At 45.2% G+C, this 69,177-nt stretch overlaps 1 long non-coding RNA gene and 1 pseudogene across 1 annotated transcript; one reads left to right on the forward strand and one right to left on the reverse strand.

Moving 5' to 3' along the window:
• The first annotated feature begins 17,696 nt into the window (after positions 1 to 17,696).
• Positions 17,697 to 51,589, forward strand: LOC136546709 (receptor-like serine/threonine-protein kinase SD1-8; annotated as a pseudogene).
• Positions 49,442 to 52,340, reverse strand: LOC136542229 (uncharacterized). The gene is made up of 4 exons (XR_010780630.1): positions 52,223 to 52,340; positions 51,800 to 51,870; positions 51,357 to 51,488; positions 49,442 to 49,554 (listed from the first exon to the last, which is right to left on the reverse strand). It is a non-coding gene; the product is annotated as an uncharacterized lncRNA (long non-coding RNA).
• Between the last annotated feature and the right edge of the window lie 16,837 nt (positions 52,341 to 69,177).

The raw sequence follows: 69,177 nt of genomic DNA on the forward strand, positions 1-69,177 counted from the left end.
AATCAATCCAAACTTGATTACTAAGCAATTATCCATTCAATCATCTCATAGCAAGCAACATTGCATATTTATCCAATTCAATCAACTCATATGCACCCAAATGAAATGATCAACAAGAGATATACCTTGGCTAGCTCAAGATCATCCAACTAGCAAGTTTCAACTCAATTATTTGTAAGTCATTAAATATATCCAATGAATCAACAACAACTTGAACTTGAATTATAGCACTTGTATGTTGATAGCACTTGGACTTCACTTAATTTTTAATTGGCATTGAGTTTGGATGTGCACTAAGCTTCATAACTTGATTCAACATATGATGATCAATATGAAATCAATTGAATCAAGTCTCCAATGCTGATGGTACCTACAATCAATCATCCACTTTCTGATGGTACCCAAACAAGTTTGGGTCCTCTCAAGTTAGGAGCAACATACTTAGGCATAGCCTTAGTATGAGTAGCGGGATGTTTTGCAATGACAACCATAGAGGTATCATTATCATCCTTCCTAAGCATAGAATCATCATCAATTGAAATAGGCTTAGGAGTGTTACCTAGGGGACATGTGCCATGTGTCCCCTTTCCCGGTATGAGTAGCACTTTCTCTTTGATTGAGCATTCTCTTCCTTGCTTATGTGGTGCTTCTCATTGCCTTGCCTCTCATGGATTGCTTGAGCCTTCTTCTCAAGCTTGGTAGGACACTTAGAGGCAAAGTGTCCTATACTTCCACACTTGAAGCACTTGATGTGAGCATAATCTTTCTTCTCATCTTCATTTTTGCTCATCATCTTGGCATCTTGAGTTTGCATTGTATGTCTTGCCTTTCCACCCCTTCTTGTTTTCTTCTTCTTTATCATCAAATCACCACTATCTTCATGGTTGATCTTGATTTGCTCTTGGGGTGTCTTCTCTTGCTCAACTTGTGGCTTTGGTTGAGGCTCTTCTAGTTGCTTTACCAATTGCTTGGTTGAGCACATTGAGGTAAGGTGACCCCAAGTGAGGCACTTGAAGCACTTCACATGCTTGATCCTCTCTTCTTCTTTTATCTTCTTGAGCTTCTCAATGTTAGGGCAACCATTTGCAAGGTGTCCCACTTCATGACACCGGTAGCACATGGTATGAGAGAGCTTTCTTTGTTATAGCTTCTTCATCTTTCTTTCTCTCTTTTATTTCGCCCTTTGTCATCTTCTTCTTGAAGCCAAGGCCATACTTGTCACCATAGTTTTTTTGAGTCTTCAACATGTGCTCAAATGTGACTTTTGAGTTGTAGCACCTCTCTAAATTGTTGCTCAATTTCTTCACTTCATTTTTGAGCTCATTGTTCTTCTTTAAAAGGTTAGTATCACAAGACATAGAAGTAGAACAAGCATCTATTTGTGAAGAACATGGTATTTCTAATAAATCATCACAAGAGGTGGATACATGCTTCTTGCCTACATCACATGGGTTAGCAATAATATGTGATTGATCAATTGACCCATGTGATGAACTCTCACTAGTTTTAGTTTTTCCATTAGAAATCTCCATAGTGAGAAAAGCATGATCTTGTACCAAGTTATCATGAGCAACACTAAGTTCCTCATGAGCCCATTTTAGCTCCTCACGTGGACAAGTAGTAACATAAAGTAGATGCTTTTGTTGTTCACATGTGTTCTTTAGAAAAGAGTTTTTATTTTTTAATTTCTTGGTTTTAGCCATCTCTTTTTCTAAAGCTTTGATCATGCAACCATATCTATCTAGAAGCTCCTCATATGAATCAAGATCAATCACATTTGCATTAGATACCTTAGTGTCACCTTGTGACATGAAGCAATGTGATGTAGTTGGAGAGCTTGAAGAAATATCACTCTCATACCCCGAGCATGATCCATCATTATCACCATCAAGTGTGCATGGAATAGCATCATCATTGGCATCACTTGTGGCATCATCATCAATCTTGTCAAGTGATCTTGTGATATGATTATTATCATCATCACTTGACCATGAGGTGGAGCAATCTTTCTCAATCACCACATTGTGATCATGCTCGACACACTCATGCACCTCCTTCTTGGGCTCATCATCATCATCGAAGACCGTCCCATACTTCTCATTGAGATAACTCCAAATCTCATGGGCGGTCTTCATGTCAATGATCTCTCCAAAGATGTTATCATGCAAGGATCTATACATGATGTTAGTAGCTTGGATGTCGAGATCTAGGCATTTCTCTTGTGCTTGAGTTAGATTATCTTTATCCAACACATGAGAAAAGCCTACATCTACCATCCACCACATTTGAGGGCAAATAAACTTAAAATTGCATGTCATCCAATTTTTCCATCGTGTAAAGTGTGCCATCAAAAATGTGTGGACAATCAACATCTAGCCCATAAGCCACCATCCTCTTGGGTCGGTGAAGACCACAAATGAGAGACCTAGCTCTGATACCACTTGTGGGGTCGAGATGGTGGACTAGAAGGGGGTGAATAGTTCTTTCTAAAATTAATCGCGCCGGCTAACTGAAACAAGTGCGGAATTAATACTATCGGTCTAGCCAAGACTACACCCCTCTATCTTTGTTCTTTAACACCTCGCTAAGATCCTAATTAAGCAACAAAGGTGCTGGACTAGCTAGAGCTCACCTAACCAATTCTAGGAGCAAGGTCATACAAACCTATGCTACTAGTACTTCAAGCAATGAGGGAGCTCCTACACATGCTAGTAAGCAAAAGCACAAAGCCAACTAAGCTCACTAGCAATGCTCAATAACAAGGCAACCAATGCCAAATTAGAGAGCGCAGATACTTAGCTACACAAACTAAGCAATGTGACTAACAAGGTTACACAAACCAAATTAGCCACGTAAGGGAGCTACTTCTATGCTACACAAGTAAGAAGGTAACTAGTGAGCTACGCATGCTAACTAATTACAAGAGCAACTACACAAGCACAATGTATATAAAAGTAATCACAAGCTTATGTAAAGGTATTGCAAACCAACGGAAAGAACAAGGTTGACATGGTCATTTTCTCCCGAGGTTCACGTGCTTGCCAACACGCTACGTCCCCGTTGTGTCGACCACTCACTTGGTGGTTCGGTGGCTAATTGGCATCACCCGCCAAGCCCGCACGTCGGGCACCGCAAGAACCTACCCCGAAAATGAGGGTAGCTCAATGACACGCTTTACTAGAGTTGCTCTTCACGGCTCCCGTGGGGCGAGCACAATGCCCCTCACAAAGCTCTTCTCTAGAGCACCGCACAAGCTTCTTGCGGGCTTCGACAGAGACCACCACCAAGCCGTCTAGGAGGTGGCAACCTCCAAGAGTAACAAGCACCACCGGCTTGCAACTCGATCACCCAGTGCCACTCGATGCAATCACACTAGAATCGCCCTCTCACACAATCGAATGATCACTATCAAGCATATGTGAGATGGAGGGCTCCCAAGCACTCTCAAGCATGGACACAAAGTCCCCCAAGGTGCTCAGCTCCAGCCATGACCGAGACCACCTTCTATTTATAGCCCCACGGACTAAACTAACCGTTACCCCTTCACTGGGCAAAACTCAGGACGACTGGACGCTCCGGTCAGATCAACCAGACGCTCCGGTCAGATTGACCAGACGCACCCTACCAGCATTCGGTCGCTCAACGCCGTCCACTTGTCGCTCTGCATTCAACCGGAGATGCCTGATCTCAACAGTTAAGTTATGACCAGACGCTGCACAGTGAATGATCGGACGCTATTGCGCCTAAGTCTGGTCGTTTCCAGAGAGCTCCCCGAGCCTCTGTTTTGCAACCGGACGCATTCGGTCCACCATGACCGGACGCAGACCAGTGTTCGATCAGTTCTGTGCCTGCACACCTAACTCCAGCACCGCCTACATCACCAAATGTCAGCACTGACCGAACGCAGACCCGGAGCGTCCGGTCACACTTCGTGCTAGCATCCAATCACGAGACTGAGATAGCGCGCTCACTACTGCCACTGACCGGACACAAGACCCGAGCATCCGGTCACTACGTGACTAGTGTTTGGTCATGAGACCGAGACCACACGCTCACTACTGCCACTGACCGGACATGCCGGTCCTGCCGAGGCCAGCGTCCGATCAGTTTTGCAAAACCCTGTCTTTTCTGTACAGGGCGCTGGTGGCACCGTTAGACTGTCCGCACTCTACGAGCGGACACTCCGCCAGTGGAGTTTCGAACCCTTGCCTCCGTTCCTTCGCCGAGTTGATCCACATCAACTCCAACTTCATCTCCTTTATAAATGTGCCAACACCACCAAGTGTACACCACCATCTATATGTGTGTTAGCATTTTCACAATCATTTCCCAATGGATTAGCCACTCAACTTGCCACGCCACTCAATCCTAGCGATGATGTAAAGTTAGATCACTCGAGTGGCACTAGATGACCGTTATGCAAACAAGTTTGCCCCTCTTGATAGTACGGCCATCTATCCTAAACCAGGTCATCAACTTCTCTACACACCTATGACCGATGAAATGAAATGCCCTAGGTTATACCTTTGCCTTGCGCATTCCATTTCATCTCCTCCAATGTTGATGCAACACATGCACCAACATGATCAACAATGATATGATCCACTTCATATCATCACATGATCATATTGGTTCATCAATCTTGACTTCACTTGCTTTTCACCGTTGCCTTCGTCCATCGGCGCCAAGTCTTGCTTAAGCTTCACTGCCACGCAGTCTATCGCTCCAAAGCCTCCAACTTGCCCTTCACGCTTGCAACCGGTCCATCAAGCCAAGTCATGTCTTGATCTTCTCCACCTTGATCATATGACTCAATGTCATGTCTCATTTGCAATGAGCTCCTTCATCATCACATGTGTGAGCTTTGCAACATCTCCAAGCCATTTTCACCTTCATGGCATATGTTGCTCACACACATGTACCTGTGGACTAATCATCAGTGTATCTCACATAAACATAATTAGTCCACCTAGATTGTCACTCAATTACCAAAGCCACACAAGGACCTTTCAGCCATCACCAAGTCTAGGGGAGCCTAGAGGGACATCAGGAGCTATGGCCATTTGCCCAGCACCCTAGCCAGCTTCACCAATGCCACCATCAGCATCCCCTGCTGCCCCTACCGCTTCACCAACCTCACCGGCGGCAGCAGCTATGGCCGGTGATCAGGTGGAGTTCGCCACTCCACTAGAGGATGATGAAGACAGACTCGATGCCTACTACGATGACGAGCCATTGTGGTACCGCATGATGACTAACATCATCAGTGACCATCCTCCACCTCTGCCGCCACAACGTCTCTTCACCGAGTTGCACCTGACGCACGCCGACAGGCCTACCAACTTTGCCGAGGCCATGGACGATCCGGCATGGTGGGCAGCAATGGAGCAGGAGATCAAGGCCGTGGAGCAGAACCGCACCTGGTAGCTGGTGTCGCTGCCCATCGGCCACCGCCCCATCACCCTGAAATGGGTGTTCAAGCTCAAGAAGGACGAGCTAGGCGTGGTGATCAAGCACAAGGCTAGAAGGGTGGCGCGTGGGTTCATGCAGCAAGAGGGGATCGACTATGACGACGCGTTTGCTCCCGTGGCATGCATGGAATCCGTCAGAGTCCTCCTTGTGCTAGCTTCTCAAGAAGGCTGGCGCGTCCACCACATCGATGTGAAGTCCGCCTTCCTCAATGATGATCTCAAGGAAGAGGTGTACATGTAGTAGCCGCCTGGCTTTGCCGTCGCCAGAGAAGAAAGAAAGGTCTACCGCCTCCGTAAGGCTCTCTACGGCCTGTGGTAGGCACCGTGCGCCTAGAACGCTAAGGTGGATGCCACGCTCAAGGACATGGGTTTCCAACAAAGCGCTCATGAGGCGACGATGTACCGGCAGGGCAGTGGCACTCTATCTTGCTCGTCGGCGTCTACGTCGACGACCTCAACATCACCGGTGTAGAGGAACGTGAAGTGGAGGCATTCAAGCCATAGATGAAGAAGTTCTTCAACATGAGTGACCTCAGCCTCCTCAGCTTCTACCTCAACGTTGAGGTGTGCCAAGTTGCCAATGGCATCACCCTCCGTCAGACGCACTATTGAAAGGTCCTAATGGCTAGAGGGGGGTGAATAGCCTAATAAAAAATTCTACAACAACACTTAACAAAAGGTTAGACAATTTTGAGGCGAAGCAAGTGTTGCGCTAGCCTACTCAAAATGCAAGCCACCTACCACAATTCTAGTTTAGATAGTGTCGATTCACACAAGAGGTATGACACTACCCTATGTTAGTGTGCTCTCAAAGACTAACTAAAGAGCCACACCAACCAACCAAGCAAGCTCTCACAACTAGTTACACTAAAGAGCTTGTCAACTAGTTTGCGATAATGTAAAGAGAGTGATCAAGATAGTTATACCGCCGTGTAGAGGAGTGAACCAATCAATCACAAGGATGAATAACAATGAAGACCAATCACCTCGGAATCAATGATGAACACAATGATTTTTACTGAGGTTCACTTGCTTGCCGGTAAGCTAGTCCTCGTTGTGGCGATTCACTCACTTGGAGGTTCACGCGCTAATTGGCTTCACACGCCAAACCCTCAATAGGGTGCCGCACAACCAACACAAGATGAGGATCACACAAGCCACGAGCAATTCACTAGAGTACCTTTTGGCGCTCCGCTGGGGAAAGGTCAAGAACCCCTCACAATCACCACGATCGGAGCCGGAGACAATCACCACCTCCGCTCGATGATCCTCGCTGCTCCAAGCCGTCTAGGTGGCGGCAACCACCAAGAGTAACAAGCGAAATCCACAGCGAAACACGAACACCAAGTGCCTCTAGATGCAATCACTCAAGCAATGCACTTGGATCACTCCCAGTCTCACTATGATGATGAATCAATGATGGAGATGAGTGGGAGGACTTTGGCTTAGCTCACAAGGTTGTTATGTCAATGAAAATGGCCAAAGATGTGAGCCATAGCCGGCCATGGGGCTTAAATAGAAGCCCCCACGAAATAGAGCCGTTGTACCCCTTCACTGGGTACACTACGCTCTGATTGGACGCTCCGGTCCAACTGACCGGACCCTGGACTCAGCGTCCGGTCCACTAATGGATGCCACGCGTCACCAGCTTCAAACGCTGTTCGTCAGATTTCAACGGCTACGAAGCTGATCGGACGCACCGGCAAAATTGATCGGACGCTGGAGCCTTAGCGTCCGGTCGAGTATAGTAAGGGTCGAAAACCGGTTTCCTCGACCGGACATGTCCGGTCCACCTCGACCGAACACAGCCCAGCGTCTGGTGGTAAACCCTAGCCACTGTACCGCCAGTCAGCGTGACCGGACGTAGGCAGTCAGCGTCCGGTGCTTTTGGATCCAGCGTCCGGTCACTTGATCGACGCTGGCATCTCCTCTGTTTTCACTTCTAACTTCTTCACCCTTGCTCCAATGTGCCAACCACTAAGTGTATCACTTTGTGCACATGTGTTAGCATATTTTCACAAATATTATCAAGGGTGTTAGCACTCCACTAGATCCTAAATGCATATGCAATGAGTTAGAGCATCTAGTGGCACTTTGATAACCGTATTCCGATACGAGTTTCACCCCTCTTAATAGTACGGCTATCAAACCTAAATGTGATCACACTCTCTAAGTGTCTTGATCACCAAAACAAAATAGCTCCTACAAGTTATACCTTTGCCTTGAGCTTTTTGTTTTTCTCTTTCTTCTTTTCAAGTTTAAGCCCTTGATCATCGCCATGCCATCACCATTATCATGCTATGATCTTCATTAGCTTCTCTACTTGAAGTGTGCTACCTATCTCATGATCACTTGATAAACTAGGTTAGCACTTAGGGTTTCATCAATTCACCAAAACCAAACTAGAGCTTTCAATCTCCCCCTTTTGGTAATTGATGACAGCCCTTATACAAAGATATGAATTGAAATTCAATTGAATCCATGTTGCTTGCCCAAGCATATTTACCATGTGTAAAAGGATATGGACAAGTTTCATGAACCCTAAATGGTAGCAATTGCTCCCCCTACATATGTGCTAAGAGTTTGGATTGAAGCTTGCACATATGCATAGATAGGAAATATATGAGTCAATGTCTACCAAATGATGCTAAGGTATAAAAGATGGATCTTTGAAGCGTGATACCAATCGGAGTGCACCAATATACCATCCTTAGCACCATGGTTGGTTCTATATCACTTGGAAACATATTTTTGAAAGATACCACTTGTAAAGACTTATTTGGAAATGAAAGTTATCTAGTGATTTCATTTCATCATTCAATCTTACAACTAACATTCATCACACAAGCATGGATGTTTAACTTTAATACTTATGCCATGCAAGCAAACATATGAAATGCACATTCAAATGCACCATACAAGTTCATGAGCTTGCTCCCCCTACTTGTGTGCTCAAAATTTTAGTTGTCCCTATCCTTTTCATATCTCTCCCTTATCTTTGTTTCTCTCCCTTATCTTTGTTTCTCTCCCCCTTTGTCATCAATGACCACAAAGGTTCTAAATGTAGATAGAATTACTTGTAGGGTCAAGATTATCAATGTCAATCAATGGGGTGAGGGTCATTTTTCTAAATTTGGTTCAATTCTAGATTATTTCCCAAAGATATTTAACTTGGTTTGATCCAAGGACAAGCTTCTTCACACCTCCAAATAAGGGTTATCTTGTACCATGTTGAGTTAAACACTTATAGTTCATTTTCTAGATTAAACACTAGGTTTACAAGCCCATAAACATGTCATATGCCATCACTAGATTAAGTCAAACATAGAAGCAATAGTGATACCATATTGACATCAAAATTCATTTGATTTTCATGAATGAGCTTAATAAGATAGAACCACTTGAGATGTCCTAATAAGATTAAAAATATGACTAGATGCACTAAACACGTCCTTAGCAAAGATGTATGTCATGCCAATCAACTTTTACCTTGGATTGCTCGAAGGAGAGGCATGTCATATGAGTGGGGGTGCATCAACACATATTTGAGAAATCCAATATGTTCAACTCATTCCTTAGCTTGCAAAACCTTTTCTCATCCAATGGCTTGGTGAATATATCGGCAAGTTGATCTTCGGTGCCTACACTCTCAATGCAAATGTCCCCTTTTTATTGGTGATCTCTTATGAAATGGTGGCGGACATCAATGTGCTTTGTTCTTGCATGTTGAACCGGATTGTTTGTCAACTTGATTGCACTCTCATTGTCACATAGCAATGGCACTTTCTTGAACTTGATTCCAAAGTCACTCAAGGTGGCCTTCATCCAAAGTACTTGTGCACAACAACTACCGGCGGATATGTATTCGGCTTCGGCGGTTGATAATGCAACACTATTTTGCTTCTTTGATGACCATGAAACAAGTGATCTTCCCAACAATTGACATGTGCCTGAGGTGCTCTTCCTTTCTACCTTACATCCCGCATAATCCGAGTCGGAGTAACCAACTAGCTCAAACTTTGCTCCTTTAGGATACCACAAACCAACATTTGGTGTATGCTTCAAGTACCTCAATATTCTCTTTGTAGCCTTTAAATGACTTTCTCTTGGTGAGGCTTGAAATCTTGCACACATGCATACACTAAACATAACATCCGGCCTTGATGCGGTCACATAGAGTAGGCTACCAATCATAGACCGATATAACTTTTGATCTACCATATTGCCACTTGCATCACTATCCAAGTTACCATTGGTTCCCATTGGTATGCTAATGACTTTGCTATCAATCATGCCAAACTTCTTGATCATGTCCTTGATGTACTTGCCTTGACTCATAAATGTACCATTCTTTAATTGCTTGATTTGAAGACCAAGGAAGTAACTCAACTCTCCAATCATGGACATCTCAAACTCATTAGCCATCATCTTTCCAAACTCATCACAAAATTCTTGATTGGTTGATCCAAATATGATGTCATCAACATAGATTTGCAATGCAAATAGATCTTTTCCAATCTTCTTGATGAAAAGAGTGGTGTCAACCTTACCCATGGTGAACCCTTTAGAGAGTAGGAAATCTCTCAATCTCTCATACCATGCTCTAGGTGCTTGCTTCAAGCCATATACTGCCTTCTTCAACTTGTATACATGGTTGGGCTTCTTATCATCTTCAAAACTAGGAGGTTGCTCAACATATACTTCTTCATTGATATAACCATTTAGAAATGCACTCTTAACATCCATTTGATAGAGCTTGATGTTGTGAGCACAAGCATAGGCTAGCAAGATTCTTATTGCTTCCAATCTAGCAACCGGGGCATATGTTTCTCCAAAGTCAAGACCTTCAACTTGTGTATATCCTTGTGCTACCAATCTTGCTTTGTTCCTTACTACTATCCCATCTTGATCTTGCTTGTTTCTAAAGACCCATTTGGTTCCAATCACATTGTGTCCCTTTGGTCTTTCTACCAACTCCCATACTTGATTTCTTATGAAGTTGTTTAGCTCTTCATGCATAGCATTCACCCAATCAACATCCTTCAATGCTTCATCTATCTTCTTTGGTTCAATGGATGACACAAATGAGAAGTGTTCACAAAATGATGTCAATCTTGATCTTGTTTGTACACCTCTTGAAATATCACTAATGATTGTATCCAAAGGATGATATCTTGCAATACTTGTTGGTTGGAGCAATGGAACTTGATTGCTTGCACTTGCTAGATCATTGGGTTGAGATGATGTACTAGCCACTTGATCTTGTTCATTATCATGAGAGTCACTTGCACTAGCTTGATTTGTATCATCTTGCACATTTGAGTTAGAGAGCACTTGCAATTGATCATCTTCATCATCATTCACTTGCCTAGGCCTCAATTCACCAACATCCATGTTCTTCATGGCATTTGAAAGTTGAATGCCTCTAACATCTTCTAAGTTCTCATCTTCTACTTGTGAACCCTTGGTTTCATCAAATTCAACATCATGAACTTCCTCAAGAGTACCACTATCCAAATTCCAAACTCTATATGCTTTGCTTGTAGTGGAATAGCCAAGTAGGAATCCTTCATCACATTTCTTGTCAAACTTGCCAAATCTTGTGCCTTTCTTCAAGATATAGCATTTGCAACCAAAGACCCAAAAATATGCAATGTTGGGTTTTCTACCATTCAAGAGCTCATATGGCGTCTTCTCTTTCAATCGGTGACAATAGAGGCGGTTGCTACAATAGCAAGCCGTGTTGATAGCTTCGGCCCAAAAGTATTGACTCACATTGTACTCACTAAGCATAGACATTGCCATATCAATGAGTGTTCTATTCTTTCTCTCAATAAGACCATTTGATTGTGGAGTGTACTTGGCTGAGAATTTATGTCTAATTCCAAATTCATCACATAACTCATCAATTCTAGTGTTCTTGAACTCACTACCATTGTTACTTCTAACTCTCTTGATGGTTGTTTCAAACTCATTGTGAATGCCCTTGACAAATGATTTGAATGTTGTAAACATATCACTTTTGTCCACTAGAAAGAATACCCATGTGTATCTAGTGTAATCATCCACTATCACAAAGCCATACTTGTTACCACCAATACTAGTGTATTGTGTAGGCCCAAATAAGTCCATGTGCAATAACTCAAATGCTTTACTAGTGCTCATCATGCTTTTCTTAGGATGGGTGTTTCCAACTTGTTTGCCGGCTTGACAAGAGCTACAAAGCTTATCCTTTTCAAACACAACATCTTTCAAGCCTTTAACTAAGTCATGCTTAATCAATCTATTCAATTGTTTCATTCTAACATGACCAAGTCTTCTATGCCATAACCAACCCATGCTAGACTTAGTGAACAAGCATGTAGATAATTTAGCTTCACTAGCATTGAAATCAACCAAGTATAGATTCTCATATCTAAAGAATTTGAAGATCAAGTTAGAGCCATCTACACTTATGATCTCTACATCATCTACTCCAAATATGCATTTGAATCCAAGATCACACAATTGTGCTACGGATAGCAAATTAAAGTTCAAGCTTTCTACTAGCAATACATTGGATATGCTCATGTCATTGGATATTGCAATCTTACCAAGCCCTTTGACCTTGCCTTTGCCATTATCACCAAATGTGATACTATCATAACCATCATTGCCATTGGTGTTGATTGAGTTGAACATTCTTGCATCACCGGTCATGTGTTGAGTGCACCCACTATCAAGAACCCAATGCCTTCCTCCGGCTTTGTAATTGACCTACAAAAGAAGATTAATTCTTTTTAGGTACCTAAACTTGCTTGGGTCCTTGAAGGTTAGTCACTAGGCTCTTTGGTACCCAAATGGCTTTCTTATTTGAGCCCATCCATGGTTTACCAATGAACTTAGCCTTTACACCATTTGTACCCTTAGTAAGCATATAGCATGAATCAAGCTTAATAAAGGATACATTAGCATTTTTGTTCTTATTTTTGCATTCTTGCTCTTTGTGACCCACTTGCTTGCAACTAGTGCAAAACCGACCATTGTTCTTCACAAAACTAGTCTTGTGAGAAGCAAAGGCCGCTTTGCCTTTCTTGGGGGTATAGCCCAATCCCTCTTTGTAGAGAGAAGCTCTTTGGCTACCCAAGCACATAAGCAAGCGGTCCTCACCACCATAAGCCTTAGCTAGGTTGTGAGTGAGCTTAGTGACCTCCTTCTTGAGGTTCTCATTCTCAACCACTAGTGAGGCATCACAAGTGAGACCATCACTACTAGATGAGGTGGAAGTGGAAGTGCTACAAGAAGGGTTAGTAGGAGCAACAATGATAGGCATAGATAGCGGTTCATCAATTATATCACAAGTTAAACCTACATTACAAGTTTCAACATGCTTCTTTCTATTTTGCTCATCAAGCAAAGAGGAATGAGCCTTTTCAAGCTTTTTGTGAGCTTTGCCAAGCTTCTCATTGGCTTCCTCTAGCCTCCCATGAGATGCATTGTGCTCATCAAAGGCTTGCTTAAGGGCTTTTAGTTCCTTACGCAAGCTTTTGCATTCCCTTCTCTTGATATCAAAGTGTTCTCTAGCATCTTCTAGCATATCAAATAATTCATCCTTAGTGGGTTCATCATCATCACTATCACTATCATTTTTATTTTCATGTTCATTATCATCAACATGTTCTTCATCACTTTCATCATCACAAGATTGTACCTTAGTGGCCTTAGCCATGAAGCATGATGAAGATTCGAAGAGAGAAGGCTTCTCATTGATGGCAATGCTTGCAAGAACCTTCTTCTTGGTGGTCTTGTGATCATCACTATCATCATCATCATCACTTGAGGAAGCATCACTATCCCAAGTGACTACATATGAACCACCCTTCTTCTTTTTGAAGGCCATCTTGTCCTTCTTCTCTTTCTTTTCCTTCTTGTCCTTCTTCTTGTTCTTCTTGTTGTCATCATCATTATCACTATTGTATGGGCATTGAGCAACAAGATGATCTTTGCTTCCACACTTGAAGCACCTTCTTGACTCTTCTTTGTTCTTGAATGAAGACTTCTTTCTTCTAGCATGGTAGCCCTTCTTCACCATGAACTTGCCAAATCTCTTGATAAATAGAGCCATCCTTTCATCATCATCATCCCAAGATTCATCTTCTTCACTTGATGTTTCTTGCTTTGCTTTGCCCTTGGATGATGTGGCTTTGAATGCCATGCTCTTCTTCTTGTCATCTTTCTTGTCATCTTTCTTCTCCCTCTTTTCTTCCTTCTCATCATCATCTCTATAAGCATCATCGGTCATGATATCTCCCAAGATTTGGTTTGGTGTCATTGTGTTCAAACCGCTCCTCACTAGTAAGGTGACCAACATGCCAAATCTTGCGGGCAAACATCTCAAGAACTTATTGGAGAACTCCTTGTCCTCTATCTTCTCACCAAGTGCCTTGAGATCATTTACAATCACTTCCATCCGATGGAACATGTCCGGCACACTTTCATCTTCCTTCATCTTGAAACTAGCAAATTTATCCTTGAGAATGTATGCCTTTGCACCCTTGATTTCCTTGGTGCCCTCAAATGATTCTTCCAATTTCTTCCATGCCTCATGAGCTCTCTCAATGTTCTTGATTTGCTCAAATGTTCTCTCATCCAAAGCATCATGGATGGCACTAAGAGCAATGTCATTGTTTTGGAGTAGCAATTCTTCGGCGGCGGTGGGAGTTTCTTCATCTTCAATTTCAATTTTTGTTTCTACCACCTTCCATATCTTCCTATTGATTGACTTGATATATGTTGTCATCTTAGCCTTCCAATAGGGATAATTTGTGCCATCAAATTGGGGTGGCTTCTTGGTGTTGTTGATTTGAGCCATTTTTACACCGAAGGTTGTTAAGCCTCAAATCACGGTGACCTCGTCTCTGATACCACTTGAAAGGTCCTAATGGCTAGAGGGGGGTGAATAGCCTAATAAAAAATTCTACAACAACACTTAACAAAAGGTTAGACAATTTTGAGGCGAAGCAAGTGTTGCGCTAGCCTACTCAAAATGCAAGCCACCTACCACAATTCTAGTTTAGATAGTGTCGATTCACACAAGAGGTATGACACTACCCTATGTTAGTGTGCTCTCAAAGACTAACTAAAGAGCCACACCAACCAAGCAAGCAAGCTCTCACAACTAGTTACACTAAAGAGCTTGTCAACTAGTTTGCGATAATGTAAAGAGAGTGATCAAGATAGTTATACCGCCGTGTAGAGGAGTGAACCAATCAATCACAAGGATGAATAACAATGAAGACCAATCACCTCGGAATCAATGATGAACACAATGATTTTTACTGAGGTTCACTTGCTTGCCGGCAAGCTAGTCCTCATTGTGGCGATTCACTCACTTGGAGGTTCACGCGCTAATTGGCTTCACACGCCAAACCCTCAATAGGGTGCCGCACAACCAACATAAGATGAGGATCACACAAGCCACGAGCAATTCACTAGAGTACCTTTTGGCGCTCTGCTGGGGAAAGGTCAAGAACCCCTCACAATCACCACGATCGGAGCCGGAGACAATCACCACCTCCGCTCGATGATCCTCGCTGCTCCAAGCCGTCTAGGTGGTGGCAACCACCAAGAGTAACAAGCGAAATCCACAGCGAAACACGAACACCAAGTGCCTCTAGATGCAATCACTCAAGCAATGCACTTGGATCACTCCCAGTCTCACTATGATGATGAATCAATGATGGAGATGAGTGGGAGGACTTTGGCTTAGCTCACAAGGTTGTTATGTCAATGAAAATGGCCAAAGATGTGAGCCATAGCCGGCCATGGGGCTTAAATAGAAGCCCCCACGAAATAGAGCCGTTGTACCCCTTCACTGGGTACACTGCGCTCTGATTGGACGCTCCGGTCCAACTGACCGGACCCTGGACTCAGCGTCCGGTCCACTAATGGACGCCACGCGTCACCAGCTTCAAACGCTGTTCGTCAGATTTCAACGGCTACGAAGCTGATCGGACGCACCGGCAAAACTGATCGGACGCTGGAGCCTCAGCGTCCGGTCGAGTACAGTAAGGGTCGAAAACCGGTTTTCCTCGACCGGACACGTCCGGTCCACCTCGACCGAACACAGCCCAGCGTCTGGTGGTAAACCCTAGCCATTGTACCGCCAGTCAGCGTGACCGGACGTAGGCAGTCAGCGTCCGGTGCTTTTGGATCCAGCGTCCGGTCACTTGATTGACGCTGGCATCTCCTCTGTTTTCACTTCTAACTTCTTCACCCTTGCTCCAATGTGCCAACCACTAAGTGTATCACTTTGTGCACATGTGTTAGCATATTTTCACAAATATTATCAAGGGTGTTAGCACTCCACTAGATCCTAAATGCATATGCAATGAGTTAGAGCATCTAGTGGCACTTTGATAACCGTATTCCGATACGAGTTTCACCCCTCTTAATAGTACGGCTATCAAACCTAAATGTGATCACACTCTCTAAGTGTCTTGATCACCAAAACAAAATAGCTCCTACAAGTTATACCTTTGCCTTGAGCTTTTTGTTTTTCTCTTTCTTCTTTTCAAGTTTAAGCCCTTGATCATCGCCATGCCATCACCATTATCATGCTATGATCTTCATTAGCTTCTCTACTTGAAGTGTGCTACCTATCTCATGATCACTTGATAAACTAGGTTAGCACTTAGGGTTTTATCAATTCACCAAAACCAAACTAGAGCTTTCAACTATGCCAAGTGAATCCTGGAGCTCAGCAAAATGGTTGGCTGTAACCCTGCTCATACTCCAATGGAGGAGCGACTAAGGCTTAGTAGACACAGCATGGCAGAGGAGGTTGACCCCATGCACTACCAGCATCTCATCGGTAGTCTGCGCTACCTGGTGCACACTCGCCCTGATCTGGCGTTCACCGTCGGATTCGTCAGCTGGTTCATGGAGCGGCCTACGGTGGAGCATCAACAAGCTATCAAGCGCATCCTCCGCTATGTCGCTGGCACGCTCGACTTTGGTCTGCACTTCACCAACGCGCCCAGCATCGCATGCTTCATCGGCTACTGCGACAACGATCTCGCCGGCAACATTGACACAAGCAAGGGCATGAGCGGAACGTTGGTCTTCCTCGGCAATTGCTTGGTCAGCTGGCAATCAATCAAGCAGAAGGTGGTGGCATTATCTAGCTATGAAGCCAAGTACATTGCCACCTCTACTGCTGCAACCCAGGCTCTATGGCTCTCAAGGCTGCTAGCAGAGCTCCTTAGCAGATATGTCGAGGTGGTGGAGCTGAAGGTGGACAGCAAGTTAACCCTCGCTTTGGCCAAGAATCCAGTCTTCAATGAGAGGAGCAAGCACATCAGGATTAAGTACCACTTCATCCGCAACTGTCTAGAAGATGGAAGCATTAAGGCTGAACACATCCCAACTACTGATCAGCTTGCAGACATTCTCACTAAGTCTCTGGGCAAGGCCAAGTTTGAGGAGATGAGGGAGAGGATTGGCTTGAAGCAGATCACCTCCAAAGCTAAGCACAAGGCTAAGGGGGAGAAATTAGGGTTTAGCCTAGTGCTTACCCCAATGTATCTAGTTACCTACTTAGCTATTTTACCTTTCACTATCTAGGCTAGTTACTATTCACTATCTAGCAGTTTTTAGGTGCCTTAGCATCCAAGCTAGCATCTACTTTATGCAGTAGAATATGCTATAGTAGTTGAGAACTTCTTGTATCCCAAGTTTGCTACTTCTATATAATGCAATCAAGCGGCTACGGCCAAGCTGCCCTCAGACAGTCCAAATTCCACTTGTCTAGTTGTTACCTTTGCAACATAGAGTAGATGTAATTTTTCTAATCAAAGACTACTTATAATTACCCTAGACCCATGTAGGTTGCTGTAGAATGACCCACGTACATTCTACAACAACCTACATTCATTGATAGTGATGGCGAGAATGAATTTAGTAATTTTTGATTGAAGGCGGCAATGTGCTATCATACAACCTTCTAGATGAACCACTTCAATAAACATCAAGGTAACAATCCTCTAAGCCAAGGTAATTAACAATCCCTTCGATGTATACACCTCAACAACCAGCACATTTTGACTAGAATGTTTTGAACTCATTACATACAAGTCCATGAGAAACTTTTTTTTGCGTGCAGACCAAGCATGCAGTAGGATCTTACACCATTCTGTATATATATAGGGTCCGCCTGTGCCTTTGAGGAGTAAACCGCTAAAGTCGATGGTATTCATGAGTTCCATTTCCATCTGCAATGCAGCTCTCCTCCTATTCTTGGCCTTGTGCACTTCGGATGACCGTCTTGTCCTAGGCAAGCCGTTGTTGCCGGGCACCACCATCATATCTGATGGTGGTGATTTCGCCTTTGGTTTCTTCGCCCCATACAATTCCACTTTGGAGAAGCTCTACCTTGGCATATGGTTCAACAACATCTCCTAGTTCACCGTCGTGTGGGTTGCAAACTGAGCAACTCTGGTCGTCTCCTCCTCAGCTCCTTCGCTCGTTCTCACCAACAATTCTAACCTTGTTTTGTTCGATGTCAACGGTCGTGTTCTCTGGACAACCAACACCACCACTGCTGGAAGCTCCTCACCATTGCTAAGGTCGAATACTAATGGATCGGTGGCGTGCTTGTGAATTCAGGAAATCTCATCCTATGATCACCTAGTGGCATGATGTTATGGTAGAGCTTTGACCACCCAACTGACACGTTCCTCCCTGGCATGAAGATATGGAGGAACCACAAGACGCAAGAAGGCAACTGGCTTGTTTCTTGGAATGGACCCAAGGACCCCTCGTCGGGTTCCTTGTCTTTCAGTCTAGAAACAGATCCATTCATCTAAGGCATCCTCTGGAATAGTTCACTTCCAGAATGGCGCAGTTCCATGTCGATGGGGTTCACGTGTTAGGTTGATCTCCACTAGTTGGCCTAACGGCCAATTGGGCCCTTGATCTGTGCCCTGATCAGGGGCGCCCAGTCATTCTCCTACCTGATGGGCCCCCGTCGCGCAGCACCATAAAAGGATGGTGGGGGCTGGGGCACAAAGACACAAGGTTCACCGCAGCCGCCAACCCCACCCTAAAGTTCCTAACCCTAGTCCGATCTAAAGGGGCGCTGTGAATGACGGGAAGCATCATCTCCTTCGATCGTCGTCACTGCACCGCGCCTGCACTGCTACTACCATCGTTGCTACCTCGGCGGCGGCGCTATGGTCGCGACTGTGCTTGATGAGGTACATCAACAAGTTTTTTATATCTAAGTTAAGTTTACCCACTGATCTGCACCTAGAAGTCCTTTAAATTCTATCAATGATATCAGAGCCAAGTTATGCTAGTGTGTAGATCGTAGATCGGGGTAGAAAAGTAAAACAGAATCAGAACCAAAACCCTAACTCTAAGGAAGAAGACCGTCGTCGTGCGGGAAGAAGACCGCACCGCCACTGCAACGACGGGCGGGAAGGAAGCCACCACGAGCCGCCGTGGGCACGTGGGGTAAGAGAAAGAAAGGAGGTGATTTGATTCCATTCGAACAAAACCCTAACCCCAACCTGAAACCCTAACCCCAACCCTAATCCGATGAATGAGAGACGGATGGCCTAGGGGCCTACCAGGGACTCACATGCCGCCGTCACCACCGCCGATGAAGCATGGGAAGCAGCTCCCGGGCCGTCATCCAAGGAGGCCACGCCACGGCAGAGCCTCTGCCTCAGGCTCAGGGGTCATGGGCATCGCTACAAGGCCGCTCGACGGCAGCGTGCTCACCCTCAGGCGAGCGCGCAAGCCAGTGAGGGGCCCCATAACAGCACCACCATCTCTTTCTCCGGACACCACGGGCGGCCGTCGCAGTCGCCGCTCTTCATCTCGGCATTGAGGAGAGGAGAGGGAGGGAGAATGAAATACAGCTAGGGTTAGGGTTCGGGGAGCGGAGCCACATGGGGTCAAGGGCAACATTGCTAGACCGCTCGACGATAGCGTGCTCACCCTATGGTGGGCGCGTGCACCGGTGAGGGGACCGATGGCGACGCCGCCATCTCCGACCACCATGTTTTGGGTGAGAAGGGAGAGGGAGATAGTGCGGCATAGGGAGAGAGAGCCATCTGCGGCGAAGAGAGAGCAGAGGAGGGTGACGAATAGGCCTAGGGTTTCCACGGGAGCGGCCGCGGCGCGATTTTGATTGGACGAAACGCGCGGTGCACCGTCCAATGAGATCCGATGGTCGGCAGAGATCGGACCGGATTCGGCCCAGGCGGGTTTGGGGAATCCTAGCCTAGGCCTAGGTTGCGGCCTGGGCGTGGGGACGACACGGCGTGCGCGACTGACTGGGCCGCATTTCGCTGCTGGGCCACGACAGCGCGCGAGAGGGTTTCGGTCCAAAATGCACAGTGAAATTTACGAATTGTTTTATTATTTTTAGAAGCAAATTTTGATGATTTTTGTCTAGTTTAAATCTCGGTCAAAATTTGAGCTAATGGGATAATTTTTCAGAGAGTAGATGAGTACAGTAAAATGCTTCTGAAAAGTAGATAAAGAATTTTTTTCATGTTTTCACTGCAAAATTTAATGATGATTATTTTCTAATTAAATTTGAACCAATGGGAGAATTTAATTTGAAGAGCAGTTACTTTTAGTAAATTATGATTATGTTTATCCTCTAATTAAATTGGAACCAACCGAAAATTTTAAATTAGAGGAGTAGTCTGATTTATTTAAGTAAGATTATGGTATTATCATTTTTTGACCAACGTTGATGATGAAAATATTATAATGAATTTGAGTTTGAAGTTTAAATCTTTGATAAATTTTACACCAACGTGGTTAATTTTTCAGAGAGTAGATAAGGACCAAGAAAGCTCCTGAACTAAAAGAATGTATTTTATTACCACGCTTTATCTTCTAATTAAATTCGAACCAACGAGAGAATTTAATTTTGAAGAGTGGTTATATGTATTTCAAGTTGATTTATGAGTTTTATGCATTAATTCTATTTTCTGCCCAACGGTGATGTAGAATTGATGCAGAAGCACCTAGTTTATTTAACCGATGAGATCACTCGGCTGCATGCCAACAGGCTGTAATGCTGGGGTATGTGAATGAAAAGGCTTGAGTCAAGCCAATTCAGGACTGTTTTTTGTTAGTTTATTAATTTTCTTATTATATTGGAACCAATGGGAAGATTTAATTAGAAAATGAAGTATAAGTGAATGTTTTAGTCATCATGACTAAGTTTTGTATAGATTTATCCCGCATGGGGAGAAGTTTTGGCATAGAACTTATGCTAGTCAATCCTGCATGGCGGGAGAAGCTTAGTGATGATTCACATGTTTTGTATCCCGCATAGCGAGAGAAGTTTGGATAGCTCTTATGCTGTCCTAGTATTGACCAAGGATAAGAAAAGATGCAAGCGTGACTTGCAAAAGTACTGCTAATGAAAGACCTCGTTGAGTTCTTAAAGTAAAATAAAGAAAGTGTACTCCTAAACGGATCAAGAAATAACTTTGTTTACATGACATAATCATGTGAATGAAGTAAGTTATAAGTGTCTCCTCATTCACAGGTTTTCTAAATAGTTCTTGAAATTATGGCAGTAAAGTTCATGCCATATTTTAAAGGGGTGAATATTAAGATTAATTAAGAAAGATACTCTTTATTAAGAGTGAGATAAAGATTAATTAAGATGTATGCGACCGTCGAAGGAGTACAACAGTCACAACAACGATACCCCTAAGTAGAGAAATAGCTAAATTATTGGACCTTTTTTAAAGTTCAGACAGGAAGATAGTGTAGTCAGCCTAAAAGATGTTAAGGTGGTGCTTAAAGCGCCATATGAGGTTTTAACAAATTAAACTCAAAATAAGATATTTGAAGATAAAAGATGAAAAGATCTAGGGGAGCATGGTATATAGAGGTATATAGAGACCTAAGATTTGAAGAGAAGAGAGACTACGTGCCCACTCCAATGACTCAGGAGCAACAAGTTTCTCAATACCTGTTGATGTTGTATGACTAATACAACACATGTTGTTAGCTCTTCGAAGAAGATGAATAATATAAACAAGGATCTTGTAATACAGGAGCCTGTAGAATCAATTGCCTCTTGGCAATAAAGAGCAACAACAGCCCCATATGAAAGTGCCAGTAGCTGAGGCCCTAGAAGGTCTTAAAGAATTTGTAAACCAGTTTTTCTGATGACTATGATGTCTATGTTAGTAAAGAAATTCAAATGGAGGGTGATCCCACCTCATTTGAAGAAGCCATACGAAGCGTTTACTCGTTTAAATGGCAAGAAGCTATGGAAGTTGAAATAAATTCGATGAATACCAATGATATTTAGGACTAAGAAGAAATTCCTAATGGAGCCAAAACAGTAGGCTGTAAAAAGGTCTACAACACAAAACATGACTCCAAAGGGAATGTAGAAAGATATAAAGCACGACTTGTAGCAAAAGGCTTTACGCAAAGAGAATAAATAGATTACGATGAGAGTTTTCTCTCCAGTCTCATGCAAAGATTCTTTAGAATCAAAATGGTGTTATTGGCACATTACGATTTAGAGTTACATTAGATGGATGTAAAGACGACATTCCTCAACGGGGATTTGTTTAAAAACGTTTACATGGCACAACCCAAAGATTTTATCGTGGAAAAAAAGAACGTATGGGATGCCGCCTGTAGAAATCCATTTATGGGTTAAAAGTAAGTCTCAAGACATTAGAATTTGAAGTTGATGAAACAATGAGAAAGTTTGGGTTTTAAAGAAAATAAGAAGGACAATAGCGTTTATGCGAAGTTCAAGAATGGAAAATTCATTTTCCACATCCTATGAATAGATGACATTCTACTCACTAGTAGTGATGTTAATCTATCATTGGAGAAGAAGTTTTGTCCTCACGTTTTAATGTGAATGATCTTGGTGAAGCGTCATTGTTCTAGGAATCGAAATTCACCGAGATAGAAGAAAATGAGGTATTAGGACTGTCGCAAAGGCATACTTAGAAAAGATTCTAAAGAAATAAAGTATGTATGCGAGTAAACCTATGCCTGCTCCTATAGTCAAGGGTAATAGATTTATGAACTTTAAGTGTTCCAGGAACTGATATGAGATCGATCAAATGAACATGGTTTCATATGCTTCAGTTGTTGGAAGCTTGATGAGTGTACAAGTACAGTAAGAACTTACCCTGACGTAGTTTACATATCCGAGATATTTTGGCTGAAATCCAATCTAGATATAGATCACTGGAATGGAGTTAAGAATGTCTTGCAATTTTTACAAAGTATCATAGGCCTCATGCTGAGTAAAAAAGAACAAGTACTCTCAAATAGTTGTGGGTACAAATGTTAAGTTTTGGCGAGATGTGTAGTGAAATCCATAGTAGTTACTAACACTCGCAGTTGGAGTATTATTGTGGAAAAGCTCCAATGAAACAGTTGTGGTGTCATCAATGATGCATACCATAGTATAGCTTGTCATGAGGTCTCAAGAACAAGCAAAAGTGGTTAAGAAAATTTAGTACCCGAAATTAACAATGGTAGACAACATCAATAACCATTTTAAGTAAGTTAACTCCTAAGACAATAGGTCAAGTGTGCTGCCAAACACATTGACACTAAGTTATATGTTGTAAAGGAGAAAATCCAGAATCATTTTGAAAGCATTGAGCATATAAGTACCAAGCAAGTACTTGCGAATCCACTTATCAAAGGCTAACCACTCAGTGCGTTCAGAGAACACACAGTCGACATGGGTTTACGAGAAAGCCTACGATTTCTGGATACTAAGGGCCTAGTTAAGAATCTGTTTCAAAACAGAGAGGTGCATTGTAGCTGTTTAATCTAATGGCAACTGACCGTGACGATGAGGCATACTCTATGTACTGATCTACGATGGAATGGGAAAAAGATAAAGTAAGTTAAGTTTAAGTCATAAGGTGAGATCAAGGGAGAAAATGTTAAGTTGATCTCCACCAGTTGGCCCAACGATCAATTGGGCCCTTGATCCGCGCCCTGGTCGGGGGCACCCAGCCGTTCTCCTGGCTGATGGGCCCCCGTCGTGCAGCGCCATAAAAAGACGGTGGAAACTGGGGCACAAGACACAATGTTCACCGCAGCCGCCAGCCCCACCCCGAAGTTCCTAACCCTAGTCTGATCTAAAGGGGCGCTGTGAGCGATGGAAAGCACCATCGCCTTCGATCGCCGTCACTGCACCGCAGCTGCACTGCTACTATCATCGCTGCTACCTCATCGGCGACGCTATGGCCGTGACTGTGCTTGATGAGGTACATCAGCAAGTTTTTATATCTAAGTCCACCCAGAGGTCCTTTAAATTCTGCGAACACAAGGTTGACAAGTACCCTTGTGTGTTCGTTTTGTGATGAGTGATTGTCAATGTGATCCACAAAGTGGGTTGAGTGGTGACTAACCTTACCAGGGCGAAAGCTATGTGTGCGACATGTCTTTTGGCTTGTGTTGTGCAGGTGTGGAGCTCGGATGCGGTGGTCGACGGCGAGGTGAAGGTCAAGGAGGACGTGCCGTGCCGACAGACCGGGAGCGGTGAAGGACGGACGTGAGGCTTGGACCAAGGGACCCAGAGGCCAGGTGACTAGCCGCGGTGGCTGACACTTGGGACATCAACAAGTGCAAGAAGACATGGAGTGACGGTGTTGACCGGGTCAAGACGACGGACGCGTGAGTCGAGCGAGGCTCAGGAGGACTTGGCGGGCCGGCCGGTCGAGGACGGTGGTGACACGCGTCGGATGGCGGGGGACGCGTATGGAGTACGCTACTCGCGGACGGTTTGATGGTTTGGACCTCAAAACCATCGGATGGACGGTTTACGGGTTTGGGCCTCAAAACCCGGGCGGAGGTTCCGAGGAGGGACGGACGGCACGTGGCGGCATCGGGGAGTTCGCGTCGAGGCGAAGCTACCGGTGAGAAGGCGCGGTGGCCGTCGGATCAAGATTACACCGGGTTGGACAACAACGCCCTTGGGCTTAGCGGTTCAACTCATTTGTATCCAGGGGCAAAACTGGGAATGTGTAATAGCCCTGTTAAATAGGATGAGGGAGCCCCCATCTCCCTCACCTCCTCCAGTTTTCATTTTCTCCTTTAGGGTTTCTTCCTCTAGTTTGCTTCCATGTATGAGAGAGGTCCACAACTCAAATTGTGACTTGGTTTTGAAGGAATCGGTGGCCGTAACCACCGTATGTCCTCCGGGATTCATGATTTAGTTGTGTTCTTGATGTGATTTTGGTGTTCTTCACGAGCTCCTTTTGTCTCTTCTTGTTTCCCCTCTCGTTTCTTTGATTTGTGATGGTTTTGGTTCGTTCTTGTTGCCTTGGATCGATCAGTGACATGAGTAGAAGCTTTCCACCGAAGGAAATCCACTAATTCCTCACGAGATCGCAGATCCGGGCAATTTTAGTTCTTGACCTATTTTTGGGGGTTTTCTTAAATTCCTTCGATTCACGGAGTTAGAGTTTGTCTTGGGCTATGATCTTTTAGAGGTTGCCTTTCTACTCGCTTGTGAACTCTTGTGCAAAATTTCAAGTCATTTGGAGTTGATTTGATCAAGTTATGGCTTGATTTAATTTTTCCCGAGAAACTGCTCGTTCATACCGGACGTGTCCGATATCATACCGGACGTGTCCGATATTTCTCACTTTGGAGTTTTGAGCTGAAATTTTGTGGAGATCTTCCCTTGGTGTCTAAAGAGCTATGGTTAAAATTTCATGATTTTTGGACACCGTTTGATGGGGTTTCGGATTTTTCTCTTTTGGTCAGCTTGCTGCTGAAAATCCCGGACGTGTCCGATATTTGCAGGAGCAGTGCTGTTTTATTTTTGGGAGTTTGCTCATTTGGGCCTCGATCTGTGGTCCGTTTGCTCTGTGGTGACCCGCTGTGTTCTGAGGGAGCATCCACCCTTCTCTAGGGTCGTGGTCACCAAGTCTTTCGTGTATGGTTTTTGGGGATTGATATTGGGACAGTGGTCGAAGATTTCGAAAGAAATTTGAGGCTCCCATTCACCCCCCCTCTGGTCGCCGTTTCCGGTCCTTCAATTGATATCAGAGCCGGTTAAGGATCATTCCACCTTAATCGGTCCGTGATCCACGAAGGCGACATGGAGCGTGGTTCCGGCAAACCACCGCACTTTGATGGGTCCAACTATCCTTATTGGAAGATCCGCATGTCTGCGCATCTCCAGGGGATTGATTGGCTCGTCTAGGAAATTTGCGAGGACGCTACTTACGTTGTGCTCCCTGTTGCGGCCCGTACCACCCAGGATCACAAGGATCGGCACAATGCAAATAGCAAAGCTCGCAGTGTGCTTTTCTCGAGTCTTTCGCTTTCTGAGTTCGAGCGTGTCTCCGATTGTACTACAGCTCGAGAGATCTGGGTGAGGCTTCAGAGCTATCACGAGGGGACCGCACAGGTCAAGACCAGACTCTACGAGACGTACAAGCGCGAGTACGAGAACTTCTCTCAGTTTGATGGCGAGTCCATCGATGCCATGTTTTCCCGCTTTCAGACTATCGTCAACAAAATGAAAGCGAACAAGGCCAACCTACCTTATAGTGATCATGAGAGGGCGCTCAAGCTTCTCTATGCCCTTGATCGAAAGGTATGGGATGTGAAGGTGTCGGCGATCATCGAGTCGGCCAACTACGACACCCTCACCATCGACGAGCTTTTCAGCAAGCTCAAGTCCACAGAGATCGACTACCAAACCCAAGCCAAGCTCAAGAATCCTTCTGCACCAACCATGGCTTTGGTCTCAGGTAGTGGTTCAAGTTCATTGACTAACCCTCCACAAGCTTCTTTCTCTTTGTCGTGCTTGATGTCAGTCACAGAGGAGCAGCTGGAGTCTCTTGGGGATGATGAGTTGGCACTCGTCATCAGTTGGTTCTCTCGGTTTCACAACAACCGTTTGAACCGCCGACGCAGTGGTGGCCCGAAGGAGGGATGCTATGGATGTGGAGATCTGGACCACTTTGTCGCGCACTGCCCCAAGAAGAAGCCCTTCACCAACAAGTACGACTCCGGCAAGCGCAAGGATAAGCGCGACTACACCTCCAGCAAGCACAAGGCCAAGGGCGGCTTCGACAAGGAGGCGATCAAGAAGGCGTACCGTAGGAAGGCCAAAGCTCAAGAACGCGCCTTCCTCGCCTCCCTCAGCGACCTCGACGACGACTCCGACGATGATCACTCTTCTTCTCCCTCGACCGACGATGAGTCCGAGAAGAAGCGCGAGGACAAGCTCAATGGTCTCTGCTTTGTTGCCGGTGCAAACCGTGGTGGGTTTTGCACTATGGCGGTTGACGGTGGAGCAAAGCTCAAAAAGGACGTCGACGTCGACGACGATGAAAATGAGAGCGGAGGCCTGGAGAACACATGGCTTGTTGATTCCGGCTGTTCGCGCCACATGACCGGAAGTTCCAAATGGTTCTCCAGCCTCGACCCCATGCAATACAAGGAGTACATCACATTTGGGGACAATAGCAAAGGTAAGGTGCTGTCTCGTGGGACCATTCGGGTCAATGAGTCTTTTATCTTGAAGGACGTTGCTTTGGTTTCAAGCCTGCATTTTAATTTGCTCTCTATTTCGCAACTCCTTCAAGATGGGTTTGAGGTGCGCTTTAAGACTGGACTTTCTCGTGTGCTCGATTCTCAGGGACATCTAGTTTGTCAGATCGTTCCTTTTGGTCGAGTTTTCAGAGCTGATTTCTCTCAGTCTTTCGGTTCTTCTCGAAGTTTGGTTGCCGGATCTTCTTCTGATTTGTGGAAGTGGCATAGGAGACTTGGTCACTTGAGCTTCGATCTCCTAGTGAGGTTGAGTTCTCTTGACATGATCCGAGGATTGCCCAAACTTAAGTTTGAGAAGGATCTAGTATGCCATCCCTATCACCACGGAAAGATGGTGGCTGCTTCCCATCCTCCAGTGACTCAGGTCATGACCACGAGACCCGGTGAGCTACTCCATATGGACACTGTTGGTCCGACTCGGGTTCGGTCAGAGGGAGGGAAGTGGTACGTTCTAGTGATCGTGGATGATTTTTCTCGTTATTCTTGGGTGTTTTTCATGGAGGGCAAGGACAAAGCGTTTTCTCATGCTCGTGACTTGATCTTGAGGTTGCAAACTGAGTTACCAAAGAATGTCATACGAGCTATCCGCAGTGACAATGGCACTGAGTTCAAAAACTCTCAGTTTGACACCTTTTGTGCTTCCTTGGGTCTTGAACATCAGTTTTCTTCGCCCTATGTCCCTCAGCAGAATGGTGTTGTTGAGCACAAAAATCGGACTTTGGTTGAAATGGCCAGGACGATGCTCGATGAGCATAGGACTCCTAGGCGTTACTGGGCCGAAGCCATCAACACCGCCTGCCATGTTTCAAACCGCATTTTTCTTCGTGCTTTCTTAAAGAAGACATCCTACGAGTTGCGGTTTGGGCGTCCACCCAAGGTGAGTCATTTTCGAGTCTTCGGTTGCAGGTGCTTCATTCTTAAGCAAGGTAATCTTGACAAGTTTGAATCTAGATCTTCGGATGGTATATTTCTCGGTTACGCTTCTCATTCACATGCGTACCGTGTGCTTAATCTTGAGACTAACCGTGTCGTGGAGACTTGTGAAGTCACCTTCGACGAAACCATGCCCTCTTCTATTTCGGTCTTTGAACGTGCAGGTGATGAAGAGATGGGTGATAGCATTTTCATTGAGGATGACGATGACGTCGATTGGGATGATCCCAAGCCATCTCAACCGGCTACCCCGATCGAGCCAGCTTCGACCACTTCGGCTCACGGCCCCGAGCCCTCCACCTCTACTTCATGGGGTCCGTGCGAGCCGCTTCCTCAATCGACTAAGGAGGCCCCAGCTATGGATGAGGGGGAGGCGACTTCGTCTTTGGGTGCACCTCGACATATCCAGCGACGCCATCCTCCTCAGACCATGATCGGCGATATCGACGAAAGGGTAACGCGTTCCAAGTCTTATCATATTTCCCATTTCGCTCATTCTGCTTTCGTAGCTTCTTTTGAGCCTCGAGATATTGGACACGCACTATCTAATGCCGATTGGGTTAATGCTATGCACGAGGAGTTAGAGAACTTTGAGCGGAACCAAGTGTGGGTTTTAGTTCCACCTCCACCAGAGTGCCACCCCATAGGTACTAAGTGGGTTTACAAGAACAAGCAGAGTGAGGATGGGGTGGTGGTGAGAAACAAGGCGAGATTAGTGGCTCAGGGTTTTTGCCAAAAAGAGGGAATAGACTATGAAGAAACCTTTGCTCCTGTTGCCCGTCTAGAAGCCATTAGGATTCTTTTAGCATTTGCAGCTTCAAAAGGGTTCAAGCTGTATCAGATGGATGTAAAGAGTGCCTTCTTGAATGGGTACATAGAGGAAGAGGTTTATGTGAGGCAACCCCCTGGCTTTGAAAATCCAAAGTACCCCAACCATGTTTTTAAACTCCACAAAGCCTTGTATGGTTTGAAACAAGCCCCGAGAGCCTGGTATGAGCGTTTGAAAGCTTTCTTGCTTGATAAGGGTTTTAGGATGGGTTCCGTAGATAAGACTTTGTTCCTCCTCAAGCAAGGCACAGACATTCTTTTGGTTCAGATATACGTGGATGATATAATCTTTGGTGGCTCTTCTCATGCTCTTGTTGCCAAGTTTTCAGATACTATGAGCAGGGAATTTGAGATGAGCATGATGGGCGAATTGACTTTCTTCCTTGGGCTGCAAATCAAGCAAACTCGTGAGGGGACGTTCGTGCACCAAGGCAAGTACACCAAGGACGTGCTCAAGAAATTTGATATGGGTGAGGCCAAGCCTCTTTCGACGCCCATGTCAACCACGACGGCCCTGGATGAGGACAAGGAGGGAGAAGCCGTGGACCAGAAGGAATACCGAAGCATGATTGGGTCCCTGCTGTACCTAACGGCGATGAGACCAGACATCCAGTTCGCAGTCTGCTTGTGCGCGCGCTTTCAGTCTTTGCCGCTCACGTCTCATCGTCAAGCCATCAAGCGGATCCTCAGGTACCTTCGTTTCACACCCGAGTTTGGTCTCTGGTTTTCAGCCTCCTCCTCTCTTTCTCTTTGTGGGTATTCTGATGCGGATTATGCTGGTTGTCGTGTTGAGAGGAAGTCCACTTCGGGGACTTGTCAGTTTCTTGGATCTTCTCTTGTGTCTTGGTCTTCTCGCAAGCAGTCTAGCGTCGCCCAATCCACCACAGAAGCTGAGTATGTTGCTGCTGCTGCTTGTTGTTCCCAGTTGCTTTGGATGATAGCTACTCTGAGAGACTTTGGGTTAGAGTTTAGGTGAGTGCCTTTGTTTTGTGACAGCACCAGTGCCATAAGTGTAGCCAAAAACCCAGTCCTTCACTCAAAGACAAAGCACATAGAAGTTCGCTTTCACTTCTTGCGTGACCACTATGAGAAAGGTGATATTGATCTGCACCACATTAATACCCAAAACTAGCTTGCAGATATCTTCACCAAACCACTTGACCAAGCCCAGTTTGCTCGCTTGCGAGGGGAGCTTGGAGTTTGTTTCCCTTTTTAGAGGAGGGGAACTTTGGTTGTTGTATTCTAGTTTTGCTTTTCTTTGTAGTTTAGCCTTTGTTTTTGTTTTTATATCATACTTGCATATCATATCATCATGTATCATATTGCATCCTGAGCTTCATCCTTATAGTAGCTAGATTGACACTATGCTCTTGTTGGGGATGTTATGGATATACATGATGTGCTTTTGGCTTAGGCTCCTCTTGATCAATTGATGCATGTTATGAGCTAAGCTTGTTTTCCAAACTGTGAACTTGATTAAAACTTGTTGAAACATGAAATGTGTTCACCACTACTTGTGGCACTAGCATGTGTAGAATGTGTCGAGATCTTTTTCTTGCTTCATGTATATGCTTAGTTGCTACGGCTCATACTTTGAGTTACACACTTGCTTGAGAAACTTGAATTTGTGCTAAAACTTGAAAATCAAACTCAGTGATTTGAAAAGATCGGGATGGGTCTGTACTATCCTATGTCAGAGTATCGAGACAGCTCCAAATTGCACTTATTGGTGAACTTGAGCTCTGTAATGGATACCGAGATCATTGTCTTAAGCTTCTGATTGCTTTTGGCATAGGCTTGACATGGTCGCTAAGTCAGGTTTTGGTGGCACAGATAACCTCCCGCACACACTTGTCTGACAAACTTTGGTAATAAGCTGCATAACTCTGATAAATTTCAATTGGTGTCTAAAATTTGATCAAACCACAAGTTTGTCTCATGACATGATGTGTGAACCTTGTTTGGGGTAGTTCACTTTGCATACATGTGTAGCACAAGGTCGATCTCCTGTCTATTTTTGCTATGTGCTCCTTTGGTGGTGAACCCTCTTTTAAAATTGCTCAAACTTGATCAAAATTGCTTAAATGCCATATTTTGTCTCATTTGGTCACTTTGAGCATTTGCTAGCACTTGTATGTGTTGTTATATATACATGACAGCATCAACTAGAGCCTCTTTTCAATCTACTTACTATAATCTTGAAGCTTCTGCATTCGTGCATTTCTGCATTCATAGCATAATTTGAGGGGAAGATGCAATCTTTGGGCTCTAGCTTGATAAGTGCATGTGTCAACAAGGGGGAGAAGTTTCCACACTCACAATGTCACCTAAAGTTGAGCGATATGCATTCATTTGAGAGAGATTGCACTTGTTCAGGGGGAGTTGCATTTGAGGTGTTTTGCTAGATGCGTTGAGCCCGTTGCCTCTTCTTGAGGGCTAGTTTTGTTTTACTTGGTTGTGTCGAGCCGTTGCCCATGTCTTCGGGGACCAAGTTTTGCTCACCTTCAAATGACCCAGTTTTTGGCTTTTCTTTGGCTTTTGGTCATTTGGGTGAGTTCTTTCTTTTCTCTTCTTCTTCTTTTTCCTTTGCTCAAGCTGTTCGTGTATTGGTGTTGACAATGCACTCATCAAGGGGGAGATTGCGAACACAAGGTTGACAAGTACCCTTGTGTGTTCGTTTTGTGATGAGTGATTGTCAATGTGATCCACGAAGTGGGTTGAGTGGTGACTAACCTTACCATGGCGAAAGCTATGTGTGCGACATGTCTTTTGGCTTGTGTTGTGCAGGTGTGGAGCTCGGATGCGGTGGTCGACGGCGAGGTGAAGGTCAAGGAGGACGTGCCGTGCCGACAGACCGAGAGCGGTGAAGGACGGACGTGAGGCTTGGACCGAGGGACCCAGAGGCCAGGTGACTAGCCGCGGTGGCTGACACTTGGGACATCGACAAGTGCAAGAAGACATGGAGTGATGGTGTTGACCGGGTCAAGACGACAGACGCGTGAGTCGAGCGAGGCTCAGGAGGACTTGGCGGGCCGGCCGGTCGAGGATGGCGGTGACACGCGTCGGATGGCGGGGGACGCGTATGGAGTACGCTACTCGCGGACGGTTTGATGGTTTGGACCTCAAAACCATCGGATGGACGGTTTACGGGTTTGTGCCTCAAAACCCGGGCGGAGGTTCCGAGGAGGGACGGACGGCACGTGGCGGCATCGGGGAGTTTGCGTCGAGGCGAAGCTACCGGTGAGAAGGCGCGGTGGCCGTCGGATCAAGATTACACCGGGTTGGACAACAACGCCCTTGGGCTTAGTGGTTCAACTCATTTGTATCCAGGGGCAAAACTGGGAATGTGTAATAGCCCTGTTAAATAGGATGAGGGAGCCCCCATCTCCCTCACCTCCTCCAGTTTTCATTTTCTCCTTTAGGGTTTCTTCCTCTAGTTTGCTTCCATGTATGAGAGAGGTCCACAACTCAAATTGTGACTTGGTTTTGAAGGAATCGGTGGCCGTAACCACCGTATGTCCTCCGGGATTCATGATTTAGTTGTGTTCTTGATGTGATTTTGGTGTTCTTCACGAGCTCCTTTTGTCTCTTCTTGTTTCCCCTCTCGTTTCTTCGATTTGGGATGGTTTTGGTTCGTTCTTGTTGCCTTGGATCGATCAGTGACATGAGTAGAAGCTTTCCACCGAAGGAAATCCACTAATTCCTCACGAGATCGCAGATCCGGGCAATTTTAGTTCTTGACCTATTTTTGGGGGTTTTCTTAAATTCCTTCGATTCACGGAGTTAGAGTTTGTCTCGGGCTATGATCTTTTATAGGTTGCCTTTCTACTCGCTTGTGAACTCTTGTGCAAAATTTCAAGTCATTTGGAGTTGATTTGATCAAGTTATGGCTTGATTTAATTTTTCCCGAGAAACTGCTCGTTCATACCGGACGTGTCCGATATCATACCGGACGTGTCCGATATTTCGCACTTTGGAGTTTTGAGCTGAAATTTTGTGGAGATCTTCCCTTGGTGTCTAAAGAGCTATGGTTAAAATTTCATGATTTTTGGACACCGTTTGATGGGGTTTTGGATTTTTCTCTTTTGGTCAGCTTGCTGCTGAAAATCCCGGACGTGTCCGAGATCATACCGGACGTGTCCGAAAATACCGGACGTGTCCGATATAATACCGGACGTGTCCGATATTTGCAGGAGCAGTGCTGTTTTATTTTTGGGAGTTTGCTCGTTTGGGCCTCGATCTGTGGTCCGTTTGCTCTGTGGTGACCCGCTGTGTTCTGAGGGAGCATCCACCCTTCTCTAGGGTCGTGGTCACCAAGTCTTTCGTGTATGGTTTTTGGGGATTGATATTGGGACAGTGGTCGAAGATTTTGAAAGAAATTTGAGGCTCCCATTCACCCCCCCCCCCTCTGGTCGCCGTTTCCGGTCCTTCAATTGGTATCAGAGCTGGTTAAGGATCATTCCACCTTAATCGGTCCGTGATCCACGAAGGCGACATGGAGCGTGGTTCTGGCAAACCACCGCACTTTGATGGGTCCAACTATCCTTATTGGAAGATCCGCATGTCTGCGCATCTCCAGGGGATTGATTGGCTCGTCTGGGAAATTTGCGAGGACGCTTCTTACGTTGTGCTCCCTGTTGCGACCCGTACCACCCAGGATCACAAGGATCAGCACAATGCAAATAGCAAAGCTCGCAGTGTGCTTTTCTCGAGTCTTTCGCTTTCTGAGTTCGAGCGTGTCTCCGATTGTACTACAGCTCGAGAGATCTGGGTGAGGCTTCAGAGCTATCACGAGGGGACCGCACAGGTCAAGACCAGACTCTACGAGACGTACAAGCGCGAGTACGAGAACTTCTCTCAGTTTGATGGTGAGTCCATCGATGCCATGTTTTCCTACTTTCAGACTATCGTCAACAAAATGAAAGCGAACAAGGCCAACCTACCTTATAGTGATCATGAGAGGGCGCTCAAGCTTCTCTATGCCCTTGATCGAAAGGTATAGGATGTGAAGGTGTCGGCGATCATCGAGTTGGCTAACTACGACACCCTGACCGTCGACGAGCTTTTCAGCAAGCTCAAGTCCACAGAGATCGACTACCAAACCCAAGCCAAGCTCAAGAATCCTTCTGCACCAACCATGGCTTTCGTCTCAGGTAGTGGTTCAAGTTCATTGACTAACCCTTCACAAGCTTCTTTCTCTTTGTCGTGCTTGATGTCAGTCACAGAGGAGCAGCTGGAGTCTCTTGGGGATGATGAGTTGGCACTCGTCATCAGTCGGTTCTCTCGGTTTCACAACAACTGTTTGAACCGCCGACGCAGTGGTGGCCCGAAGGAGGGATGCTATGGATGTGGAGATCCGGACCACTTTGTCGCGCACTGCCCTAAGAAGAAGCCCTTCACCAACAAGTATGACTCTGGCAAGCGCAAGGATAAGCGTGACTACACCTCCGGCAAGCACAAGGCCAAGGGCGGCTTCGACAAGGAGGTGATCAAGAAGGCGTACCGTAGGAAGGCCAAAGCTCAAGAACGCGCCTTCCTCACCTCCCTCAGCGACCTCGACGACGACTCCGACGATGATCACTCTTCTTCTCCCTCGACCGACGATGAGTCCGAGAAGAAGCGCGAGGACAAGCTCAACGGTCTCTGCTTTGTTGCCGGTGCAAACCGTGGTGGGTTTTGCACTATGGCGGTTGACGGTGGAGCAAAGCTCAAAAAGGACGTCGACGTCGACGACGATGAAAATGAGAGCGGAGGCCTAGAGAACACGTGGCTTGTTGATTCCGGCTGTTCGCGCCACATGACCGGAAGTTCCAAATGGTTCTCCAGCCTCGACCCCATGCAATACAAGGAGTACATCACATTTGGGGACAATAGCAAAGGTAAGGTGCTGTCTCGTGGGACCATTCGGGTCAATGAGCCTTTTATCTTGAAGGACGTTGCTTTGGTTTCAAGCCTGCATTTTAATTTGCTCTCTGTTTCGCAACTCCTTCAAGATGGGTTTGAGGTGCGCTTTAAGACTGGACTTTCTCATGCGCTCGATTCTCAGGGACATCTAGTTTGTCAGATCGTTCCTTTTGGTCGAGTTTTCAGAGCTGATTTCTCTCAGTCTTTCGGTTCTTCTCGTAGTTTGGTTGCCGGATCTTCTTCTGATTTGTGGAAGTGGCATAGGAGACTTGGTCACTTGAGCTTCGATCTCCTAGTGAGGTTGAGTTCTCTTGACATGATCCGAGGATTGCCCAAACTTAAGTTTGAGAAGGATCTGGTATGCCATCCCTGTCGCCACGGAAAGATGGTGGCTGCTTCCCATCCTCCAGTGACTCAGGTCATGACCACGAGACCCGGTGAGCTACTCCATATGGACACTGTTGGTCCGGCTTGGGTTCGGTCAGAGGGAGGGAAGTGGTACATTCTAGTGATCGTGGATGATTTTTCTCGTTATTCTTGGGTGTTTTTCATGGAGGGCAAGGACGAAGCATTTTCTCATGCTTGTGACTTGATCTTGAGGTTGCAAACTGAGTTACCAAAGAATGTCATACGAGCTATCCGCAGTGACAATGGCACTGAGTTCAAAAACTCTCAGTTTGACACCTTTTGTGCTTCCTTGGGTCTTGAACATCAGTTCTCTTCGCCCTATGTCCCTCAGCAGAATGGTGTTGTTGAGCGCAAAAATCGGACTTTGGTTGAAATGGCCAGGACGATGCTCGATGAGCATAGGACTCCTAGGCGTTACTAGGCCGAAGCCATCAACACCGCCTGCCATGTTTCAAATCGCATTTTTCTTCGTGCTTTCTTAAAGAAGACATCCTACGAGTTGCGGTTTGGGCGTCCACCCAAGGTGAGTCATTTTCGAGTCTTCGGTTGCAGGTGCTTCATTCTTAAGCAAGGTAATCTTGACAAGTTTGAATCTAGATCTTCGGATGGTATATTTCTCGGTTACGCTTCTCATTCACATGCGTACCGTGTGCTTAATCTTGAGACTAACCGTGTCGTGGAGACTTGTGAAGTCACCTTCGACGAAACCATGCCCTCTTCTATTTCGGTCTTTGAACGTGCAGGTGATGAAGAGATGGGTGATAGCATTTTCGTTGAGGATGACGATGACATCAATTGGGATGATCCCAAGCCATCTCAACCGACTGCCCTGATCGAGCCAGCTTCGACCACTTCGGCTCACGGCCCCGAGCCCTCCACCTCTACTTCATGGGGTCCGTGCGAGCTGCTTCCTCAATCGACTGAGGAGGCCCTAGCTATGGATGAGGGGGAGGCGACTTCGTCTTTGGGTGCACCTCGACATATCCAGCGACGCCATCCTCCTCAGACCATGATCGGCGATATCGACGAAAGGGTAACGCGTTCCAAGTCTTATCATATTTCCCATTTCGCTCATTCTGCTTTCGTAGCTTCTTTTGAGCCTCGAGATATTGGACACACACTATCTAATGCCGATTGGGTTAATGCTATGCACGAGGAGTTAGAGAACTTTGAGCAGAACCAAGTGTGGGTTTTAGTTCCACCTCCACCAGAGTGCCACCCCATAGGTACTAAGTGGGTTTACAAGAACAAGCAGAGTGAGGATGGGGTGGTGGTGAGAAACAAGGCGAGATTAGTGGCTCAGGGTTTTTGCCAAAAAGAGGGAATAGACTATGAAGAAACCTTTGCTCCTGTTGCCCGTCTAGAAGCCATTAGGATTCTTTTAGCATTTGCAGCTTCGAAAGGGTTCAAGCTGTATCAGATGGATGTAAAGAGTGCCTTCTTGAATGGGTACATAGAGGAAGAGGTTTATGTGAGGCAACCCCCTGGCTTTGAAAATCCAAAGTACCCCAACCATGTTTTTAAACTCCACAAAGCCTTGTATGGTTTGAAACAAGCCCCGAGAGCCTGGTATGAGCGTTTGAAAGCTTTCTTGCTTGATAAGGGTTTTAGGATGGGTTCCGTAGATAAGACTTTGTTCCTCCTCAAGCAAGGCACAGACATTCTTTTGGTTCAGATATACGTGGATGATATAATCTTTGGTGGCTCTTCTCATGCTCTTGTTGCCAAGTTTTCAGATACTATGAGCAGGGAATTTGAGATGAGCATGATGGGCGAATTGACTTTCTTCCTTGGGCTGCAAATCAAGCAAACTCGTGAGGGGACGTTCGTGCACCAAGGCAAGTACACCAAGGACGTGCTCAAGAAATTTGATATGGGTGAGGCCAAGCCTCTTTCGACGCCCATGTCAACCACGACGGCCCTGGATGAGGACAAGGAGGGAGAAGCTGTGGACCAGAAGGAATACCGAAGCATGATCGGGTCCCTGCTGTACCTAACGGCGACGAGACCAGACATCCAGTTCGTAGTCTGCTTGTGCGCGCGCTTTCAGTCTTCGCCGCGCACGTCTCATCGTCAAGCCATCAAGCGGATCCTCAGGTACCTTCGTTTCACACCCGAGTTTGGTCTCTGGTTTTCAGCCTCCTCCTCTCTTTCTCTTTGAGGGTATTCTGATGCGGATTATGCTGGTTGTCGTGTTGAGAGGAAGTCCACTTCGGGGACTTGTCAGTTTCTTGGATCTTCTCTTGTGTCTTGGTCTTCTCGCAAGCAGTCTAGCGTCGCCCAATCCACCACAGAAGCTGAGTATGTTGCTGCTGCTGCTTGTTGTTCCCAGTTGCTTTGGATGATAGCTACTCTGAGAGACTTTGGGTTAGAGTTTAGGCGAGTGCCTTTGTTTTGTGACAGCACCAGTGCCATAAGTGTAGCCAAAAACCCAGTCCTTCACTCAAAGACAAAGCACATAGAAGTTCGCTTTCACTTCTTGCGTGACCACTATGAGAAAGGTGATATTGATCTGCACCACATTAATACCCAAAACCAGCTCGCAGATATCTTCACCAAACCACTTGACCAAGCCCAGTTTGCTCACTTGCGAGGGGAGCTTGGAGTTTGTTTCCCTTTTTAGAGGAGGGGAACTTTGGTTGTTGTATTCTAGTTTTGCTTTTCTTTGTAGTTTAGCCTTTGTTTTTGTTTTTATATCATACTTGCATATCATATCATCATGTATCATATTGCATCCTGAGCTTCATCCTTATAGTAGCTAGATTGACACTATGCTCTTGTTGGGGATGTTATGGATATACATGATGTGCTTTTGGCTTAGGCTCCTCTTGATCAATTGATGCATGTTATGAGCTAAGCTTGTTTTCCAAACTGTGAACTTGATTAAAACTTGTTGAAACATGAAATGTGTTCACCACTACTTGTGGCACTAGCATGTGTAGAATGTGTCGAGATCTTTTTCTTGCTTCATGTATATGCTTAGTTGCTACGGCTCATACTTTGAGTTACACACTTGCTTGAGAAACTTGAATTTGTGCTAAAACTTGAAAATCAAACTCAGTGATTTGAAAAGATCGGGATGGGTCTGTACTATCCTATGTCAGAGTATCGAGACAGCTCCAAATTGCACTTATTGGTGAACTTGAGCTCTGTAATGGATACCGAGATCATTGTCTTAAGCTTCTGATTGCTTTTGGCATAGGCTTGACATGGTCGCTAAGTCAGGTTTTGGTGGCACAGATAACCTCCCGCACACACTTGTCTGACAAACTTTGGTAATAAGCTGCATAACTCTGATAAATTTCAATTGGTGTCTAAAATTTGATCAAACCACAAGTTTGTCTCATGACATGATGTGTGAACCTTGTTTGGGGTAGTTCACTTTGCATACATGTGTAGCACAAGGTCGATCTCCTGTCTATTTTTGCTATGTGCTCCTTTGGTGGTGAACCCTCTTTTAAAATTGCTCAAACTTGATCAAAATTGCTTAAATGCCATATTTCGTCTCATTTGGTCACTTTGAGCATTTGCTAGCACTTGTATGTGTTGTTATATATACATGACAGCATCAACTAGAGCCTCTTTTCAATCTACTTACTATAATCTTGAAGCTTCTGCATTCGTGCATTTCTGCATTCATAGCATAATTTGAGGGGAAGATGCAATCTTTGGGCTCTAGCTTGATAAGTGCATGTGTCAACAAGGGGGAGAAGTTTCCACACTCACAATGTCACCTAAAGTTGAGCGATATGCATTCATTTGAGAGAGATTGCACTTGTTCAGGGGGAGTTGCATTTGAGGTGTTTTGCTAGATGCGTTGAGCCCGTTGCCTCTTCTTGAGGGCTAGTTTTGTTTTACTTGGTTGTGTCGAGCCGTTGCCCATGTCTTTGGGGACCAAGTTTTGCTCACCTTCAAATGACCCAGTTTTTGGCTTTTCTTTGGCTTTTGGTCATTTGGGTGAGTTCTTTCTTTTCTCTTCTTCTTCTCTTTCCTTTGCTCAAGCTGTTCGTGTATTGGTGTTGATAATGCACTCATCAAGGGGGAGATTGCGAACACAAGGTTGACAAGTACCCTTGTGTGTTCGTTTTGTGATGAGTGATTGTCAATGTGATCCACGAAGTGGGTTGAGTGGTGACTAACCTTACCATGGCGAAAGCTATGTGTGCGACATGTCTTTTGGCTTGTGTTGTGCAGGTGTGGAGCTCGGATGCGGTGGTCGATGGCGAGGTGAAGGTCAAGGAGGACGTGCCGTGCCGACAGACCGAGAGCGGTGAAGGACGGACGTGAGGCTTGGACCGAGGGACCCAGAGGCCAGGTGACTAGCCGCGGTGGCTGACACTTGGGACATCGACAAGTGCAAGAAGACATGGAGTGACGGTGTTGACCGGGTCAAGACGACGGACGCGTGAGTCAAGCGAGGCTCAGGAGGACTTGGCGGGCCGGCCGATCGAGGACGGCGGTGACACGCGTCGGATGGCGGGGGACGCGTATGGAGTACGCTACTCGCGGACGGTTTGATGGTTTGGACCTCAAAACCATCGGATGGACGGTTTACGGGTTTGGGCCTCAAAACCCGGGCGGAGGTTCCGAGGAGGGACGGACGGCACGTGGCGGCATCGGGGAGTTCGCGTCGAGGCGAAGCTACCGGTGAGAAGGCGCGGTGGCCGTCGGATCAAGATTACACCGGGTTGGACAACAACGCCCTTGGGCTTAGCGGTTCAACTCATTTGTATCCAGGGGCAAAACTAGGAATGTGTAATAGCCCTGTTAAATAGGATGATGGAGCCCCCATCTCCCTCACCTCCTCCAGTTTTCATTTTCTCCTTTAGGGTTTCTTCCTCTAGTTTGCTTCCATGTATGAGAGAGGTCCACAACTCAAATTGTGACTTGGTTTTGAAGGAATCGGTGGCCGTAACCACCGTATGTCCTCCGGGATTCATGATTTAGTTGTGTTCTTGATGTGATTTTGGTGTTCTTCACGAGCTCCTTTTGTCTCTTCTTGTTTCCCCTCTTGTTTCTTCGATTTGGGATGGTTTTGGTTCGTTCTTGTTGCCTTGGATCGATCAGTGACATGAGTAGAAGCTTTCCACCGAAGGAAATCCACTAATTCCTCACGAGATCGCAGATCCGGGCAATTTTAGTTCTTGACCTATTTTTGGGGGTTTTCTTAAATTCCTTCGATTCACGGAGTTAGAGTTTGTCTCGGGCTATGATCTTTTAGAGGTTGCCTTTCTACTCGCTTGTGAACTCTTGTGCAAAATATCAAGTCATTTGGAGTTGATTTGATCAAGTTATGGCTTGATTTAATTTTTCCCGAGAAACTGCTCGTTTATACCGGACGTGTCCGATATCATACCGGACGTTTCCGATATTTCTCACTTTGGAGTTTTGAGCTGAAATTTTGTGGAGATCTTCCCTTGGTGTCTAAAGAGCTATGGTTAAAATTTCATGATTTTTGGACACCGTTTGATGGGGTTTCGGATTTTTCTCTTTTGGTCAGCTTGCTGCTGAAAATCCCAGACGTGTCCGAGATCATACCGGACGTGTCCGAAAATACCGGACGTGTCCGATATAATACCGGACGTGTCCGATATTTGCAGGAGCAGTGCTGTTTTATTTTTGGGAGTTTGCTCGTTTGGGCCTCGATCTGTGGTCCGTTTGCTCTGTGGTGACCCGCTGTGTTCTGAGGGAGCATCCACCCTTCTCTAGGGTCGTGGTCACCAAGTCTTTCGTGTATGGTTTTTGGGGATTGATATTGGGACAGTGGTCGAAGATTTCGAAAGAAATTTGAGGCTCCCATTCACCCCCCCCCCTCTGGTCGCCGTTTCCGGTCCTTCAATTGGTATCAGAGCCGGTTAAGGATCATTCCACCTTAATCGGTCCGTGATCCACGAAGGCGACATGGAGCGTGGTTCCGGCAAACCACCGCACTTTGATGGGTCCAACTATCCTTATTGGAAGATCCGCATGTCTGCGCATCTCCAGGGGATTGATTGGCTCGTCTGGGAAATTTGCGAGGACGCTACTTACGTTGTGCTCCCTGTTGCGGCCCGTACCACCCAGGATCACAAGGATCGGCACAATGCAAATAGCAAAGCTCGCAGTGTGCTTTTCTCGAGTCTTTCGCTTTCTGAGTTCGAGCGTGTCTCCGATTGTACTACAGCTCGAGAGATCTGGGTGAGGCTTTAGAGCTATCACGAGGGGACCGCACAGGTCAAGACCAGACTCTACGAGACGTACAAGCGCGAGTACGAGAACTTCTCTCAGTTTGATGGCGAGTCCATCGATGCCATGTTTTCCCGCTTTCAGACTATCGTCAACAAAATGAAAGCGAACAAGGCCAACCTACCTTATAGTGATCATGAGAGGGCGCTCAAGCTTCTCTATGCCCTTGATCGAAAGGTATGGGATGTGAAGGTGTCGGCGATCATCGAGTCGGCCAACTACGACACCCTCACCGTCGACGAGCTTTTCAGCAAGCTCAAGTCCACAGAGATCGACTACCAAACCCAAGCCAAGCTCAAGAATCCTTCTGCACCAACCATGGCTTTCGTCTCAGGTAGTGGTTCAAGTTCATTGACTAACCCTTCACAAGCTTCTTTCTCTTTGTCGTGCTTGATGTCAGTCACAGAGGAGCAGCTGGAGTCTCTTGGGGATGATGAGTTGGCACTCGTCATCAGTCGGTTCTCTCGGTTTCACAACAACTGTTTGAACCGCTGACGCAGTGGTGGCCCGAAGGAGGGATGCTATGGATGTGGAGATCCAGACCACTTTGTCGCGCACTGCCCCAAGAAGAAGCCCTTCACCAACAAGTACGACTCCGGCAAGCGCAAGGATAAGCGCGACTACACCTCCAACAAGCACAAGGCCAAGGGCGGCTTCGACAAGGAGGCGATCAAGAAGGCGTACCGTAGGAAGGCCAAAGCTCAAGAACGCGCCTTCCTCGCCTCCCTCAGCGACCTCGACGACGACTCCGACGATGATCACTCTTCTTCTCCCTCGACCGATGATGAGTTCGAGAAGAAGCGCGAGGACAAGCTCAACGGTCTCTGCTTTGTTGCCGGTGCAAACCGTGGTGGGTTTTGCACTATGGCGGTTGACGGTGGAGCAAAGCTCAAAAAGGACGTCGACGTCGACGATGATGAAAATGAGAGCGGAGGCCTGGAGAACACGTGGCTTGTTGATTCCGGCTGTTCGCGCCACATGACCGGAAGTTCCAAATGGTTCTCCAGCCTCGACCCCATGCAATACAAGGAGTACATCACATTTGGGGACAATAGCAAAGGTAAGGTGTTGTCTCGTGGGACCATTCGGGTCAATGAGTCTTTTATCTTGAAGGACGTTGCTTTGGTTTCAAGCCTGCATTTTAATTTGCTCTCTATTTCGCAACTCCTTCAAGATGGGTTTGAGGTGCGCTTTAAGACTGGACTTTCTCGTGTGCTCGATTCTCAGGGACATCTAGTTTGTCAGATCATTCCTTTTGGTCGAGTTTTCAGAGCTGATTTCTCTCAGTCTTTCGGTTCTTCTCGCAGTTTGGTTGCCGGATCTTCTTCTGATTTGTGGAAGTGGCATAGGAGACTTGGTCACTTGAGCTTCGATCTCCTAGTGAGGTTGAGTTCTCTTGACATGATCTGAGGATTGCCCAAACTTAAGTTTGAGAAGGATCTGGTATGCCATCCCTGTCGCCGCGGAAAGATGGTGGCTGCTTCCCATCCTCCAGTGACTCAGGTCATGACCACGAGACCCGGTGAGCTACTCCATATGGACACTGTTGGTCCGGCTCGGGTTCGGTCAGAGGGAGGGAAGTGGTACGTTCTAGTGATCGTGGATGATTTTTCTCGTTATTCTTGGGTGTTTTTCATGGAGGGCAAGGACGAAGCGTTTTCTCATGCTCGTGACTTGATCTTGAGGTTGCAAACTGAGTTACCAAAGAATGTCATACGAGCTATCCGCAGTGACAATGGCACTGAGTTCAAAAACTCTCAGTTTGACACCTTTTGTGCTTCCTTGGGTCTTGAACATCAGTTTTCTTCGTCCTATGTCCCTCAGCAGAATGGTGTTGTTGAGCGCAAAAATCGGACTTTGGTTGAAATGGCCAGGACGATGCTCGATGAGCATAGGACTCCTAGGCGTTACTGGGCCGAAGCCATCAACACCGCCTGCCATGTTTCAAACCGCATTTTTCTTCGTGCTTTCTTAAAGAAGACATCCTACGAGTTGCGGTTTGGGCGTCCACCCAAGGTGAGTCATTTTCGAGTCTTCGGTTGCAGGTGCTTCATTCTTAAGCAAGGTAATCTTGACAAGTTTGAATCTAGATCTTCAGACGGTATATTTCTCGGTTACGCTTCTCATTCACATGCGTACCGTGTGCTTAATCTTGAGACTAACCGTGTCGTGGAGACTTGTGAAGTCACCTTCGACGAAACCATGCCCTCTTCGATTTCGGTCTTTGAACGTGCAGGTGATGAAGAGATGGGTGATAGCATTTTCGTTGAGGATGACGATGATGTCGATTGGGATGATCCCAAGCCATCTCAACCGGCTGCCCCGATCGAGCCAGCTTCGACCACTTCGGCTCACGGCCCCGAGCCCTCCACCTCTACTTCATGGGGTCCGTGCGAGCTGCTTCCTCAATCGACTGAGGAGGCCCCAGCTATGGATGAGGGGGAGGCGACTTTGTCTTTGGGTGCACCTCGACATATCCAGCGACGCCATCCTCCTCAGACCATGATCGGCGATATCGACGAAAGGGTAACGCGTTCCAAGTCTTATCATATTTCCCATTTCGCTCATTCTGCTTTTGTAGCTTCTTTTGAGCCTCGAGATATTGGACACGCACTATCTAATGCCGATTGGGTTAATGCTATGCACGAGGAGTTAGAGAACTTTGAGCAGAACCAAGTGTGGGTTTTAGTTCCACCTCCACCAGAGTGCCACCCCATAGGTACTAAGTGGGTTTACAAGAACAAGCAGAGTGAGGATGGGGTGGTGGTGAGAAACAAGGCGAGATTAGTGGCTCAGGGTTTTTGCCAAAAAGAGGGAATAGACTATGAAGAAACCTTTGCTCCTGTTGCCCGTCTAGAAGCCATTAGGATTCTTTTAGCATTTGCAGCTTCGAAAGGGTTCAAGCTGTATCAGATGGATGTAAAGAGTGCCTTCTTGAATGGGTACATAGAGGAAGAGGTTTATGTGAGGCAACCCCCTGGCTTTGAAAATCCAAAGTACCCCAACCATGTTTTTAAACTCCACAAAGCCTTGTATGGTTTGAAACAAGCCCCGAGAGCCTGGTATGAGCGTTTGAAAGCTTTCTTGCTTGATAAGGGTTTTAGGATGGGTTCCGTAGATAAGACTTTGTTCCTCCTCAAGCAAGGCACAGACATTCTTTTGGTTCAGATATACGTGGATGATATAATCTTTGGTGGCTCTTCTCATGCTCTTGTTGCCAAGTTTTTAGATACTATGAGCAGGGAATTTGAGATGAGCATGATGGGTGAATTGACTTTCTTCCTTGGGCTGCAAATCAAGCAAACTCGTGAGGGGACGTTCGTGCACCAAGGCAAGTACACCAAGGACGTGCTCAAGAAATTTGATATGGGTGAGGCCAAGCCTCTTTCGACGCCCATGTCAACCACGACGGCCCTGGATGAGGACAAGGAGGGAGAAGCTGTGGACCAGAAGGAATACCGAAGCATGATCGGGTCCCTGCTGTACCTAACGGCGACGAGACCAGACATCCAGTTCGTAGTCTGCTTGTGCGCGCGCTTTCAGTCTTCGCCGCGCACGTCTCATCGTCAAGCCATCAAGCGGATCCTCAGGTACCTTCGTTTCACACCCGAGTTTGGTCTCTGGTTTTCAGCCTCCTCCTCTCTTTCTCTTTGTGGGTATTCTGATGCGGATTATGCTGGTTGTCGTGTTGAGAGGAAGTCCACTTCGGGGACTTGTCAGTTTCTTGGATCTTCTCTTGTGTCTTGGTCTTCTCGCAAGCAGTCTAGCGTCGCCCAATCCACCACAGAAGCTAAGTATGTTGCTACTGCTGCTTGTTGTTCCCAGTTGCTTTGGATGATAGCTACTCTGAGAGACTTTGGGTTAGAGTTTAGGCGAGTGCCTTTGTTTTGTGACAGCACCAGTGCCATAAGTGTAGCCGAAAACCCAGTCCTTCACTCAAAGACAAAGCACATAGAAGTTCGCTTTCACTTCTTGCGTGACCACTATGAGAAAGGTGATATTGATCTGCACCACATTAATACCCAAAACCAGCTCGCAGATATCTTCACCAAACCACTTGACCAAGCCCAGTTTGCTCGCTTGCGAGGGGAGCTTGGAGTTTGTTTCCCTTTTTAGAGGAGGGGAACTTTGGTTGTTGTATTCTAGTTTTGCTTTTCTTTGTAGTTTAGCCTTTGTTTTTGTTTTTATATCATACTTGCATATCATATCATCATGTATCATATTGCATCCTGAGCTTCATCCTTATAGTAGCTAGATTGACACTATGCTCTTGTTGGGGATGTTATGGATATACATGATGTGCTTTTGGCTTAGGCTCCTCTTGATCAATTGATGCATGTTATGAGCTAAGCTTGTTTTCCAAACTGTGAACTTGATTAAAACTTGTTGAAACATGAAATGTGTTCACCACTACTTGTGGCACTAGCATGTGTAGAATGTGTCGAGATCTTTTTCTTGCTTCATGTATATGCTTAGTTGCTACGGCTCATACTTTGAGTTACACACTTGCTTGAGAAACTTGAATTTGTGCTAAAACTTGAAAATCAAACTCAGTGATTTGAAAAGATCGGGATGGGTCTGTACTATCCTATGTCAGAGTATCGAGACAGCTCCAAATTGCACTTATTGGTGAACTTGAGCTCTGTAATGGATACCGAGATCATTGTCTTAAGCTTCTGATTGCTTTTGGCATAGGCTTGACATGGTCGCTAAGTCAGGTTTTGGTGGCACAGATAACCTCCCGCACACACTTGTCTGACAAACTTTGGTAATAAGCTGCATAACTCTGATAAATTTCAATTGGTGTCTAAAATTTGATCAAACCACAAGTTTGTCTCATGACATGATGTGTGAACCTTGTTTGGGGTAGTTCACTTTGCATACATGTGTAGCACAAGGTCGATCTCCTGTCTATTTTTGCTATGTGCTCCTTTGGTGGTGAACCCTCTTTTAAAATTGCTCAAACTTGATCAAAATTGCTTAAATGCCATATTTTGTCTCATTTGGTCACTTTGAGCATTTGCTAGCACTTGTATGTGTTGTTATATATACATGACAGCATCAACTAGAGCCTCTTTTCAATCTACTTACTATAATCTTGAAGCTTCTGCATTCGTGCATTTCTGCATTCATAGCATAATTTGAGGGGAAGATGCAATCTTTGGGCTCTAGCTTGATAAGTGCATGTGTCAACAAGGGGGAGAAGTTTCCACACTCACAATGTCACCTAAAGTTGAGCGATATGCATTCATTTGAGAGAGATTGCACTTGTTCAGGGGGAGTTGCATTTGAGGTGTTTTGCTAGATGCGTTGAGCCCGTTGCCTCTTCTTGAGGGCTAGTTTTGTTTTACTTGGTTGTGTCGAGCCGTTGCCCATGTCTTCGGGGACCAAGTTTTGCTCACCTTCAAATGACCCAGTTTTTGGCTTTTCTTTGGCTTTTGGTCATTTGGGTGAGTTCTTTCTTTTCTCTTCTTCTTCTTTTTCCTTTGCTCAAGCTGTTCGTGTATTGGTGTTGACAATGCACTCATCAAGGGGGAGATTGCGAACACAAGGTTGACAAGTACCCTTGTGTGTTCGTTTTGTGATGAGTGATTGTCAATGTGATCCACGAAGTGGGTTGAGTGGTGACTAACCTTACCATGGCGAAAGCTATGTGTGCGACATGTCTTTTGGCTTGTGTTGTGCAGGTGTGGAGCTCGGATGCGGTGGTCGACGGCGAGGTGAAGGTCAAGGAGGACGTGTCGTGCCGACAGACCGAGAGCGGTGAAGGACGGACGTGAGGCTTGGACCGAGGGACCCAGAGGCCAGGTGACTCGCCGCGGTGGCTGACACTTGGGACATCGACAAGTGCAAGAAGACATGGAGTGATGGTGTTGACCGGGTCAAGACGACAGACGCGTGAGTCGAGCGAGGCTCAGGAGGACTTGGCGGGCCGGCCGGTCGAGGATGGCGGTGACACGCGTCGGATGGCGGGGGACGCGTATGGAGTACGCTACTCGCGGACGGTTTGATGGTTTGGACCTCAAAACCATCGGATGGACGGTTTACGGGTTTGTGCCTCAAAACCCGGGCGGAGGTTCCGAGGAGGGACGGACGGCACGTGGCGGCATCGGGGAGTTTGCGTCGAGGCGAAGCTACCGGTGAGAAGGCGCGGTGGCCGTCGGATCAAGATTACACCGGGTTGGACAACAACGCCCTTGGGCTTAGCGGTTCAACTCATTTGTATCCAGGGGCAAAACTGGGAATGTGTAATAGCCCTGTTAAATAGGATGAGGGAGCCCCCATCTCTCTCACCTCCTCCAGTTTTCATTTTCTCCTTTAGGGTTTCTTCCTCTAGTTTGCTTCCATGTATGAGAGAGGTCCACAACTCAAATTGTGACTTGGTTTTGAAGGAATCGGTGGCCGTAACCACCGTATGTCCTCCGGGATTCATGATTTAGTTGTGTTCTTGATGTGATTTTGGTGTTCTTCACGAGCTCCTTTTGTCTCTTCTTGTTTCCCCTCTCGTTTCTTCGATTTGGGATGGTTTTGGTTCGTTCTTGTTGCCTTGGATCGATCAGTGACATGAGTAGAAGCTTTCCACCGAAGGAAATCCACTAATTCCTCACGAGATCGCAGATCCGGGCAATTTTAGTTCTTGACCTATTTTTGGGGGTTTTCTTAAATTCCTTCGATTCACGGAGTTAGAGTTTGTCTCGGGCTATGATCTTTTAGAGGTTGCCTTTCTACTCGCTTGTGAACTCTTGTGCAAAATTTCAAGTCATTTGGAGTTGATTTGATCAAGTTATGGCTTGATTTAATTTTTCCCGAGAAACTGCTCGTTCATACCGGACGTGTCCGATATCATACCGGACGTGTCCGATATTTCTCACTTTGGAGTTTTGAGCTGAAATTTTGTGGAGATCTTCCCTTGGTGTCTAAAGAGCTATGGTTAAAATTTCATGATTTTTGGACACCGTTTGATGGGGTTTCGGATTTTTCTCTTTTGGTCAGCTTGCTGCTGAAAATCCCGGACGTGTCCGAGATCATACCGGACGTGTCCGAAAATACCGGACGTGTCCGATATAATACCGGACGTGTCCGATATTTGCAGGAGCAGTGCTGTTTTATTTTTGGGAGTTTGCTCGTTTGGGCCTCGATCTGTGGTCCGTTTGCTCTGTGGTGACCCGCTGTGTTCTGAGGGAGCATCCACCCTTCTCTAGGGTCGTGGTCACCAAGTCTTTCGTGTATGGTTTTTGGGGATTGATATTGGGACAGTGGTCGAAGATTTCGAAAGAAATTTGAGGCTCCCATTCACCCCCCCTCTGGTCGCCGTTTCCGGTCCTTCAAATTCTATCGTCACGGTCTCGATCCAGTTCCAGCCAAACACCAGCGTTGGGGTATACATGACTTATGTCAATACCGCCGATGACGTGTACATGGCCTTCACCGTTTCTGATGGTGCACCACCCGTGAGAACTGTAATGAGCTACTCTGGCAGGCTTGAAACACGTATCTGGGACAGGGATTCGTCGGACTGGGCAAGGGTTGCAGTGTTGCCGGGCTACTCAGAGTGTAGCAGGTATAGTTACTGTGGGCCTTCTGGCTACTGCGACCACACTGATGCTACCCCAACTTGCAAGTGCCTTGAGGGGTTCGAGCCTGTGAACAAGGAAGAATGGAGCAATGCCAGATTCTCACGGGGATGCCGGCGAAAGGAAGCGTTGAGATGTGGTGATGGCTTCTTGGCGCTGTCTGATATGAAGGTGCCGGACAAGTTTATGCGCATTGGGAGAAAGACCCTTAAGGAGTGCGCAGCAGAGTGCAGTGGCAATTGCTCCTGTGTGGCCTACGCTTATGCCAACTTGAATGCCAGTACAGCAAACGGCGATGCGACGAGGTGCCTGGTGTGGATTGGTGATCATCAGCTTGTCGACACGCAGAAGATGGTGATGGGTGTGTCTCCCTACACTACTGCTGGTGCTGGTACTCATGAAACGCTATACCTCCGTGTTGCAGGCATGTCAGGTACCATTTCATATCACAAGAAATTCTTACCCAAGCAGGTGTCCCTATGAGTGACTCCCCACTTGTGGCTTGCCCGTCAGAGTCTCCCCACCATTTTATCACTTATCCGTATCATCTTAGTATGCAAAATATGCAGATAACATAACACCATTATTAGCTATGTCTGTAGTCCTCTGGAACTTGACCGTTCATTTACCTGGTATGCAAAGTAGGCATCAAGATCATGACAACATTTAGTAGGATCAGGATGGTTGCAACTAATTTCAGAATCTGCTCACATCCTAGAATCATAAGCAGCTCAAAATGGATGGCTACATGTTTGTTAGAGCCAATCTGCCAATGTATATGTATCAGGAATAGATACTGAAGTGAGAATTACAGTTTTTTCTCTTTCCCAGCGATCTTAATTTCTCATACATGTAGTTAAGATGTCATCTTAATTCCTATTGGTCATCGCTTTAATGATAAAGGTACTAATGTACTATACTATTGTGTATTGTATGATCTTAGCACTGGTTCAGCTGTTTGAAGACTGAATTATGTGGTCGTATGATATTAACTTAGCGCTATATGAGTAATTTTTGCTCTGCTTTGCAGGTAAAAGGACAAAAACAAACACAATAAAAATTATACTAGCAACTTTAGCAGGTGTTATTGTTCTCACTTCCATTTTGCTTATATGGGTCTGCAAGTTCAGAGGTATGTTCTCCATTGTGTATATTGATCTCAGTTACTTAAGAACAAATGCTCAACAACTTTTGGGAGCAGGAAGGGAAAGAAATTTGGAAAATCACAAGACGCTTATCCATGGAGGTTTTACTTCAGTTGAACTTGGAGAAGAAAAAACTACCAATGATTTTGAACTTCCATTTCTGAAGTTAAAAGGTATTCTAGTCGCAACAAACAACTTCTCGAATACGTTTATGATTGGACAAGGAGGTTTCGGCAAAGTTTATAAGGTAAACTCTACAATGGATGTTCCTTCCTTTTCTTTTCCTAGATTGATTATCTAATTAAGTAGTTTGCACTACATATGAAAATCTTACCTCTCTATGATAATTACAAAGGGGAATTTGGAAGGTGGTCAAGAGGTTGCTATCAAAAGACTTAGTAGGGACTCAGACCAAGGAATTCAGGAATTCAGAAATGAAGTTATTCTAATTGCAAAACTACAACATAGAAACTTGGTTCGACTTTTTGGGTGTTGTGTTGGAGATGAAAAGCTACTGATTTATGAGTATTTTCCCAATGAAAGCTTGGATCATGCGATTTTCAGTATGTTCAATTTCTATTCACCAGAAGTTTATATATATAGTTGAGCAATTACATATTTTATTTTATTTTTCATATATATGACACAGCTAACCTTTGTAGGATGTGAAAGAAATGCAACGCTCAACTGGTCAACAAGGTTTAAGATAATCAAAAGAGTTGCTAAGGGGCTTCTTTACCTCCATCACGATTCAAGATTAACAATAGTTCACAGAGATCTCAAAGCTAGTAATGTATTGCTAGATGCAGAGATGAGACCCAAGATAGGAGACTTTGGTATGGCAAGAATCTTTGGTGACAACCAGGAAAATGCTAATACGAGACGAGTTGTTGGGACATAGTAAGTACTACATATTGCAAATTAAATATATGATTTACCAAATTCATCTCCATAATTTTTTAAAATGAAATGTTCTTACCAGTGGTTACATGGCTCCTGAGTATGCAATGGAGGGCATTTTCTCTACAAAATCTGATGTCTATAGCTTTGGTGTGTTACTATTGGAGGTTGTAAGTGGCATAAAGATAAGCTCTGTGGATCGCATCCCGGGTTACCCAAACCTAATAGTCTATGTAAGCAAATGTCATTATTTCGCAGAGTAAAGGGTTTGGAATTTTTTTTTATACAATATCAACGAGTGATGTGATTGTTTCAGGCGTGGAACCTTTGGAAGGAAGGGAAGGCAAAAGATTTGATAGATGAATGCATTGTCGAGAACTGCTTACAAGATGAAGCTTCACATTGCATCCATATCGGGCTTTTGTGCGTACAGGAAAATCCTGAAGATAGGCCATTCATGTCTTCTGTTGTGTTCAACTTGGAGAATGGATACACAACACTACCAGCTCCAAACCACCCTGCATATTTTGCACAGAGAAATAATGATATTGAGCAAATGCGAGAGGATATTCTGAACTCTAAGAACACAGTGGCTCTTACAGTCATAGAGGGGAGATAGAGTAACTCTTCATTTTTAGTCATAAAAATATATGTCTAGGTCAATTCTGTGAAGTTCGAATATATAATTGCTTTTAGCACTAATCTGGAGGTGATACAAGTATTCCGCTATATTTTTCCTGCTAGAATGGTGCAGAGGGTTTTTATCAAGCACAAAACATCCCATTTAGATGATACAGAAAGCATTATGTTTGTAAAACAGAAATTCTACCTAGTAATGGGGACAGCCATGCAGGGGATGCAGTTGTTGATTATGGCTGAGACGAGGTTGTTGCCGATCACCTGCAGAGGGCAGCAGCAATCTTGTAAGCAGCTAGCGCTCGCTGCCATGCACATGCAGTAACAAGCGGTTGGTGGTGTGAGCTGGTGCAGGTGCAGGAGTGATAACGGCTCAGGCATTCTGCCGAACATATGGAAGGCGTTCAGCGAGCACAAGCTAGGAGGAAGATTAGCTGAAGTTGCAGCGGGGACGAAGAGAACGAACGTGGGTACACAGCTTGTTCTTGATCGCTCAGACTCTCACCTACTCTACATTGGGTACGCCCGTTCTGCTCGGCAAACGCTGGCAACTCGCCGGTGAATGTCCGACGGGCTGTAACAAACTTTTTTCTGCTCTTAATGAAATACGACTCACCTTCTCTACATTGGCGTCTGGCGAGCGACGATCGAACCTTTGATCTCTGGAGTCTGATGGTCGCCCCGCGGGAAATTCACCCATTAGGGAACAGGGTGGTACAAATTTTCTCCCCACGGAGAAAAAATCATCCCCATCAGGTATGACGGAGACGAGGATGGTATGCATGCCCCCGTCCCCATTCACTGCGGGGACCTGAAATAGCGCTGTGGAGAAGCTGGGCCGGGCCGTCGTAGTGCAAGAGCTGGGCCAGCGGCTTGCGCGGCGTGGGGGTGCGGCTGATGCGTGTGGCTCGGCTGCCGCTTCTGCCTTCTCCTCCTCACTTGCCCTCTCCCTCCTGACGCCCCAATCCATTCCCCCCGATCCCCAGACCCTAGCCGCTTCGATTACGCGACCCGCCTCGCAAACCCTAGCTCTCCCGCTCTCTCCCTCTCCCATGCGCCCCAAACCCTAGCTTGCCGCCCGCCCACGGCCCACCCGCCGGTCATGCGCGCCTCCGCCTCCGCGGTCCCCATGGAAGACTCCGCCTCCGCCCGCAGATCCGCCGCGGGCCCTGACTCCAATGGCGCCAAAGAAGCTACGCCTCGCGCAGCCGCCGCCGCCGCTTCCTCCAATGGCGCCGCCAGCGCTGTCGAGCAAGCACTGGTCGACGACCTACTCAGCCAGTATCGGACCGCGCTCGGGGAGCTCACCTTCAACTCCAAGCCCATCACCACCAACCTCACCATCATCGTCGGCGAGAACCTCCAGGCTGATGCAGGATGGGGATCCCCGCAGGGATTAAATCCCCGAGTGGAGACGGGGATGGGGAAGAAGTGCTTCCTATGAGCCTTCACGGGGACAGGAACGAGGGAAATTTGCTCCCACGGTGATGCGGCAGTAAAATTCCCCGGTTGACATGAGTCGGATATGGGGTACATGCACCGCGGTCCGCGAGGAATCAGGCGACTATGCTGGCGAGAGTGCTCCCAAATCTGATTGAGCAAGCGTCGCACGGTCCAACCCGCAGTGCAAACTTTGAGGCCCGTAAAGATTCAGCCCCCAGAAGGAAAACAGAAGAAGCCCATGAAGCACCTCCGTCCTTTTGAGAGGTATAAAAGGAGCGATGTTGCCTCACTCCTTTTGTTTTTTTTTTCTACTAGAACATTTATTTTCTCTTCTACGCAAAAAAAACATTTATTTTCTCTACGTAGAATGTTTAGCCGTTGCTAGTCAAGAAAAATGTTCCACCATAAAAGGAGTATCTGCCGAAGACGACCGTTTTGGTCTTGGATGTAATGTTACATTTTAGAAGTCGTTTTGTATCAAGGTATCCATCATTTGTACTAGCTTTTGTTTTTCTTGATATATATACTCCTTCAATTTCAAATTATAAGTCATTTCAACTTTCTTGGAGAGTCAAAGCATCTCAAGTTTGATCAAAATTCTAGAAAGAATTATAAATACTGATGACATCAATAGGTATTATATGAAAATATAATTAATGAAGAATTTAATGGTACCCATTTGACATCACAAATTTTATTATTTTATTATATAACTTGGTCAAACTTAAGATACATTGACTCTTCAAGAAAGTTAGAATGACTCATGATTTGAGATAGAGGGAGTATAAGATATGAGACACTCTTTTGAGTGTCTTTCAAAAAAATAGTATGTACCGTCTTTTGAAAAAAAGAAAAAGAAAACCCTCCGCTGCTCGCTCCAAGCCGTCCTCCGTAGACCGTAGTCCATCAAGCATCCGCGTCAGCAAGAAGCCAAGAAGAGACAACACGACGACTTATCTAAAGAGCAAGGCCAGTCTCAGTGGGAGTTTCATGGCTCTGTCCAAGACTTCATGATGTTGGAAAAAGTGTAAACAAGTTTTATTTCCATGGAACTCATTTCATCCCATTAAACTATTTTCACCTCTCTCTTCATTTAAACTATGTCACATTAGCTTATTTAATGCGCACAAGACTCCCATAAAACTTATATTGAGGGTGGCCTAATAACCAAGAGGTCGTGAGTAGTGACCTTAGCATTGCATTGCATTGTCCTTCACACTCTCGATCTCTGGACATTTTGCTACTCATCCACACGGCTTCGCGTGCGAGCACTTTCAGTCCCACGAGGCCCATCCAGGCCCCACAAGGAAAAAAGAGTTCTGAGACGGCCGAAAGTCCATTGCGTGACTTAGCTAAGTAGCCCCACGCGTCAGTGACACGTTGAACAGCCAAGTAGCCCACTTGTTTAATCAATCGTCCTGCACGGAAGTTCAAATCCGTCGCCAGACTCCTCCAATGTCATGTCGTCCTGCGTTGTATTTTTTCGATTATTGTACTTTATACGTATCACCTTGAATTGGTAATCGGGTACTATCACCTACTGTATATGTATGGACGTATTTGTCCGTTGAGAGTCAACGAGAAGTTTCCGGCCTGTCCATCCCAAACAGTACGCCCTATTTGTTTGGTTGATAAGTTATAGCTGAAAGTACTGTTGGTTGATTTATTGTGAGAGAAAAATATTATTTATTAACTAAAAAAATACGTCTTATAAGCCAAACGAACATAGCGTAAGTCCCCGCGCAGCCAGATGCGGATAGAGGCAAGGCATCAGCACAAACGAGGACGACTTTGTTTGGTTCGCTCGCTCCCATTTTCTTGTGTCTACAAAGGGTGTTGAATGTATAATAAAAATAATAAAACCTTCGATCTCAACTACGTCCTGAGATACATCAGTCCACCTACAGAATTCTAGTGCCGGTGGTTGATTACACCTCAACGGCAACTTTGTTAAGAAAGAAAACATTCTTCTTTTAGTCTCAACTAGCTACTAGCTAATCTCAACTTTACTTACACATTTAATTTAATTTAATTTACTTACGTCACGTCTAATATACAACTAAAATCACTATACCATAACTAATTACATATTTTATTTTATTTTTCATATACATGACACAGCTAAACTTTGTAGGATGTGAAAGAAATGCAACGCTCAACTAGTGAACAAGGTTTAGGATAATCAAAGGAGTTGCTAAGGGGCTTCTTTACCTCCATCACGATTCAAGATTAACAATAGTTCACAGAGATCCCAAAGCTAGTAATGTATTGCTAGATGTAGAGATGAGACCCAAGATAGCGGACTTTGGTATGGCAAGAATCTTTGATGACAACCAGGAAAATGCTAATACGAGACGAGTTGTTGGGACATAGTAAGTACTATATAGTGCAAATTAAATATATGATTTACCAAATTCATCTCCATATTTTTTTTAAAATGAAATGTTTCTTACCCGTGGTTACATGGCTCCTGAGTATGCAATGGAGGGCATTTTCTCTACGAAATCTGAGGTCTATAGCTTTGGTGTGTTACTATTGGAGGTTGTAAGTGGCATAAAGATAAGCTCCGTGGATCGCATACCGAATTACCGAAACCTAATAGTCTATGTAAGCAAATGTCATTATTTCGCACAGTAAAGGTTTTGGAATATTTTATCTTTTATACAATATCAATGAGTGATGTGATTGTTTCAGGCGTGGAACCTTTGGAAGGAAGGGAAGGCAAAATATTTGATAGATGAATGCATTGTCGAGAACCGCTCACAAGATGAAGCTTCACATTGCATCCATATCGGGCTTTTGTGCGTACAGGAAAATCCTGAAGATAGGCCATTCATGTCTTCTGTTGTGTTCAACTTGGAGAATGGATGCACAACACTACCAGCTCCAAACCACCCTGCATATTTTGCACAGAGAAATAATGATATTGAGCAAATGCGAGAGGATATTCTGAACTCTAAGAACACAGTGACTTTTACAGTCATAGAGGGGAGATAGAGTAACTCTTCATTATTAGTCATAAAAATATTTGTCTAGGTCAACTATGTGAAGTGTGAATATATAATTGCTTTTACCAGTAATCTGGAGGTGATACAAGTATATACCGCTATATTTTTCCTACTACTAGAATGCTGCAAATGGTTTTGTATGGAAAACCGAAAGTAGTCTGGTGATAATCAAACAGATATACGTCATCCAGGCCTCTATTGTGTAACACTAGTGTCAGGGCGCGCGCATTCGCGCGCCCGGGGATAAGTGTGGGTGCAGAATGTGATGCACGCACTCGGGGATAAGTGTGGGTGCAGAATGTGATGCACGCACTCGGGAATAAGTGTGGGTGCAGAATGTGCAGTGAAGCAGCCGGATAATGTGGCTTGGTCTATTTATATAGATTACCGAAAGGCATGCCTATAACCAGCATGGTAGGGCATCAGAGCATTATACAAGCAAGGTTCACATAAATAGCATGGTGGATCATATACTGAATATTACACAGTTCTGTTTAGTACTAAACACACAAGACTCAGAAGTTCACTACAGGTTGCAATGTACATAGGGATTACACAGTTGTCTTTAGCACTAAACACACAAGACTCAGAAGTTAGGTATGTAAAGTCGCGCGCCAATTTTGAGTCATCTTGCGAAAACTAAAAAGGCAAATGTTGGAATGGAACATGGAGGCCCGTGTAAACTGAGACACTCCATGGAATTGAGCTAAGGAAAACATGTAGAATTAGATACGATCGGATATGTAAGCCAAATAGGTTGGCAGTAGTAGCGGCAGACGGCATGGTTTTGGCGTAGCTGGAATTGGAACCATATGTATCAACCTACAGGAACCACAATCAAACAGTTGTATTATGAGCAGAGGATACATAAATTGTTCTAAGTCAACCAAATGTAGCAAATGCAGTGGACATAGGCCATGGATAGGCCTTTGGGTGTTAAAATAAACGGGAAGCATTCATCCATAGAAGAAGGGTATTGTGTGGCAAAAAAAAAGAAAAAGAATTTGGCTTAGAAGCAAAATAGAAGTGCTAGATGTAAATAATAGAAGGCAAGATAAAGTGTTGTACACTTAACATCTAGTCGTTCAGCAGCTACAGTAGATAAAGGGGACAATTTCCTACAAACTCAGGTATTTCTTGGTGCTTTCTTAAATAATTGATAAACAGTAACGCATTTTGGTAAAAAAAATGGCGTGCAAAATTAAGCAAAGCAAGTCACTACCTGCAGCACAATTAATAGTAGTGCCTTTTTTCACTCACTGTGCTGTGGCCATTCATAACTGAACATCTAAGAAGTAAAAATGAGGGAGCAAGAGAGATTGTGCCAGTTTATACAGGTTTTGTTCAGTGTGTAATAACAAGTTGTGTTCAGGAGGACACATGCAGCCAAGCCAATTTATTCAATCAGACTTGAATGTACAAAAGTCATCATGAAATAGATATGAAGAAGCAGGCAGCCATACCTTACAAATAAACTGCCAATCAAATTATATGTGAACCAGAAACGAGATCCGTCAGATCAGATACTCTTTCTCCAACTGTTCAGCTGTCGCTGTATATCACCAGTGGATTGCTGAAATGGGCTATGTAGATAAGTCTGAAACCAATGAAAAGAAATTGCAGCACCTAGACCATAGTAATTGAATTTAAATTCAGTTAAAAAGTTAGACGTTGACAATTTCTCAGATTGAGGTTTGGCCCCAACATTTATGAAAGCAGAGATGACAGACATTGCAAGATGTAAATTGAGGTGGCTAACTGTATGAATGGGAACTCATTCTATAGAATCCAGAGCACTGAAAGAAACCTCTGAAGATATAGTAGCAGGTATGTATCAGTATAAAAATGGGAACTTGACAATTTTCTTAATGCAAAATGGCCGTTAGGGGCGACTCTCCGAGCGTCCCTGCGAAGCCCCCAGATCCCGTCGGCTCCCCACCGGCGACCCGTTCAGAGGCTGGGGAACAGAGCCTAGAAGGTGGACGCGGCTCCTGCTCGGTGCCGGATGCAGCGAAGACTCCAACTCCGACAGCAACTGCCACATCGAACACGCATCAGGAGGAGGATTCCGTTGAGGAGAGGGGCCCACTGAGGCGGCCGGAAGGTGATCTACGCCGACGCCGCCTTACCCTCGCTCCACGCCGTGAGCCGACCGGCAGCAAGTTAAGGCATCAGGTACGTGATTGTGTTATAGGTGTAGGCAGGGCCGATGACGAAGCGAACGCAGGTGGAAACGACAATGTTGCGATCGCGCCCAGGTCCATCGAGGAGGCAACAAGGATGATCGACGAAGCCGCCGTACTAAAGTTTCAGGACGACGGAGTTGCAGGGCTCAAAGAAATCAATAGTGTACCAAGTAACAACAGCATCGATTTCAATTCAAGGAAAGGGCCTGAAAACGATGAGACTGTTTTGGTTTCAAATTCCCCTTTAGGTTATGCAGAGTTTGTACAATCAACGATCCTTGTCGGGCATACCGATCATGAGGCATACAATTTTGCTGATGAAACCTACCACGCTGCAATCCTAGCAGGTTTTTCCACACAAGAGGCTAGTGATTTCATCCGCGAACAGAGATTTGGCAAAGCCACTCTATTATCGACGGTGAAAGTTCCTAGTTCCGACAACGATATGAGCGAAAAATTCTGGATTGACATCGGTTTTCCTAAAGAAACAAGATGGTGGGAAATTGAACATCAACCATCGGCACAGAATGAAAATTCTTCGGGCATTGAGGACATGGCCATGCCACCTCAACCTGAACCCAAGAATCAAACTACAGCAAGACCTCTTGGACAAACGGTTCCAAAACGCGGAATCACGATCCGTCCATGGAAGGGCCCTTTGCCGAGGCCACATTCGCTGGCGGCAGTAACGTTGGCAGCTTTCATGCCACCAGAGCGGAACAACAGACCACAAGCTAATTTATGGCATGATCAGCGGACGTTTGAAAATTCAAAAGCTATCTCTGAATGCAAGAGTAAATCAGTTTTAATCGAACGTGCAAAACATTATGGCCGTTCCTGGTGGGACCTGTTGCCTCGTGGGCCCAGCGATCAGCTAAGGAATCGTGTGGCTTCCAAATACGATGCAACCTTCCCTCTGATTGGCAAGATCGCATCGACACCTCTCTTGCATGCCGCCTCGCGACCTGATCCAATTGCCGCCGCCGCCACACACCCCTCGTACGCCGACATGGCTGGACAATAGCCACCCGCCAATCACCACAACTCCAGTGGGTTCAACTTCAATCGCGAGCCTCCGAGGGACCAGATCAATGACCGCTTTCGTCATGATGGGTGGGGTCTAGGTCCGAGCAGAGGCCGTGGTGACCATGGAGGAGCAGGTCGAGGACATGGAGACGGCCATGGTCATGGTCGTGGCAATGGAAGGGGTGGGCCGGGGCATGGTCCCACCGCACCTCAACGGGAGACACAACAGCAACAGCGCTATCAGCCGATTGCAGGGCCACCATGTCACAACATCGGAGCTGATGCCGCTGAATCGAGTCTACAGGGTGCGGTTCGAAACCAGCAACATCAACAACCTCAGCCTAAAGAATCTGGTATGGCAAAAAAGAAAAGACCTTACTGCTGGAGATGCAAATGTAGTGGACATTCTAATGAGGAGTGCAGAGCTGACCTTGATTGCATCATATGTAATAAGAAGAACTCGCATCTATCATGGAAATGTCCAATTTTGAAGATGCCAAAAGCACATGCTAATTTTTTTGGCTCTGGTAAGAAGGAATTTGGTTTCTTGCAGATCCCTGATATTGACTACAAATTAGAGACACCTGATCCGGCTCCTACAACATTGGTCAAGGTGACAGGTAGTAAACTATTAGCAGCCGTGGTTCAGTCTGAATTGGCAAAAATCTCACAGGCGGATTGGACGTGGGAGGCCTTGCCCCATGAGGAGGATTCATTCCTTGTGGCCTTTCCATCAGATGAGGAGATGTAGCGGATGGCATCCATTGATTATCATCTAAAGAATCATGGTGTCACGATAACTATTTCAGCATGGCAAAGCTCTAGTGACGTGCAACCCACTTATCAGTTGGAAGAAATTTGGGTGCACATCACAGGTGTCCCTCATGCATGGAGGCACTATCTTGTCTTTTGGGCTTTGGGTACGGTGATTGGCACCACGCTGGAGGTAGATATGTCCACTTACAGAAAAAGGGGTCATCCGAGTTTGGGTTGGGGTGCTAGACAAAAGTCAGCTTCCTTTCACCACTGACTTAGTTTTTGGGACAGAAGGATATGACATAACTTATAAGTTAGAAGATACAAATTTTGTATCATCTTCACCGACTCCGAGGGATCAGGATCCAATGGATCATGATGGCAATGATGGATACAAAGATAAGCCTGTAGAAAATGATCTAGAAAATGTGCTCAAGAAGTTCAAAAATGCCCAAGGTTCAAGTGGATCCAAATCTGCAACCGGATCTGAAAACAATGGGCCAGCACCTATGCAAGCTCAACTCGCAATCTCACCCTCCGGTATTCAGCATTTGAGGTCCCTAATGCAACCTTTACAATGGGAAGATTTAGCCAAACTACCTCCTGTTGCTGTGACACCTATGGCTGCTTCAACTCTAACAAGTCCAAAAGGTACTCCTGGATCAAAAAGGATCTCTAACAATTGCAAGAAGATTTTGCCTTCTTCTGCGAGTGATCTGACTAGATCAACTTCGGGAACTAGGGCTATAGTTGGCGTTCCATTGTCAGCCACTTCACCTATATCGAATAAAAAAAATGGAATGCTCCTTGGCCAGCACAACAGAAACGGTACATACTGTTACTACACATTCAAAGAATAGCATACAAAGCAACTCAGAGTGGGAAAGAAAAACCATGGAGATCCCTACATCGTTGCATGACAAAGCTGGGGCTGTCAACAATTCTCAGCTGCCCTTAGACGTGGTTGAGTCACAAACCACCACGCCTCTCATGGGTTCATCGTGCCAGAAAGCTTCGTTATCTGCAACAACAACCTTAGACCGCAAAGCTGCTAGTACACATACACCACATACACCATTGAGCAAATGCCAAGGTACATATCTTGAGTCATCTTCCGGATCGATTTTTCTGGGAGGTAAACGCCGCAGTGTACGATCTAATATCGTATCTTCTGATGGTGTTGTAGCAGCAGATGAGGACACATTAACAAAGGCGATGAAAAGAGCAGCATCAAGGAACATGGATGGCACAAAAAAGGACAAGCCAATGGGAGAGACTACTACTCTATCACCACTTTCGGCTATGTCTTCAGCCAACATGACCCCAGGTACACCCAAGTCATGACCATCTTCTATTTCTGTAGTGTCTATACCTAAAAAAAGATGCATTTCAAATCTGAGCAATGTAGGCCTGGTTCTAGGTAGCAATAGTAATACAATTAGTTTGTCCATCAATGCTCTTAAGAGGGTCGAGGTCGATAGGACATCTGTAACGCCAAATTAAAAAGTGGCTAAAAGGTTAGGAGCAGGTGAAAATCCTTTTGCATTAAGCGATGACGAGGATACTGATAATGATGGTACCCTTCTCGATCACTTAGTGAAGGAAATAACTGATGTAGGCTTGGATGATCTGAACCTGGACACAAAAATTTATGACCTTATGGTTACTGGTCGAAAATCTAAGGCATCATAAAAAAGCGTAAAAACCACCAGAAAGTTTCTCATCAAAAAGTTTCCCCATGAAAGGCTTCTATTGGAATAGCATAGGTCTATCGGACTTGGCTAAATACCGCTACATAGCAGAAGCAATCCGAGATCATAACCTTGATTTCATGGCTGTCATGGAAACTGGGAAGCAGGACATGTCAAAATCAAATCTCTTCCGACTATCTGGAGGGGCAGATTTCACTTGGCACTATCTACCACCTCGGGGGAGGTCTGGAGGAATCCTCCTTGGCATTAATGCTTCATTTCTTGATCTATCATTAATTGTAGAAGAGGAATTTTACATCAAATTTCATCTCTGCAATAAATCAGATAATTTTAAGTGGATACTCATGGCAGTCTATGGTCCAGCTCAAGAGGAGTTTAAAACGCCTTTCTTGACTGAACTCGTACGCGCTTGCCAACAAAACCCGCTTCCTACTCTAATCGGTGGGGATTTTAATATTATGAGAAATAGCAGTGAGAAGAATAACGATAGATTTAGTGGCCGCTGGCCTTTCCTGTTCAATGCTGTCATTGATAGCTTTGATCTTAGGGAAATTGATTTGACAGGTAGACAATTTACTTAGGCTAATTCTCTACCTCACCCCACTTATGAAAAGCTTGATAGGGTCTTAATGACGACTGAATGGGAGTTTAAATATCCTATGGTGACTGTACATGCTCTTGATAGAGGTGTTTCAGACCATACACCTTTACTACTTGACACCGGCACACCAGCCTTCACAGGAATAACAAAACCATTTAAAATGGAACTCAGTTGGTTCTATCGTGAGGATTTCTATGATCGAGTTGTAGAAATATGGAATAAGCCGGTGAGGGGCCAAAATTCTGTCCAGAGGTGGATTAAAAAAATAGGAGCGCTACGCAAATATCTCCGAGGTTGGGCCTCACATACAAATGGTGTATATAAACAACAGAAAACAACCCTTCAGTCTACCATCCATAACCTTGATATTGCCGCTGAAAATTGGGACTTAACTGAGGATGAGAGAAGCCAGCTTGATCAAGCTAGAAGCGATCTGGCCAAACTCTTGAGAGAGGAAGAATTAAAATTCTATCAGCGAGCAAAGGCCACTGATGTTCTACTTGGGGATAATAACACCCGTTACTTCCAAATGGTTGCCAATGGTAAACATAGGAAGAAAAGAATTTTCTCTCTGGACCATGAAGATGGAAAAATAGAAGGTCAGACTAACCTTAAGAACTATATCACATGTTTCTACAAGGACTTATTTGGACCATCACAAGATAATACCATGACCTTAGATGAGGCACAAACATTTGATATTCCGCAAGTCACCCAAGCTGAAAACGAATCCCTAACGGCTTCTTTTACGGAAAAGGAGATTCAGGATGTAGTTTTTGCGATGGAACACAATAAAGCACCAGGGCCAGATGGCTTCCCAGCCGAGTTTTATCAAAAGTTTTGGGATGTCATCAAAGGTGACCTGATGCAAATGTTCCATGATCTCCACTCGAGAACTCTGCCGCTCTTTAGCCTCAACTTTGGTGTTATAACTCTGATTCCAAAAGTCCAAGATGCTAATAGAATTCAACAGTATCGACCAATTTGCTTACTAAATGTCAGCTTCAAAATTTTCACTAAAGTGGCAACCATTAGAATTAACTCAATAGCAGATCATATAGTTGGTCCAACTCAAACGGCCTTTATGCAAGGACGTAACATCCTTGAGGGAGTTGTCATTCTGCATGAGACAATTCATGAGTTGCATCGTAAAAAGCAAAGTGGAGTTATTTTTAAAATAGACTTCGAAAAGGCTTACGACAAAGTGAGATGGCCTTTCTTGCTGCAAACAATGTGGATGAAAGGAATCTTTCCTAGATGGATCTCTTGGGTGCAAGATTTTATATCAGGCGGGAGTGTGGCAATCAATATTAATGATGAGGTCGGACCTTACTTTCAAACGAAAAAAGGCCTTCGACAGGGGGACCCACTATCCCCCATTTTGTTTAACATTATAGCTGATATGCTAGCTATAATAATTAAAAGAGCCAAAGCAGATAATCAAATTAGTGGAATAGTGCCACATCTAGTTGATGAAGGTTTATCTATCCTACAATATGCTGATGACACGATACTCTTTATGGATCATGACCTCAAAAAAGCTCGCAACATGAAGTTATTACTTTGTGCATTTGAGCAACTTGCAGGGCTTAAAATAAACTTCCACAAGAGCGAAATATTCAGCTTTGGAGCAGCACAAGAATATTTGCCCCAATATACAAAGCTTTTTGGTTGTAATCAAGGTGGTTGATAAGTTATAGCTGAAAGTACTGTTGGTTGATTTATTGTGAGAGAAAAATATTATTTATTAACTAAAAAAATACGTCTTATAAGCCAAACGAACATAGCGTAAGTCCCCGCGCAGCCAGATGCGGATAGAGGCAAGGCATCAGCACAAACGAGGACGACTTTGTTTGGTTCGCTCGCTCCCATTTTCTTGTGTCTACAAAGGGTGTTGAATGTATAATAAAAATAATAAAACCTTCGATCTCAACTACGTCCTGAGATACATCAGTCCACCTACAGAATTCTAGTGCCGGTGGTTGATTACACCTCAACGGCAACTTGTTAAGAAAGAAAACATTCTTCTTTTAGTCTCAACTAGCTACTAGCTAATCTCAACTTTACTTACACATTTAATTTAATTTAATTTACTTACGTCACGTCTAATATACAACTAAAATCACTATACCATAACTAATTACATATTTTATTTTATTTTTCATATACATGACACAGCTAAACTTTGTAGGATGTGAAAGAAATGCAACGCTCAACTAGTGAACAAGGTTTAGGATAATCAAAGGAGTTGCTAAGGGGCTTCTTTACCTCCATCACGATTCAAGATTAACAATAGTTCACAGAGATCCCAAAGCTAGTAATGTATTGCTAGATGTAGAGATGAGACCCAAGATAGCGGACTTTGGTATGGCAAGAATCTTTGATGACAACCAGGAAAATGCTAATACGAGACGAGTTGTTGGGACATAGTAAGTACTATATAGTGCAAATTAAATATATGATTTACCAAATTCATCTCCATATTTTTTTTAAAATGAAATGTTTCTTACCCGTGGTTACATGGCTCCTGAGTATGCAATGGAGGGCATTTTCTCTACGAAATCTGAGGTCTATAGCTTTGGTGTGTTACTATTGGAGGTTGTAAGTGGCATAAAGATAAGCTCCGTGGATCGCATACCGAATTACCGAAACCTAATAGTCTATGTAAGCAAATGTCATTATTTCGCACAGTAAAGGTTTTGGAATATTTTATCTTTTATACAATATCAATGAGTGATGTGATTGTTTCAGGCGTGGAACCTTTGGAAGGAAGGGAAGGCAAAATATTTGATAGATGAATGCATTGTCGAGAACCGCTCACAAGATGAAGCTTCACATTGCATCCATATCGGGCTTTTGTGCGTACAGGAAAATCCTGAAGATAGGCCATTCATGTCTTCTGTTGTGTTCAACTTGGAGAATGGATGCACAACACTACCAGCTCCAAACCACCCTGCATATTTTGCACAGAGAAATAATGATATTGAGCAAATGCGAGAGGATATTCTGAACTCTAAGAACACAGTGACTTTTTACAGTCATAGAGGGGAGATAGAGTAACTCTTCATTATTAGTCATAAAAATATTTGTCTAGGTCAACTATGTGAAGTGTGAATATATAATTGCTTTTACCAGTAATCTGGAGGTGATACAAGTATATACCGCTATATTTTTCCTACTACTAGAATGCTGCAAATGGTTTTGTATGGAAAACCGAAAGTAGTCTGGTGATAATCAAACAGATATACGTCATCCAGGCCTCTATTGTGTAACACTAGTGTCAGGGCGCGCGCATTCGCGCGCCCGGGGATAAGTGTGGGTGCAGAATGTGATGCACGCACTCGGGGATAAGTGTGGGTGCAGAATGTGATGCACGCACTCGGGAATAAGTGTGGGTGCAGAATGTGCAGTGAAGCAGCCGGATAATGTGGCTTGGTCTATTTATATAGATTACCGAAAGGCATGCCTATAACCAGCATGGTAGGGCATCAGAGCATTATACAAGCAAGGTTCACATAAATAGCATGGTGGATCATATACTGAATATTACACAGTTCTGTTTAGTACTAAACACACAAGACTCAGAAGTTCACTACAGGTTGCAATGTACATAGGGATTACACAGTTGTCTTTAGCACTAAACACACAAGACTCAGAAGTTAGGTATGTAAAGTCGCGCGCCAATTTTGAGTCATCTTGCGAAAACTAAAAAGGCAAATGTTGGAATGGAACATGGAGGCCCGTGTAAACTGAGACACTCCATGGAATTGAGCTAAGGAAAACATGTAGAATTAGATACGATCGGATATGTAAGCCAAATAGGTTGGCAGTAGTAGCGGCAGACGGCATGGTTTTGGCGTAGCTGGAATTGGAACCATATGTATCAACCTACAGGAACCACAATCAAACAGTTGTATTATGAGCAGAGGATACATAAATTGTTCTAAGTCAACCAAATGTAGCAAATGCAGTGGACATAGGCCATGGATAGGCCTTTGGGTGTTAAAATAAACGGGAAGCATTCATCCATAGAAGAAGGGTATTGTGTGGCAAAAAAAAAGAAAAAGAATTTGGCTTAGAAGCAAAATAGAAGTGCTAGATGTAAATAATAGAAGGCAAGATAAAGTGTTGTACACTTAACATCTAGTCGTTCAGCAGCTACAGTAGATAAAGGGGACAATTTCCTACAAACTCAGGTATTTCTTGGTGCTTTCTTAAATAATTGATAAACAGTAACGCATTTTGGTAAAAAAAATGGCGTGCAAAATTAAGCAAAGCAAGTCACTACCTGCAGCACAATTAATAGTAGTGCCTTTTTTCACTCACTGTGCTGTGGCCATTCATAACTGAACATCTAAGAAGTAAAAATGAGGGAGCAAGAGAGATTGTGCCAGTTTATACAGGTTTTGTTCAGTGTGTAATAACAAGTTGTGTTCAGGAGGACACATGCAGCCAAGCCAATTTATTCAATCAGACTTGAATGTACAAAAGTCATCATGAAATAGATATGAAGAAGCAGGCAGCCATACCTTACAAATAAACTGCCAATCAAATTATATGTGAACCAGAAACGAGATCCGTCAGATCAGATACTCTTTCTCCAACTGTTCAGCTGTCGCTGTATATCACCAGTGGATTGCTGAAATGGGCTATGTAGATAAGTCTGAAACCAATGAAAAGAAATTGCAGCACCTAGACCATAGTAATTGAATTTAAATTCAGTTAAAAAGTTAGACGTTGACAATTTCTCAGATTGAGGTTTGGCCCCAACATTTATGAAAGCAGAGATGACAGACATTGCAAGATGTAAATTGAGGTGGCTAACTGTATGAATGGGAACTCATTCTATAGAATCCAGAGCACTGAAAGAAACCTCTGAAGATATAGTAGCAGGTATGTATCAGTATAAAAATGGGAACTTGACAATTTTCTTAATGCAAAATGGCCGTTAGGGGCGACTCTCCGAGCGTCCCTGCGAAGCCCCCAGATCCCGTCGGCTCCCCACCGGCGACCCGTTCAGAGGCTGGGGAACAGAGCCTAGAAGGTGGACGCGGCTCCTGCTCGGTGCCGGATGCAGCGAAGACTCCAACTCCGACAGCAACTGCCACATCGAACACGCATCAGGAGGAGGATTCCGTTGAGGAGAGGGGCCCACTGAGGCGGCCGGAAGGTGATCTACGCCGACGCCGCCTTACCCTCGCTCCACGCCGTGAGCCGACCGGCAGCAAGTTAAGGCATCAGGTACGTGATTGTGTTATAGGTGTAGGCAGGGCCGATGACGAAGCGAACGCAGGTGGAAACGACAATGTTGCGATCGCGCCCAGGTCCATCGAGGAGGCAACAAGGATGATCGACGAAGCCGCCGTACTAAAGTTTCAGGACGACGGAGTTGCAGGGCTCAAAGAAATCAATAGTGTACCAAGTAACAACAGCATCGATTTCAATTCAAGGAAAGGGCCTGAAAACGATGAGACTGTTTTGGTTTCAAATTCCCCTTTAGGTTATGCAGAGTTTGTACAATCAACGATCCTTGTCGGGCATACCGATCATGAGGCATACAATTTTGCTGATGAAACCTACCACGCTGCAATCCTAGCAGGTTTTTCCACACAAGAGGCTAGTGATTTCATCCGCGAACAGAGATTTGGCAAAGCCACTCTATTATCGACGGTGAAAGTTCCTAGTTCCGACAACGATATGAGCGAAAAATTCTGGATTGACATCGGTTTTCCTAAAGAAACAAGATGGTGGGAAATTGAACATCAACCATCGGCACAGAATGAAAATTCTTCGGGCATTGAGGACATGGCCATGCCACCTCAACCTGAACCCAAGAATCAAACTACAGCAAGACCTCTTGGACAAACGGTTCCAAAACGCGGAATCACGATCCGTCCATGGAAGGGCCCTTTGCCGAGGCCACATTCGCTGGCGGCAGTAACGTTGGCAGCTTTCATGCCACCAGAGCGGAACAACAGACCACAAGCTAATTTATGGCATGATCAGCGGACGTTTGAAAATTCAAAAGCTATCTCTGAATGCAAGAGTAAATCAGTTTTAATCGAACGTGCAAAACATTATGGCCGTTCCTGGTGGGACCTGTTGCCTCGTGGGCCCAGCGATCAGCTAAGGAATCGTGTGGCTTCCAAATACGATGCAACCTTCCCTCTGATTGGCAAGATCGCATCGACACCTCTCTTGCATGCCGCCTCGCGACCTGATCCAATTGCCGCCGCCGCCACACACCCCTCGTACGCCGACATGGCTGGACAATAGCCACCCGCCAATCACCACAACTCCAGTGGGTTCAACTTCAATCGCGAGCCTCCGAGGGACCAGATCAATGACCGCTTTCGTCATGATGGGTGGGGTCTAGGTCCGAGCAGAGGCCGTGGTGACCATGGAGGAGCAGGTCGAGGACATGGAGACGGCCATGGTCATGGTCGTGGCAATGGAAGGGGTGGGCCGGGGCATGGTCCCACCGCACCTCAACGGGAGACACAACAGCAACAGCGCTATCAGCCGATTGCAGGGCCACCATGTCACAACATCGGAGCTGATGCCGCTGAATCGAGTCTACAGGGTGCGGTTCGAAACCAGCAACATCAACAACCTCAGCCTAAAGAATCTGGTATGGCAAAAAAGAAAAGACCTTACTGCTGGAGATGCAAATGTAGTGGACATTCTAATGAGGAGTGCAGAGCTGACCTTGATTGCATCATATGTAATAAGAAGAACTCGCATCTATCATGGAAATGTCCAATTTTGAAGATGCCAAAAGCACATGCTAATTTTTTTGGCTCTGGTAAGAAGGAATTTGGTTTCTTGCAGATCCCTGA

Source organism: Miscanthus floridulus, chromosome 3 (genome assembly GCF_019320115.1).
Source record: "Miscanthus floridulus cultivar M001 chromosome 3, ASM1932011v1, whole genome shotgun sequence".
Classification (NCBI taxonomy): Eukaryota; Viridiplantae; Streptophyta; class Magnoliopsida; order Poales; family Poaceae; genus Miscanthus; species Miscanthus floridulus.